Source organism: Impatiens glandulifera, chromosome 3 (genome assembly GCF_907164915.1).
Source record: "Impatiens glandulifera chromosome 3, dImpGla2.1, whole genome shotgun sequence".
Taxonomy (NCBI): Eukaryota; Viridiplantae; Streptophyta; class Magnoliopsida; order Ericales; family Balsaminaceae; genus Impatiens; species Impatiens glandulifera.
The window spans coordinates 61,963,543-62,035,631 of record NC_061864.1 but is presented as its reverse complement, the minus strand read 5'-3'; the positions used below and the strand labels follow the sequence as shown (position 1 = coordinate 62,035,631).

Genomic DNA, 72,089 nt, shown 5'->3' with positions numbered 1-72,089 from the left:
AATAAAAGTATATAATATATATAATATTAAAAAATATAAAAAAATTAGATTATTATATATAATTCAATTTTGGTTCAAGTTTTCGAGTCGAGTTTTTGGGTAATATAGTCGAGTCCAACTCGAGCTCAAATTTATAAGCTCGTTCGAACTCGAATTCGAATCGAGCTAATAAATACTTAATCGAGTCGAGCTCCAACAAGCTTGAGCTCGGCTCGGCTCATTTGCAGCCCTAAACTACGTATGGCAGACATATTCATTAAGGTTTTGAATCATTCACAATTTACAACCTTCTTATCAAGATGAATCCCAATAATTTTCATTTTGACCAGGTAATGTAATGTTGTTTATTACTTTTATTTAACATTTATATAGCTTAAGGACCTATTCAAAACCATCTAGTTTAGGGATTATTTTAACTTTGTCTAAAATATTATTAAATGTGAAAAAGCCTGTACGAAAAATAATGTAATTTATTTATCAATTATTGTCTAAAGATCTTGAATTTATCAAGCTCCTCAAGAATAGAAGAAGTGATACTAAAGAATAAATCTCTAATTTCAAACTATATTTATTATAAATGAGTCCCTTTAAGTATTAATTAACCAAACACGGTTAGCTATGTGACTACGAGTTTTACCTAAAATATTAGTTATCTTAAATTCGATTATTATTAAGAATATTCTGATTTATATGAGAGTCATAGCTCATATTCCAAGCAAATTTTATGCAGTAGATGAACTTAATCAATTTGAAAAAAAAAACGTAATCTATATATATTAAAATCGTACATTTGGGGGACATATATAAAATTTCAATGTTTGAAGGGATTGTTTATAACTCCAATAGTAAGATTAACAAGTACCAACAATTATATTGAATTACAATTTTTATACTGAAGACTATTCTAACAAAATAAAAATAATAGAAGATACTCATTTTTTATGTATTTATTTTTATAGACTATTCCAACATACAAAAATAATACAAGATAATCGTTTTTATTTATTTATATCTTCTTTTTTCAACTTTTTCTAAAATATTTTTTTAAGAAATTCCAAGTCAAAACTTTTATTTGTAATTGTGAAATTTTTCTCCAATTTTTTTTATCTTCATTAACTGGATTTCAATGAAAAAAATGTCTTACTTTTTAAAAAAAAATAAAAATAATCATAAGTCTTTTATTTTCTTGAAATAATTTTAAGACTTACACATACATCACTTTACCAATGCTACAAAATTTCATATTCAGGCCCAAAAGATAATGTCACACCACTGATCTGATTTTACTTGGGCTGTTTATTATTTTGTTTTGTTTTGGGCTTCATTTTAGTTAAAAAATCACTATATCTAATTTATTTGATTATTTTACAAACAATTGTAACAAAGATACTATGTTGGTATTATTAAAAAGTAAGAGATCTCTTTATTAATGCAAATACATAACCCATTGTAATTAAAAATGTATGCAATAACATTTCCCTCTAGACATGTAAGGGCGACTAACACATGTGCATTTTGTGAAGGGGAAATTAGGAGCATAGAAACTAATTAAATGATCTTTAAAAAACTGTTTGCATTCTGATTCACAAAATTTTGCCTCAATTGGAAAAGTCGACGGACATTTTGTTGAACAATCTACTGTCGGTAGTGTCGCATACCCTGCACTTTTTTCTATCATCAATAAAATTCCTGCCATTACCAATTTAACATTTCAGGAGCTAATTAACAAATTATCCATTTTTATCTCATATGTTATTATGGTTTAGAGAAATAATGATTCAAAAAGATGAATAATTGAAATACATCACCTGCTATAATAGAGAGTGAAATGATGAGAAATGAGACGTTTGATTTTTCCATAGTTATTTACTCGGAAGCCTAAATCGGAATATATGAAAATCTATACAAACAAAGGTCATTTTATACAAATTGAATATGTTGTTTGAGATATTTAGAATCATAAAATTAAAGAATGTAATAATATAAGATTTTAATAATCTTGTGGATAATCAATATTATTATAAATAAATGAATAAAGCAAAAAAATATATGGATTGAATAAATTTTATATATCCTTTCTTTCTTCCAAAATTGTAGAATTTTGACATAGAATTTCAACAATATATAAAATAAAAAGTTATTTAAAAAGTTATAATTTGATCATTTCTTTAAGAATATATATTTCATTAAATTAAAGTCTTACCATATATAATCTAGTTATTTAATAATCTTGTGGATAATCAAATAAATGAATAAAGTTTAAAGGAGATTGATATAATAAATTTTATGTATATTTAGTTTCCTCCAAAATTGTAATAATTTGACATTCCATGTTTTGATTCTCAGACTATGTCAAGTCAGTTTTCTTGATAATTTAATTTCGGGTCAATTAAGTCAAATACTGATTGTTATATTTTGATTGAGACAAGTACAAAAAAAATAATTCATTGCCCCCAAATTTTCTACTCCAAAATAAATATAGCATACATATTCATTAAGGTTTTAGATAATTCACAATTTAATAACCTTCTGATGAAGATGAATCTAAAAAAAAGTCATCTTGATAAGGTAATGTACAATTTGTTTATTACTTTGATTTTACATTTATAAAGTTCAAGAACCTATTCAAAAGTTTCTATCTAGTTTGGGGACTATTTTAACATTTTGTAAAAAATATTATGAAAGGTGAAAAAAGCTTTACACAAAATAGAAGAAGGGATAAAAAAAATCTCTAATTTCAAATGAGTCCCCTAAGTATTAATTTAAACCAACACGGTTAGCTTATGGACGTCCTCTAAACAATTAAGGAAGATGATTAAGGATGTGTTTAATAATCATAAAATTAAAATTAGTGTTAGTGTGTGTTTGGTAACCCTGGAATTGGAATTGGAATTGAAATTGGAATTGGAATTGGAATTGGAATTGGAGGGTCCAATTGCAATTCTTAATTCCTATGTATGTTAGACACTTTAATATTAAGAATTGGAATTGGAATTAGAATTCTAATGGAATTCAATGTATTCTAATGGAATTCAATGTATTCCAATGGAATTCAATGTAGTGTAATTTGATAGTTCTCAATTCCAATCATTTTAAGTCGGAATTGTAATTCTAAATTAACAAGTTTTTCATGTTTTTGATATGTTTAACACGTTTTTCACACATTAAATACGTTAAACACGTTTTTAACAAGTTTAACATGTTTTCATGTTTTTGGCACGTTTAACACGTTTTTGGCACGTTTAACACGTTTTTGACAAATGTAACACATTTTTCACGTCTTTGACACGTTTAACACGTTTTTGACACATTTAACACGATTTCACGTTTTTAACACGTTTTTGACAGGTTTTTCACATTTTGCACGTTTTGACACGTTAACAAGTTTTTCACATATTTGGCACGTTTAATACGTTTTTGACACGTTTAACACGTTTTCATGTTTTTGATACATTAAACACATTTTTAACACATTAGACACGTTTATCATGTTTTTGGCATGTTTAACATGTTTTTTGACACGTTTAACACGTTTTTTTTAACGTTTTTGACACGTTTACCACATTTTTGACACGTTTAATACGTTTTCACGTTTTGGCACGTTTAACAAGTTATTCACGTATTTAGCACGTTTAACACATTTTTGACACGTTTTCATATTTTTAAAAAGTTTTTAACACGTTTAAAACGTTTTAAACACATTTAACACGTTTTCACGTTTTTGCACGTTTAACAAGTTTTTCACTTATTTGGCACGTTTGCACATTTTTGATACGTTTAACAAGTTTTTCACTTATTTGGCATGATTAACACATTTTTTATACGTTTAACACGTTTTTACGTTTTTGACACGTTTAACATGTTTTTAACACATTAAACACGTTTATCATGTTTTTGGCACGTTAAACACGTTTTTAACACATTAAACACGTTTATCATGATTTTGGTACGTTAAATACGTTTATCATATTTTTGGCACATTAAACACGTTTATCATATTTTTGGCATGTTAAACACATTTTTGACACATTTAACACGTTTTTCATGTTTTTGGCCTACACGTTTAACACATTTTGGTATGTTTAACACATTTTTGGTACGTTTAATATGTTTGATAAATTTTGGCACATTTACCATATTTTGACATGTTTAATACGTTTTGGCCCGTTTAACATACTTGTGACATGTTTAAAACGTGTTAAATATGCCAGAAATGTGTTTAACATGCCAAAAATGTGAATATGTGTTAAACGTTCCAAAAATGTGTTAAACTTATCAAAATGTGTTAAACGTACCAAAAACGTGTTAAACATGTTAAACATGTAAAAAGTGTTAAACGTGCCAAAAATGTGTAAAACGTGCCAAAAACGTGTTAAACGTATCAAACGTGTGAAAAAATGTCAAAAACGTGTTAAACGTACCAAAAACATGAAAAATGTATTAATCTTATCAAAACATGTGAAAACATGTTAAACGTATTATAAATGTTTAAAACGTATTAAATGTGCCAAAAACGTGAAAAACATGTAAAAATGTGTTAAACGTGAAAAACATGTTAAACGTATGAAAAACGTGTTAAACATGCCAAAACGTGAAAAAACGTGTTATAAATGTGTCAAAATATGTAAAACGTATGAAAAACATGTTAAACATGGCAAAAACATGTTAAACGTGTCAAAAATATGAAAAATATGTTAAACTTGTCAAAAACGTGTCAAAAACGTGTTCAACTTGTCAAAACGTGTGAAAAACATGTTAAACGTATTAAAAATGTCAAAAACATGTTAAACATACCAAAAACGTGAAAAATATGTTAAATGTGTGAAATGTGTTTTAAGTGTGAAAACATGTTAAACATGTCAAAACGTGTTTAAACGTGCGAAAAACATGTTAAACGTGTTAAACATGTCAAAAACATGTTAAATGTGTTAATAATGTCAAAAACGTGAAAACATATTTAAGAAGTTAACATCTTGAACTGATATTTTATTTTACAAACATAGGAATTGAAATTGAATTATAATTCTATCATTTTCCCAAACATAGGAATTGGAATTGAATTACAATTTTATAATTTTTCCAAACATAGGAATTGAATTGTAATTCAATGCCAATTCTCATGGAATCAGAATTCCAATACCAATACCAATTCCAATTTCAATTCCAATTTCAATTCCAATTCTAATTCCAATTCTAATTCCAATTCCAATTCCAATTCCAATTCTAATTCCAATTCCAATTCCAATTCCAATTCCAATTCCAATTCCAATTCCAATTCCAATTCCAATTCCAATTCCAATTCCAATTCCAATTCCAATTCCAATTCCAATTCCAATTCCAATTCCAATTCCAATTCCAATTCCAATTCCAATTCCAATTCCAATTCCAATTCCAATTCCAATTCCAATTCCAATTCCAATTCCAATTCCAATTCCAATTCCAATTCCAATTCCAAAATCAATTCCCTCTCATCAAACACACCCTTAGGGTAATTTCAATTCTTAGGTTTGCTATAACATTTTAAATTATGAATTAAAATTAAAATTTAAATTATAATTATAATGAAATTGACTGTGTTTTTAAGAATTTAAATTTAAATTAGAATTAGAATGAAATTGACTTTATAATTTTCAATTTTACTTTCGGAACTATAATTTTAAATATATATTTTATATTTTATAAATATAAATACCTTATTATTTTATCATTTACGACAAGCTAACCGTGTTGAACCTATAATTATTTTTTAAATTTAGTAAGTTAAAATATAGAATCAATAATTTTATTTTTAAATTTAATAAACTAACATTTTCAAAAAAAAATAATTTAAGATATTAATATGTCGAAATCGATATTTTATTTATTTTAAGAAGTTAATTAACCTACCGAACCAATATTGTATTTTTATAACTTTAGTAAGTAAAGTTGTCAAACTATTATTTTATTTTCATAATGAGAATCGACGACATCTAAACAAAAATTCTTGACACTTGAGTTATCCTAATATGTTGTGACACTAAAGTTATACTAATAAGATATGTCAAACCAATATCTTAACATTTCATTATAATTGTTTATTATGTTTGAAAAATTCGAATATGCTGAGGCACATGGTTGTTTTGCCCAAAAAAAATGATTATGTCGTCCCTATTTTGAGACATTTGTAGTGTAACGATTAAAAAAATTGATTATGTCGTCCCTATTTTGAGATATTTGTAGGGTAACGATTAAATGATTATGAATAAATGATTATCTGGATTCCACCTTTGAAAGTATTTTGAATAAGCTCTCGTCGCCACACATGTGGTTACTTGCGCCAGTATCCAAGTACCAAAACGAATTATCAAAATAGCTCGGTTTGATATCGGTTTCTGGAATTTTTGTCACCAGCAGCAATCTTTCATCTTCTTTCTCAGCAAAGAAGTTTATTGGTTCCTCATTTCTCTTCTCGGATTTACAGTCTTTGGAAATATGACTCAACTTTCCGCAATTGTAGTATTTTATCGAGTAACAATCTTTGGAAACATGCCCATTCTTTCCACAGTTATTACACTAAATATTATTGTTTGTGTTTGTTCGACCACCCCGAGCTTAACCTCGGCCATGTCAGTTCTGTTGGCCGACTTGCTTACTTCCTCGTCCTCCTCTTCCTCCACCACTTAGGCATCTACCTCTGGTACTCTGAGCATAGAGCACATTCTTCTCTTTTATTGTTGCCTTCGCCTGGAGAGCCTGTTCAAGAGACTTCCCCTTCTTGTTTTTCCTTCTCTGCTCATGTGCTTTCAGGGACCCATCAAGCTTTTCAATGGTGAGCGTTGATAGATCTTTGGATTCCTCTATTGCGCACACGATATTTTCAAAACTATCTGTCAATGACCTCAGAATCTTTTCAACAACTCGGTTTGATGAAAGACTCTCACCATTTTGATTTAGTTTGTTCACCACGGTCTCCACCCGAGTAATGAACTCAGATACGCTTTCAGACTTTTTCATCCTCATATTATTTAGATCACCGCTTAGGGTTTGAAGTCGGACTCACTACAAAAAAGAAGACATTTTTTACGAAAACTTACCGACGCTTACTGGATGAAATTTTCGACGATTTTACCCACAAAATTTGAGACGGAATTAAAAAACGTCAAAAAATTAATAAAACAAAGAAAAAACGTAGAAAAAAATTAAGAAAATTTTGCCATATCCCTTTTCATAGCTAATATAGAAAGTAAATATGTCACAAAATATATGAAAAATTTTCTATGGTACTTTCGATGTACTTTCCGACGGATTTTGATTCTGTCAGAATTCTTGATTCCTGTCAATTTTTTTGACAAATATATCTACAAAATTGACAACCTTAGTTTCCGTCGAAAGTTTCATCGCAAACACTATTTATATTTATAATTAGTTAACTCTCTTTTATTATCACCAAACCCACGTTTCAGTTTCTCCCTCCAAATTTATGAAATCAGGTTTTCCTTACATAGGTATTTTGATTTCCTTCTTTGTGTCTTCTCCTTATAATTTACCTCTATCTCTCTGTTTCTTCTCCTTCTTCACATATATTAGCAAACTAAATAAAAAAAACAGAAGAAATAGCAAGCAGTAATGGCGAATTGATATCAAGAGAATGTAGTAGGATTGAATAAGAACATAGTAAGTAACTTCCTTGATTCAAACGAGCGTCAATGGGCGTCCTGGCTGGTACGATGATCGTCAAAGCTAAGAGCATCTCCAATAGTACTGCAAACGCATACCCAAAATGGGTTTTCTCTTCCAACCGAACTGCAAAACCAAACCCAAAATGAGATTTCTCATTTTCCCTCTTCAAAAAACCCAAATATGCGTTGCTACTGTTCACAAACGTATATATTTTTTTTTTTTGCATTTTAGCCCTTTAACTTTTACTTAATTAATTTTATATATTAAACTTACTTATATAATTTATTTATATTTTAATTTATTTATATTTTAATTTGTTTATATGTTTTATTTATTTATATGTTTTATTTATTTATATTTTATTTTTATCTTATATTTTATATTAAGTTTATTTATATAATTATTAATTTAATTTATATAATATTTTTTATATAACATAAATTTATAATATAATTAAAAAAAATTATAATAATATTAAAAAAAATTATTTTAATATATATATATATATATTATTTTAATAAATTTTTATAATTAATTTATATTTAAGTTTAAAATATTTAGATGATATTATAATATTGTGGTGTAATTTATAAGTTTGTAAAAGATAGGAGTGATATTAAAAAGTTATAAAAGTTGATGTAAGAAAGAATATTATAAGAATATTCTTTTGGGTTTGAGAATGAGTTTTTCGGTTGGAGTAGAATTACTGTTTGATGTGACATTTACACCAAAATGAGTTTGAAAATGAGTTTTTCGGTTGGAGATGGTCTAATATCGCTATGTTTATCGTCATCATGTTCATCAATAAATGTCCTAGTAACAATATATCGAAGATGAACGGAACTTGTGTTGCTAGATTCCTCGGTAGGATTTCATTTCAACCTCTCAAAGAGAATCCTCTCTTCGGTCCTTCTTCTTCAGCGTACGTAAAACCTAACCTAGCTAATTGAAATTTGAAGTATAACTGTATTAGTTTATCATACTTTTGAATACAAATTGGAGAAATTAGGAGGATTAGAATGGAGTAAGATAGTGAATGAACATCAACAGTGGAAATTGATTAGTTGTGTATGGTTACATGCTGGACTTATACATCTTTTTGCGAATATGTTAAGCCTTGTTTTCATTGGAATTCGACTTGAACAACAATTTAGATTCCGTTTGTTTTCTTTGATTTGTAATGAATTGAATAGTTTCTTGTGGAGTTTGTTTGATTTTGATGAACAGTTCGGATTGGAGGAATTTATCTATTGTCTGGATTTGATGGAAGCATATTATCTTCATTGTTTATACAGAAGAATATTTCAGTTGGTGCTTCTGGAGCTTTGTTTGGTCTTCTTGGTGCTATGTTATCTGAACTTTTCACTAATTGGACTATTTCAGAAGGTTTTTTAGACTTTTCACTTCTTCGTGTTATGTTATCTAAACTTTGATTGTTTGGTCTTCGCCATTTCTTCTCATTCTTCTTTGTTTTTTATGGAAACATAAGATTTTTTTTATTTATTTTGCCTATAAAGTAGAAATTTCTGAATTTTCTCTTTTCAAAAAAAGAGGGAATTGCCATATTTTAGTTTCCTCTTCAATATGGATCTCATTTACAGGTCCTCTTCATGGGATTCCTTATGGGTTGAAGGACACAATAGCTGTACCAGAATACAAGACGATGTGGGGCTCAAAACCTTCAAAAATCAAGTATTGAAACTAACTCCCAGCTTTGTTTGTTCAATTCTTGGTAGGACTATTTATGTTTATACCTTAATTCACTACACAGACAGAGATGCTTGCTTATTATAAGAAAGAAATATACAATTCCTGCTATGATCTTTCCATGCATCTCGACATCTATTGATATACACTTTGTTATCAATAGATATATCAACTTTGTTATCAATAGAGATATATTGTATTGAAGTTTATTTGTTAAGCAAATTCAGTCATCCATGATGATACATTCTGTTGTCCTAGTATTGAAGTTTGTTAGGATCGGGATAGCCGATAGGGGACCGGGGTCCGGCTAAAGGTAATCACTTACACAGCACACACACCAATTGTCACTAATCTGGTTAGAGATTAGAACCGTTCTTAACACCACATAAGTTGTCACAGACTCTTGAACCGAGTTTAATGACGGAAGTGTCTGTTTCAACTTGAAACAACACAATTCGGTTAAAGAAGGTAGAGTAGAGAAATCGGTTGGACTAAGGTAATTCGATTGGATTAATTAGTGATTCGGTTAGGTTGATAGTATAGACAAAAAATAATGAAAAACACGAGACAAAATTTTATGGATGTTCGGAGCAAACTCTCATGCGTCACCCTTTTTCTCAAACAGTGAGAAGGATATTCACTAATGGAATATTTCACACCACAATATGATCGAGTCTTATTTACTGCTCGATATACACTTTACAATATTCACACAGTATTGTAATACACTTTTTCACAGAGTATTTAACGTTTACAACTGTTTTACTTTTGATCAAGAAAACTATATGAACTCTGATGGTTTTCAGGCTTGATCAGGTGAAAACTAAATTGATAGCTTGCGTGCGTTAGATCTCATCTACTTCTACTACTCTTGGCTTCCTTTTATATAGGAAATATGAAAACGGTCATATTTCTCTCTCATCTGTTGATTGGTCAGCTGAGCCGGCTAGAGTAGGTAGCTTTGCTTTTAGACATGTGGCAGTCATGCATGAAGGCAGCCGCCTGCACCGTGAGAGTTGTTTGTAAACTTGGGTAAGATCTGTAATGATTAGATTTGCCGCATGCTTTATATCAGATTCTTCTTTGCATATTCCCAAGATATTTTTGTTACGTCATCTTCAGATTATTCGTTATTTTGAGTAATCTTCCCGTTGGCCTTATAATCTTCGATTTATTGAGTCAGCCGGATTTTATCGGTTTAACACTTCTGGCCGGATCTGAAAGTTGAACCGATCCGACTTATCTTTGAATATGTTTTGAGCCGGTTCTTTTTGATTGAGAAGATAGATCAGTTTGATTATTCCGATTTAGCCGATTCTGTTGATGAGTTCATCCGATTCGGCTTAAGCGGTTCCTGCACATGTAATTAACAAATTTGATTAAGTTCTTTTTCTAACAAAGTTTATTTGTCAAACACATTTATTTCTTTTGTCAGCATATTTGAGCATAAGTACAACACAAAGGTCTAACATTACTGCAACATTAATTACATTGTGTCATAATCAATATTATCTTTTGATTCCTGAAAATGAAAACATACTCAGCTCAATGGTCCTCAATATATATTTTATTCTGTAAGAGTACTTATTTCTATTGTCACCATATTACAGAATAGTGTGTTATATAAGTTCTTTTATTACTATATCATGTACACTTTTATGACTGCATCTCAACTCTTTGCACTATTTTCTTGTTTTCTCTTTATTGAAATGAAAACTACATCACATGCCTTAGTTTACTTTTTAATTTTTTGATAAGTCACTCTTTTCTAAATTTCTTTCATTGTTTTGACAATTATAATGCAAAATATTTTCAATTGATAAAGTGTGTGAGTACTACTAGGCAAAATTCATATTTTTTTGGTCATATTAGTGATGAATTTATCTTTCTTATTTATTTTTCAGTTTCCTTATATATATATAATGAGATATTTCGTGGTTAAACACTTATGTTTGATGAACTATTGGATCCAGGAAATCAAATTCATGGTTTGTCCGTCTACTTCCAAGTTTCTTTCATTGTTTCAAAATGATAATGCAAATTTGTCAATATTGTGAAGAATTGTTTGTTAAGAATTGTAGTATATCTATCACTTCCATTTATAACTCTTGATGAGATTCCGTGTTGGTTTGCTTAGAGTGTTTTACATAAACATATCAAGTTGAAATTTGTTGACAGGAAAATGTCATCTTAATTTGAAGATATATTTTGGAATCAAATCCATCGGGCTTAAGTAAGTCGATATGTCATTTCCTTATAAGTACAATATTTTTGATTAATTATGGATAATGAAGGTTGCATATGATGTGAGAAAAAGTAACACAAAACAATTGTTCATTAACCAAGATAATTGGTAGATAATACAAATATTTTTTGTCGGTTTTGGATACAAGAAAAAAAGTGATGAGAAGTATTATTTATGAGTTCTCTACTTAGCTAGAATATAAGACATTCATTTTTTTTTTGCAGGATGATATGATAGGCTTGCATAATTTTGTTGTTCACAAGTCCCTCTAATGCATATTGATGGAAGTGATGAGAGTTGGAGCAAATGAGTTGTAGATGACTACTAAAATGGGAGTAGAGCTCTAATGCATATGGATGAGAAGTGATGAGAGTTGAGTATTAAAATGTGAGTTTACCTAACTTTCAGTTTTGTGTATTGATAGAAACTATTGAGTCACACATTTTGTTTGTAAGTGAATGGTTTTTTTATAGTAAATTTGTACTTACTACTTTTAAAATATAGTTAGTTATTTTTTTTAAAAATTTTATTATTAAATATAATTGAAAATTAAGAAAAATATGTAATGTAATATTATAAATAATTAGGAAAATAATTTTTTAAAGAAATATATTATTTTCCGTCGAATATTCTATGGAATTTTTATCACAAATTTTTTGACGGATTTCATACGGAATTAGCACGAATTTTCCGACGGATATTCCTACGGAATTAACTTGAACTTTCTGACGGATATTCCTACAGAATTATCATGAAGTTTCCGACGGATATTCCTACAGAAAGTTTACAATGAAAATAAAAACTGTCACAAAAATTTCTGACGAATACGCTGACGAGCGATATACCGACGTTTATTATAAAAATAGAAAATATGTCACTAACTATAAATTCGTCAGAAATTATGTAGGAAATATACATCACAAATGAATCATCCTCTTGTAGTGACTTGCTTCACCCGTTCGTCTCCTTTGTTTGCTATTTCGAGTGTATCCCATGTCACTTTAGAAGATTTTGCGTCAGATATCTTCTCAAAGCCAGATTCATCGACAGATCGATATAGTAGATATAGAGTCGCCCTATATCTTTAGCTCGAACAACCTTCAATGCATTCAACTGGCCATTTGAATACCCATCTGTGTTCTCCAGTTTCTCATACCCAGTCTCAACCACATCCCAGTTATCTTGGGAGACAAAAAGGGCCTTCATCTGCACCTTCCAGTTGTCATAGTTGACGCCTTTTGTCAACTTGGGTAGCGGGATGTCATTGGTTAGACCTACCATTTCTCTCAAGTGTTTACACTCAACACACATACCTCACAAAGCTCTCAATCACTCTTTTTCTCACTCGGCCAGTGCACAGACTAACAGGTTTTCTCACGCTCACCTCACACACAATAGCTTTAATACCAATTTGTTGGTAACAAGATTGTAAAATATATTTTTCTTATTTTTCTCAAATGAATTTTTACATCTCTTTACAAGAAAGTACAGACTCTTCATATGCTTGACTATTTAAATGACAAAAAAAATTATTCTGCATATTAAATAGCTTCGCTCAAATCTCTTGGTTATCTCATTCACTCCTATTTATTGTTCTAGAAATATCAAACATCAAAAACCCAAAATCATATAAATTTAAGTTTATTCAACAATATATATATAAATCATATTTTGTCATCGGTCTATTTATTTAATTTGATTGGATTCTCTTTTTTGTTTTTTCTATAGCATTAGAAATCTCTATATATAAATATAAATGTATTTTATAGAGTTTCATTCATCAATAGTTTTGCAAAATAAATTCTTTTGTCTTGTTAATTTGAAATAACCTAAGTAATATGGAAGAAGGAAGAAATGACATGTTCACTTTTCTATTTATTTAAACTATTATGTATAATAAATAAAATATAAAATTAATCAAATAAAAAGTTAACACTGTTATAAAATTAAACAACTTAAGGGCTAAATGAACAAATTTCGCGAATGGTACCTAATTATATAAGTATATAGGTATGTTTTCCTTTTAAAAATGTGTCTCACAAACTAGAAACAAAAAGTATACAGAAGTGAGTTTGTGACTACTTTTACAAGTGGTTTTGCCACTAATATTAAGAGACCGCATATATTGAACAACTCATTTTCACACTGATATGTAAAAAAAATTGCTTATTTGTAAGGTTTCTGTAACGCTAATTGAGTATTGCACTGTCGTTATGTCGTTCAGGGACAGATTCAGAAATCTATGTTGGAGTAGGCTTAAACAAAATTTGAGGTGGGTTTAGAAAAATATCTCATTTTTTAAGAATTAAATAAACAAATAATAAAATAAAATTTAAAAAAATTAAGATAATGTCACAATTTTATCAAAAAATAATGTTATTTAAAATAAAGAATAAATATAATTGAGTACAATAAATGTTAATTAAAATAATAAATGGGTAGTGGTTTCATCTATTGAAGAAAAGAAAAATGTCAGTCCATTAGAGCACGGGCTTCGACTATTTTTTTAGAAAACAAAAAAAATATTGTTTTTACTATAACTTTTTTACTTAGATGTTTAAATTCGATAATTTTTGGATACTGTTTTAGTTTTTTATCCTTTTTAAACTAATATAAAGTTTGTTCTATTTGGTTGAAAATAAAATTTCTAATTTTTAAAGATTGTTTCATTTTTTTATTAGATTATGGGACCATTCTCATTTCCATCGATTTAAAAATATTATTCGTAGGACGTTTATATTATTTTCTCAAAAAATAAACATTCTTTTATGAAATATATATTTTATATTAAAGATTAATATTTTTATAATAAAATAAATTTAAAACTCTTATAAAATATACAAATAAATATATCAATAATTTTTATTTATATTTATATTATTAATGTTCAAGGGATGGAATGAAGACGAGTACACAAATATCCTATCGCTTAACCCGGGTTAAATACTAATAAAATCCAGGAAAACCATCACAAACAGGATAATTGAAATATAAATTGAATAACTAATAATACATATATGACAAGAAAGTAATTATGTGCATATGTTTATTCAGTTAAATGACCATATTTCTTTTTTAAATGATTTGGTTGTGAAGACTAAATTCATTCCTACGAGTTATTTATGCTTTACAATTGACTAAAGTCCATTTAAAAAATAAAGCTTAACCAATACAAAGTTAAAGTAATAACTAATAGAATGAAGAATGAATGGATTGATCGAATGATTAGTGAATAAAAACTTTTTTTTTCTGGGAACATGCTGAAAAATTTGATGTGAGTGAAATTTTAATCTTAACTTCTTAAGAAAGAAAAAATCAAAACAAGAAAAACAAGTACAAAATCTTCACAATAATGTGAACTATGAATGTCGCTAGAAAAGAAAATCGAATTTCAGTACTAAAAATGCTAACATTAGTATTGACATGTTCTGATATTTTTTTTTATAATTTTTATGTTATGAACTTAAATTTTTTTTTCTTATAACTTTATTTTGTTGACTCAACAATTTATGTCACAATCAAATTTGTGTTTGTCATTTTTTTTTTCTCCGGTTGGTTGGTGTGATTTTCATGAAGCCGAGGTTTCTTACTTCTATTTTCTTTTTTAAACTACACATACATTAATTCACCAATGCTATGAAATTTCATTAATATTGAATTTAGAGTAGGTTTAACTTTTGTTCCTTCATCATGTATTCCTGCCCAAGGGACAATTAATGCCACAACATGGATCTGATTTTACTTAGGTTGACTATTTTTTTTTTGGGCTTCATTTTATTCAAATTCACTATATCTAATTTATTTGATTATTGTAAGTCAGAAGATTTTACAAAAATTGTAACAAAGATACTATGTTGGTATTATTAAAAAGTAAGAGATTAAACATGATCTTTTTTTTATAATGAAAATACATAATCCATTGTAATTATAAATGTATGCAATAACATTTCCCATCATCCTTATCCATGTAAGGACGACTAATACATGTGCATTTTGTGAAGGGAAAATTAGGAGGAATGGCACTAATTAAATGATCTTTAAAAAACTGTTTGCATTCTGATTCACAAATATTTGCCGGAACTGGAAAACTCGACGGACATTTTGCTGAACAATCTACTAACGGTAATACTTGTCCTGCACTTTTTTCTGTCATCAATAAAATTCCTGCCATTACCAATTTAAAATTTCAGGAACTAATTATAACAAATTATCCTTTTTTTTATCTCATATGTTATGGTTTAGAGAAATAATGATTCAGACAGATAGAAAATTGAAATACATTACCTGTTATAATAGAGAGTGAAATGATGAGAAATGAAACTTTTGATTTTTCCATAGTTATTCCCTCCGAAGCATAAATCGGAAGATATGAAAATCTATACAAACAAAGGTTATTTTATACAAGTTGAATATGTTGTTTGAGATATTTAGAATCATAAAATTAAAGAATGTAATAATATAAGATTTTAATAATCTTGTGGATAATCAATATTATTATAAATACATGAATAAAGCAAAAAAATATATGGATGGAATAAATTTTATATATCCTTTCTTTCTTCCAAAATTGTAGAATCTTGACATAGGATTTCAACAATATATAAAATAAAAAGTTATAATTTGATCATTTCTTTAAAAATATATATTTCATTAAATTAAAGTCTTACCATATATAATCTAGTTATTTAATAATCTTGTGGATAATCAAATAAATGAATAAAGTTTAAAGGAGATTGATATAATAAATTTTATATATATTTAGTTTCCTCCAAAATTGTAATAATTTGACATTCCATGTTTTGATTCTCAGACTATGTGAAGTCAGTTTTCTTGATAATTTAATTTCGGGTCAATTAAGTCAAATATTGATTGTTACATTTTGATCGAGACAAGTACTAAAAAAAAAGTTCATTGCTCCAAAATTTTCTACTTATAGCATACAAATTCATTAAGGTTTTTAGATAATTCACAATTTAATAACCTTCTTATTAAGATGAATCTCAAGAATTTTCATCTTGATGAGGTAATGTACAATTTGTTTATTACTTTGATTTTACATTTATAAAGTTCAAGGACCTATTCAAAACTTGCTATCTACTTTTGGGGCTATTTTAACTTTTGTATAAAATAATGTATCTTGTCTTTATCAATAATTATTGTCTAAAGATCTTGAGTTGATTATGCTCATCACTAATAGAAGAAGGGATAAGAAAGAATAAATCTCTAATTTCAAATGACACGGTTAGCTTATGGACGTCCTCTAAACATTTGAATTGGTGTTTATCCTTACATACTAATTCTAGACAATTATCCTTGGTTATTAATATTTATTAGAGGTAAATTTACATTGCCATTAAAACTATAAAGACGAGATTCTAATTATATTATTGTTTAGTATTAGAATTCTTATAAAATTAAAGTAAGTATAAGTTTCTTTTGCTTGAATGATTTTTTTTTTTTAAATAAATATGAAAAAATTATAATTCCTAAGGTAGAAATTTAATTTTAAAACCTATTCTTATATAAATTGAACTTATATCTTCAGTTAAAATTTCAATTCATCCAAACAAAGTCTAATAGGAAATGCAAGAACCTTCTGTACAATTAGACGGAGGAACGATCTAACTTGTCAAAATATTCAAACCGATGTTCATAACATTACTCGCACGTGGAGAAGAGTCTCAATCACCTAATAAAGCTAGAAGCATATTGTAACACCCAATTTCGTACAATGTCGATATGGACTAACTTTGGTGTTTTGTAAAGAGCCGTCACCCAAGTTTATTAAAAAATAGGAAAATAAAGTTTCATGTGTATTAACACGGGTTTTAAGATTCTGTTAATGCTTCGATGCTTGGTTACACATGAAAAGGGCATCGGTAGGGGTGAACATAATTTGGGTTTACCCAAACCCAACCCTAACCCAAACCCAAAATATTAATTTGGGTTGGTTAATATGGGTTGGGTTGAGTATAGGTTGAGTTGAGTATGGGCTGGGTTAGGGTTACCCATATTACCCAAATTATATAAATTTAATTTAATTCTCTATTATTAATCAAATATAAACTAATCATCTTCCAACTTTAAGTCGAACACGTTTTTGACATGGTTAACACGTTTTTCACACGTTTCACACGTTTAACACGTTTTTAATATTTTTAACACGTTTTTACACTTATAACACGTTTTTCACACGTTTAACACGTTTAACACGTTTTTAATATTACTAACACATTTTTACACTTATAACACATTTTTCACACGTTTAACACGTTTTCACGTTTTGGCACGTTTAACACGTTTTTGACATGTTTAACACGTTTTCACACTAATTACACGTTTTCACGTTTTTGTCACGTTTAACACATTTTTGACATGTTTAATACGTTTAATATATTTTTGAAAAATTTAACACATTTTTTTTACGTTTTTGGCATGTTTAACACGTTTTTAACATATTTAATACGTTTACACATTTTTGATAAGTTTAACACGGTTTTCACATTTTTGTCACGTTTAACACATTTTTTACATTTTAATACATTTTTATTTGTTTAATACGTTTTTCACTCGTTTAACACATTTTCACACATTTTCACACGTTTAACATGTTTTTGGCATGTTTAACACGTTTTTGACATATTTGACACGTTTTTCACATTTTTGGCATGTTTAACACGTTTTGACATGTTGAACACGTTTAACACGTTTTTGGCTCATTTAACATATTTTTAGCACATTTAACACGTGTTGGTACATTTACCTCATTTTTCACGTTTTTGGCACGTTTTTACGTTTTTGGCACGTTTAACACGTTTTTGACATTTTAACACGTTTAACACGTTTGTGCACATTCAACATATTTTTGACATGTTTAACATGTTTTTTTGCATGTTAACACGTTTTGATAAGTTTTAACATGTTTTTGGCATGTTTAACACGTTTTTCACATTTTGGCACGTCAAACGTGTGAAAAACGTATTAAACGTGTCAAAAACGTGTTAAAAGTGTCAAAATATGCCAAAACGTGGAAAACATGTCAAAACATGGAAAACGTGTCAAAACGTAAAAAACATGTTAAATGTGTCAAAACGTGTTAAACGTGCCAAAAACATGAAAAACATGTCAAAATGTGTTAAATGTGTCATAACCATGAAAAACGTGTCAAACGTATCAAAAACGTGTTAAACATGTCAAAACATGAAAATAATATCCAGCATGTCAAAATGTGTTAAAAGTGTCCAAAACGTGTTAAACGTGCCAAAATGTGAAAAACGCGTCGAAAACGTGAAAAACGTGTCAAAACGTGTTAAACATGTCAAAACGTGTCAAAAATTTGGAAAACGTGTCAAAACGTGAAAAACGTGAAAAACGTGTTAAACATGTCAAAAATGTGAAAAACTTGTTAAATGTGTCAAAACGTGTTAAATGTCACTACAACAAAAATGACTTTCGGCGACGCTTAAAAAGACTTCTACCAACCTTTAAAAGCGTCGCCAAAAACATTACCGACACTTATTCTTGCGTCACCAGAAGCAGGGTGGGCGCAAGTTTTTACCACGCTTATTTAAGCGTCGGTACAAGCGTTGCCGAAAGGCAAAAGTTTTAACAACGCTTATTTAAGCGTTGGCAAAATTAAAAAACGTCGCTAAAAGTCTATTTTATTTTTAAACTATTTTTTTTAAATTTGTTTTTTTCTATTTTCATTTTAGATGTTATTTTTTTATCTCTACTATTATCACATTTGCCCTTCATCTCTCAAGTACCTGATGAACATAACCTTAAACCCTTAGGGTGAACCCATATTCCAGCACATTATAACCTTAAAAAGACTTCAGAAACTAATGAACTCTCATATTTTATATACCAAAAACTTATTCTTTTTCTCCGATGTGGGATAAATGTCATATTAACACTTCAGAAACTAATGAACTCTCTCATATTTTACTTTTAATTTAATTAAATTTAAATAATAATTAAATAAAAGACATATATTAATAATACTATAAAAAGTTTAAAAATTATGTTATATAAAAAATATTAATTAAATTTTAATGTTAACAAAATTTTAAGTCAAATGTAATTTTAAAAAAATTAAAAAATTAAAATAAAATATTTACAAAGTTTAAAAATAAAACATAAAAATTATTAAAATTTAGAATATTTAAATTACAAGGTTTTAAAGAAGTTACAAAGTTGGTATATAAAAAAAATAAAGGTTGAGGTATAGATATAAAGGTTGGCAAAAGTTTTTTTCTTTTAATTTTTACCCACGCTTAATATGGGTTGGCATATAAGGGTCGTTGAAAGTATGTTTTGTTGTAGTGTGTGCCAAAAACGTGTCAAAAGTATGGAAAACGTGTCAAAACGTGTTAAACGTGCAAAAAATGTGAAAAATATGTTAAAATGTGTTAAATGTGTCTTAATCGTGAAAAATGTGTCAAACGTATCAAAAACGTGTTAAACATGTCAAAACATGAAAATAGTGTCCAACATGTCAAAATGTGTTAAACGTGCCAAAAACATGTTAAACGTATGAAAAACGTGTTAAACGTGTGAAAAACATATTAAACGTTTCGAAAACGTGAAAAACGTGTCAAAACGTGTCAAAAACGTGAAAACATGTTAAACGTGCCAAAAACGTGTTAAACGTGTCAAAAATGTGAAAAGCATGTTAAACGTGCCAAAAACGTGAAAAACGTCTTAAAATGTGTTAAATGTGTCATGATCGTGAAAAATGTGTCAAACGTGTCAAAAACGTGTTAAACGTGTTAAACATGTCAAAAATATAAAAAACGTGTTCAACTTATCAAAATGTGTTAAACGTGCCAAAAACGTGTTAAACGTGTGAAAAACGTATTAAACATGTCAAAAACGTGAAAAACATGTTAACCATTTCAAAACATGTCAAAAAACGTGAAAAATGTGGAAAACGTGTTAAACATGTCAAAAACGTGTTAAACGAAAAAAAATATGTTAAATAAGTCAAATACATGTTAAATGAAAAAATAAAAATAAAATAATGTGGGTTACCCAACCCATACTCAACCTAACCCATACCCAACTCATATTAGTAAATAATATGGGTTGAATTATGAGTTGAGTAAATTTAATTTGGGTTGAATATGGGTTGAGTAATACGGGTTGAGTAATACGGGTTGGGTTTACCCGTTTGCTCACCCCTAGGCATCGGTGCTACGTCTCATGTAGTCACCTCAAAGTTTGATCTCTACTACATATATTTGACTATTTATTAAAAATAAAAAATTTCGCATTATTTTTATCCAAGTCCTAACATTCATTTAATGGTATATGGTATATCATAATGAAATAGAGAATAAGAAGGTACCAACCTTATAGCAAAGCAATCCTAAAATAAATATTTGAAATTTCAATAATAGAGAGTTAAAAAAAACTTTAAAAAAATCTTTTACATTTTAAGTTATTTATACTTCAAATTTAGGAAATTTTATAGGTCTTCTTTGAACGCGATTATGGGGCATGTTCGAAGCCAAACTAAAATAATGATCACAATTTAGAAAATTTAGAATATATAGACCATTTATCTAAATTTATGTTCAAGATTCAAAATAGATCAATATTTGAATTGATATGAATTTTGTAAGAATTTATCACCAAACATGTTAATAATCATTTTCTAGAATTTTGAACTTACTATGTGAGTATCATAAGTTCTACTTAGAGGCGGAATCAACTGAAGAAATATTCATACAAGTTATAGATATATGTGGGTTGCAGACTTTGTAAAACTTTCTGGCGATTTGGATTAGTATCAATGTAAAAATGACATTATACTAAGAGGTGACAGAAAGTATCAAGAAATTTCTAATTGATGAACCTAATAATTGTCTCTGACTCTATATGACTTGCATAGAGTTAAAATTGACCAAAATGTGTATAAACATAGTTGTAGATATAGAAGTAATCTAGATTGTGTCAAAATTTTAAATCAATTGACGTTTAAAATGATTTTTCAGATGACTTCCAAGAATGTGTGCCAAATAACCAAAATCAGCTAAAAGAGCTATATTCTTGTGTTTTTTCCTTAACACAATCTAAAACGAGTTTTACAATATTTTTAGATTGTCTTTCTCAAGCAATACGATGATTAAATTTGAGAATTTTATTTACAATGAATTGATGAAATGCAATCCAAAAGAATGTTTTCAAATCGTCTAAGGACATATCTAGATCAACAAATTGAAGAACTACATAATTATAACAAGTATGAAATTCAAATATGCAGAAATTGAAACTTGTTTATATTACAACTACAAGTGAAATTAAGAGTCTTCACTAAACTCCCTCTCAAATCCTAAATTTGATTCTTAGGCATCCTAATATATTTATTGCAGAAATCAAACATAATTAGAATGACTTATATGATCGTTCAACCAATGTTGGAAGATCCTTACAATGACAATTCCTAATGAAAAATCTGAAAATTCTCTCTGACCACCTCACATGAGAATTATTTTACTAAACTAGAGTTAAGAAACTAAAAATATAGTCTTTAAGTTTACTCTTCCAAAAAAATATTTTGGGGCCTTTAATGGTAACATGTTTCTCTATTTATAGTTGAATGTGAAATTGAAAGTTCTTTTAGATTTCTAATATGGGACAAAGAGAATAAACTCCTTATTCATTCTTTCTTCACTATTTGTTTTTCACTTTTTTTCTTTAGTGATTACCAAAACAACGTCATTCTATATTATTTGTGTGGTAGCGACCGTCTGTACTTGTAGTGGTCTGATTGCCGCTAACGGCTATTATCACTACATTTTTTGGGATATTTTTTTTTACAAAAACAAATAAACCAACTTCGAAATTCTACTTCAAACACGAAGCTCCAAATAGTACTCCATAAACAATGAACTATTCAGGCCAATCGAGCAACTATTGATTTCATAAAACAAATACAATTAGAAGAAATCATTATTGATCAAACGTTGATAATGAAACGATTAGAAGAAGACAATCGATTTCTTTAACTACCTACTACCAAAGGCTGAAACCACAATCCAGTTTCATGCAAGTTTCTTACACTCAATTTGGTTTACTGTCACTGAAAGCGCTGAGAGTTTAGCCACAAAACTCTGCAAGAGCAATCCAATCAGATAATAGACCAAAAAAATTAGAAAAATCTAATGAATCTTTTTTAATAAGAAAGAAAATAAGTGGTAGAAAAGTACCTTAAATAGATTATTTTCGCGTGAAAAATGTCTCGACAGCTCCCTTGTAAACCAACAAATATTCCAACTTATTTATTTGTGAATTAATACACTCACTATTAGAAGTCAAACTTAACTAGCAATGCAGCAGGACATAGATTACCTGATGCTCAAAGAAAGGATAGGCCCGATGAAATAAAAAAAAAATAAAGATTTAGATAAGAACATGAATATCTTCTGTTGTAAAATAATGTTAAACCATTAAATTAAAACTATATAAAATACAAACAAGAAATTGACATAAAGATCAACTCTGATTTGGAATTCTGCATAAATGTAAGAATTTGTGTTCATATGTTTCAATGAATCAAAATGAGTTGACTTCACAGAACAAATGGATGGGTGCACCTGCTTGGATTAGAATTGAAAGATAGTTGATATTTTTAAATCCTCAGCCCCAATCAAAATAATGCTTGATTAGTGTAATGGAAAAGAAAACTAAGTCAACCTCATGTTTCCTTAGTTTTCTATTTGCTTAGCTTTTTTCAGCTTCATAATATTGACAAATATAGAAGGAGATGCCAGTAAAGTCCAAAATACAACTTACCTATTAAGAATTCAAACCAATAGATACTCTCAATAACATCCTTAAATTGTTTCACCTTCCCTTCTTCAAGCTTAAATTGAAAAATAACAGTCTTGTCTATGTTTTCTGTCCAACCAAGGAAAATAATGTACCTTTAGCATCTAAGAGATATATAAAACCGCAAAATTCATCAAATTAAAGTACATACTTTGGAACTTTATCTCAATCAAACTATCAATAAGCTCATTTCTACCAAGAACCTCCCCAAGACCACCATAATAGCTCATTGAATCAGTTTTTTGAGTTGAAAAAGTAACACATTAAATTAAAAGAAAAATGGAAGAATACCATAATAGTTTTGAAACAACAAGATGAGGAAGATGAGTACTTATCCTTTGGCAAACCATACATTCTGGATAAACCTGAAACATTATCATTCAATGTTGTACGAAAATGAGATCCTAAATGACCAAGATCGGTTGAGAGAAATCAATTTTGCTAATTGACGGCTATCCGTTGATATTGTTTTAGGTCTGATAGACAGCCATACAAGAATGTTAGTCACAACCAAACCTAGTATCAGTAAATCACTATCGCTAATCTAATCTAATTCAGGTTTGATTGTAAAAACCACAATCTAATCTAATTCAGGTTTGATTTTAAAAACCAGCAAGAACAGAGAAAGAGAGAAAGAAGGGTACCGATGAATTGAGTGAAGTTTCGGGTGAAGAAGCTCAGGGTACGAGAAACATTGTACGACATTGCTGGAGGAAGAGGCTTCACTACAGTGTAAAAACAAAATACACACCGAAGAAACTGTATTTGTATTGAGAATCAACAATGAGCCAGCAAAAAAGTTTAGTTCTTGATATCGATAGTATATATTTTATCCTCCACATGATAAAGAAATCCAAAATATACTCGCCATGTTTTAACTGCAAGTTCTGTCCTACTTCAGAAGCTTGATTATTCAACATCTTCTTCACCTGAATAAAAACCCAATCTCTGTCGTGCTTCCTGTAAAGAGAACAAACAGTAAGAGAAATTAAATGTGCACTACAAAACCCTAACTTATCATCCCAACTATTAACACATTTTACTAAATCATCCTAATTTATATAGAAGTATCTAATCCAAAAAGGAGTCCAATCAATCATTTATTTTGGCTAACATAACAATTGATTCATCATACATCCTACTCGCCTTGCAAATTCGGTAGGTAGATTGGAAGTTGATATATAAGCAAGAAGACCTGCAAGAATTCAATATTTACTCATTCTGAACCCATCCTCAACATCTCCCTCTTCTTTGTCTGCTTCTCATCCTTCTTTACTCTTCTTTAATCTCTCTGTGGGACCTTGCATTGAGCCAAGATTCTCCAATTCCTGAATTCGGAGCTTTAAGGACGAAATTTCTCGGATAAGAGATTCGCGCTCGGAGTTCCATCGAGATTCTTCGCGAAGCCATCTCTGCTCTTCACGGAGCCACATCGATTCTTCTGTATCGAAGTTCGAAGTCGAACTGCTAGATTTGTTTCGAATGCAGAATGGATTTTTCAACTCATTCTGAATGGCTACAATATTAGATTAATTCAGCCAAAAAAAAAATATAATATTAAGTTTACTTGTTTTAATATAATTAATTATAAATACGATTTAAAATTAACTATTTAATAGTTAATTTATTATATTTATTATATTTATTATATTAATTATTTAAATATTTTATTTATTTTAAAAATAAATATATAATTGATTTAATTGGTTGATTATATTTAAAAAAAATTAAAAAATTAAAAATTAAAAATAAAAATAAAACATACAAAAAAATAATAATATTAATAATATATATATATATATTAAAATTAAATGTAACTAATTATTTGTTTACAAGGTTTAAAAAATATATAAATAAAATAATATTCATAAAGGTTGTCATATATTATAAAGGTGGGTAAAAATCAAATTTTCTTCTAACTTTTGCCAACGCTTAATATGCGTTGGCAATTATGTGTCACCAGAAGCCTATTTTGTGGTAGTGTGTACATCGTTTAAACACATAATTACTAAAATAGTTATTGAGTTCATCCAAATGAATATGAGATTTTATTATTAAGTTATATATAACTTATTTCCATTATTATTATTTATTTTAAAAGTTTTTTATTAAAATAAAATTAATTGTAATTTCAAATTAATTAAATTTATATTATAAAAAATTAAATTATAAAAGCCTCAACAACCAATTTATCCATTAACAAATTCCACCCCACACACACACAAAAAAAAAAACACACTTTCAAATTTGTTTCTTTCTAGTTATGAATTATATATATATACTAATACAAAACAGGACGTCCAAATTGTTTTCTATTAGTACAATTTGGTGACTAATATAAAATTAAGTCAATATTATAAGGGATTATTTATAAATCTTCATTAGTAATTCTAAGGACTAAGAAGTACCAACAAAAATAGGTTTCCTTTCATGGTATACTAATCACGCTAATAATAAAAGTTGGCATTTTTTGGTTTAGTCAAGAAAAGACATTTTATTTACTCTATATTCAAACAAAGAGAAAATATCAATCATATCATATTTTATTTTCTTACACTTTTTTTAACCGGACGGTCCATTCTTACACTTTGTTAATGTGTTTATTCTTTATGAAAATGTAAATTGTAACTTCACTTTTTTTTTTTAATGTGTTTTATGTTTTATGAAAATGTAAATTGTTCATATACTTACGCGATAGGTATTATAATATTAATTTCAATATTTTATTTATATCACATTAGAATCACGGCTGAAGCTCTCGAACTAGGGTAGTCCACTCTCCAAATAATCCATTTATTGAAAAAATAAGGTATTTAAGTTAAAATTATAGTAGACTCTCTATAAAGTAATAACGTTGGAACAGCTAAAAAATATTATATTATCAAAATATTATTTAATCGATAAAGTAATAATTTATTATTTTACATTTATAATAATAAAATATAATTTTATTGAATGTTGTTGAATTTCAAAATTCAAATTCTATATAGTGAGGTTCATTTATTTTATAAGTTGTTAAAGTATAATTATTTATAAAATCTTTTCTATTCTCAAAGTCATTTAATATGTACAGTAAATTGTATAATATCCTATATTGTAAGATGATTTTTATCTCAAAATATTCATCTTCAAATACATACATAATATTCTATTACTCTTCTATCTTTTTCTTCTCTTCTTTGTTGTTGTATTAATCTCTAGTGACTTCGCATCTCAAATGGGTGAAGCATACAACCATAACATGTGAAATGCGTAAAGCATTGTGCAAGTATAAAAACAATAATCCAATTCCGTCTCAAAAAGAACTACAAAAATGGGTTTCTGAAAATTTTAAAATCCATATTAGTCAAGCGACAATATCGAATAGAATTAAGTGGTCATCGGAATATCTCTCGGCTGATTTGACAAAACCTGATGCCAACGATACAAATCCGAAAAGTTTCCAAATCGAAAAAAAGCTTTGTATGAATGGATTTTTCAACATCAAGAGCATGTAAATATATCGGGAACGTTAATTCAAGAGAAGGCAAAAAAATTTATGAAAAATTTTTATGGTGATAATGGTCCAGAGTTTGATTACTCTTTTGGTTGGGTGGAGAGGTTTAAATCACTACATGGTATCAAGTCCTTTAGTAATTTTGGCGAAAGAGGGTCTGTCAATATGGTAGATGTGGATAGCAACTTACCAACAATAAGAGAGAAACTAGAGTTGTTTGTCATAAAAGATGTTTTCAACATGGATAAAATTGGGTTGTTTTATAGATTACAAGTTGATCATTCATTGACTACAAAATAACTTGAGGGAAGAAAAAATAACAAAGAAAGAATGACAATATCCATTTGTTGCAATGAAGATGGGTCATAGAAAATGCCATTATGGATCATCGGTAAGTTTGGAAAATCACGTTGCTTCAAAAATGTTAATTTACAAAGTTTAAATTTCCAATAAACGAGCGTGGATGATCGGAGTATTGTTTGAAGAATATGTTTGATGGTTCGACAAAAAAATGGATGGACGAAATGTTTTATTAATTATTGACAATTGTCATTCCCATCCAAAAGTAATTCAAGGGTTACAAAATGTTTAATTTACCACCCAATACAACTTCAAAAATTCAGCCATGTGATGCAAGAGTTATATGAGAATTTAAGATGCATTATCGTCGCAGATTTTGTCGTTCTATTTTAGAGGGTTTTGAGGCAGGAGAAACAAATTCAGAGAAGATCAATGTTTTAGATGCAATCAACATTGCTATCTCAGTTTGGATGAACAATGCTAAGAATACCACAATTGCAAATTGTTTTAAACATTACAAACTAGGGCTGCAAATGAGTCAAGCCGCTCGTGAGCTGCTCGCGAGCCGCTCGGTCAAAGCTCGACTTGAGCTTGACTTTAATCGAGTTCGAGTCGAGCTCGAGTCGGCTCGTTTAATATTCGAGTCGAACTCAAGCTCATATAATGCTTTCTCGAAGTCTTGTCGATCTTTTTCGAGCCTTATAATATATAATATTTTATTTACTTATTTAATATTAAAACTTAAAATTAAAACAATATTTTTTTTTATCTATTTTTAAAGACCATATAGAAAGCCCACAATCTATATTTTATATTCTATTATCCTAAATTTAACCCTAATTTCTATTGCATCAATCCTATGTGACTATTCATCTCCTTTTCTTCTTTCTTCCGTTCATTTCTTCTTCTTCCTTCTTCACCATTTCTTCTTTTCATGTTCTTCTTCTTCACTATTTCTTCTTTTCATCTTCTTCTTCTGTCTTCACCATTTCTTTCTTTCATTCATAACACCATTTCTTTCATTCATTCATAATATATTGATTCATTTTTTATGTTATCTCTCATATACACTAGTAAAAGCGCTTTTATCTCTGAAGACTTCCTCTGTCCTCGCAAATCCGCTTTTTTCTTTCTCCGACATATGTTTCATCGAGACGCGCCGATGAGGTTTATCGCTCTCAATGAGCTACTTCACCGAAGGCTTTCAGCCTTTCTTCGAGAGATTCTGCCCTCCATAATAACCTATTTTCTACTAGTGACTATTTATTTCATTCATTCACAAGAGGCTTACAGGTAATTAAAATCTACTATTTTCACTTCTACTATAACTATTGCTACTTCTTTTAAATAACATTAATTTTTTTGTATTATGAGAAACTTATGCTTATATAGATAGCTCATTTACAAATATAGAAAAAACTATTATATATATTCATCCGTCAAGAACAAAATAAGTTTAAAGCTTTAAGGCGTCAAGATAAATATATAAAAACACTATTATATATAATGATTTTTAATTTATATTAGGGTTTGATTGATAATAGAAAAAAGGTTAGACAATATTAGAGATATAATAATTAGTATATTATATATAATATTAAAAGAGATAAAAAAATGTTAATATATTATCTATAATAAAAATATATTACATATAATATTGAAATAGATAAAAAAAAATATTAATATATTATATATAATAAAAGATAAAAAAAATGTTAGTATATATATATATATATATATATTATATATAATATGTTGAGAGAAAAAATGAATTTACAAGATTAATAATATATTATAATATATAAAAAATTTAGTGAATTCTTGCTATAAATAAGTTATAGATTCTTGTTAATTCAAATATATATAATAATATTTAATAGAAAACAAATAGAATTTCTTTTGTCGGTATCTAGTTCTCTTAAATTAAGTTAAATTTTAGTTATTTGTTTTAACATGTATTTTTATATTAATTATTTTTAAACTTAAATATTTTATATTATTGAATGCAGGTATGTGTACGTGTGTGCTATGGTTGAAGAACATGACTTAAAAAGGTTAATATATTGAATGTTCAAAAAAATTGTGTAGTTTTGTAATTTGATTTTGGAATTTTATGTTTCAGAATTTTGATTAGTAATAGCGGTTTGATATTTTCGGACTATCATTTTTAAAATTTTGAATAGTTATGATTGTTTAATATTTTATTTTGAAACATCATGTTTTAAATGTTGAATATGTATGAAAATTGATATTTTCATTTTGAAAATAGTTTTTCGTTTGAGTTTGACCTCAAGCTCGAGTTTGAAAATTTAATTTTAGTTCAAACTTTTCGAGTCGAGTCGAGCTTATAGATAAATAGTCGAGTCGAGTTCGAGCTCAAATTTATAAACTCGTTCGAGTTTGAGTCGAGCTAATAAAAACTAAATCGAGTCGAGCTCGAGCTCAAGCTGGTTTGAGCTCGACTCGACTCATTTGCAGCCCTATTACAAACTGTGTTCGGTAGAAAATTTGGTTTCACAACCTTTAGAACAAGAAGACATTGGGAGTTAGGGTCAACAATAAAGGAGTTACACTATCGTAACACAATGAATGCGGATCAACTCTTGGATTATCCGGGTGAAAACGATACGATCGAGATTTTAACTGATGAACAAATTATTGAGGGTCTTAGAGAAAACAATCAAGATGAAGACAATGAGGATGATAGTCGTGTTTTGGAGCCTTTTTCTCGCAAAGAAGCAATTAGAGCAGCAATGAATCTTAGTGATTATCTCCTTCAATATGATAAAAGCACTCCATAACTTCATAAAATTTTTGTAAAAAGTGAGGGATGAGATTCAAATGGATATAAATTTTCATACAAAGTAAACAACGGTGAACTCATATTTCACTAAGGCACACTCTGAATTATTTAAAAAAAAAATAGTATATTATTATTACTTTATATATCAGTTGTGACCTATATGCGCCCAAAATTTATATTACTTAATAAATTTATCGAAATTATTACTTTAGCTATTAGGCCCGAGTCGGGACTGTAAGAATTTATTACTTTATCGAGGTTATAATTTTACGAATATTATTTTATCGAGAGTCTATTGTATTTGTTTATTTAAACATAAATTCATGTAGTTTCAAGATAAAATTTAGAAGTTTTATTTTATTATGGGTTCAAATCTTATTAAAAAAAAATTATAATTTTTTTAACTAGACCTAGGGCAACAAAAAATCCACATTTATTTTTATTGGGGTTTGGTGGGAAGCCCAAAACTCAGGACCGACTCTGATTAGAATATAATCACGGGGATTACTATTGGGCCACATCAACATATCGACGGTGTGGCCACGAGAAGATCCTTTGTTGTATTTATTTACCTTATATGCTTACATAATATAATGTTTCCGAGTTTGACCCTTATTTAAACTCTATACATTCTTTTCAAATATGACACAATTTTGTGTCATGTACTAGTTACCTTTTAGAACTTTATTTGATTATTGACATCCTCCTTACTCTGATTCGTTCGTATGAAATCCCCGCTTCTCAGATTCCGTCAATCCGACACTTTCTTCCAAAATCATTATTCTTATTGTCCATTGATTAAAATAAAAATAATTTAAAAAGACAAAAAGAAATTATTTGGCAATTTATTTATAACACATTTGAAATCATTAATTTATTTTGAAACAGTTGAATTATCAAATTTTACCCAACAAAACGTTTGAGATAATCTTAACTCAATTGAAAATTTGTGAGATTGTCACTTTTGGAATTACCAAATTCACATTTTTCACTTGAAAATATCAAAGATTACTTTATGTTTTGAATCATTGCCATATGAATTTCAAACTCTTACGGATCATGACATAATTAGCGTTTTTCACTTGAGAATATCAATATTTCTTTATGTTTAGAATAATTGCCATATAAATTTCAAGTTCTTACATATCATGACAAAATTCACACAAATCATTTACCCATTAGCCAATTCGCCCTTGGCACACTTGTTAAGTTATTGGAACCTTTTCAAAACTAATATACAATTGAAAAACAACATTAATGCATTTTAGTCTCACTAAAAGCATTGGGTATCCTAAGCAACCCACCGAACTATAATTTCTTTGATCTCCAAATCAACCGGAGTAGCAGCTTTATTAGAGGTTGAGACAGAGGGATAACATATAAAATGTATTAGCTTATTCTTTATTTTTCTTGTTGTAACGGAATGCGTTGAATGACGTAAGCAATAAAGAACGACACAGATTTTAACGTGGTTTACCAAGATAAAACTTGACTATGTCCACCAAAAAGAGAGAATCTTATTAGGAGATAAGAACAGAGATTAGAACAGTATAGAGTAGGGTTATGACACGAGTTTATATAACACTCGGTCCCCCGAAACCCTAATAGATACAGAACTGGAAACGATGCTCTCAAGGAAAAGACTTCAACTTTCTGAAGTGTCCGACTGTACCTTTAAATAGTCTTCAACTAGGTCAACACAATATTTTGGCAAATAATCTCCAAAATATTATAACAATACTTTCCTAGTTATATTACCATAAAAAAAGATCACATTTTCTTTTGTATTAATCTTATTTCCTTAAATCAAGATTACACACCAAAAATATATACTTTCCTTTTTGTTCAATATTCTCTTTCCTTGCATCATCAATTCAAGACATCTCAACAAATCTCCACCTTGACTTGAATTCCCTCAAATGCCACAAATACATTAATCAATGCCCAAATATTCTATTTCCTCTCTCTGATCCAGAGTTGTCATAAGTCAACTTAATAGATGCATTCGTCAATGCCAGATGGCCCAGATGTACTCGCCGGTGTCGAATGGCCCTGATGCACTCGTCGGTGCTGAATGGCCCAGATGCACTCGCCGGTGCCGAATGGCCTAGAAGCACTCGCTGGTGCTGAATGACCTAGATGTACTCGCTAGTGCTAGATGGTCTAGTAGCACTCGCCGATGCCGAATGTCCCAAAAGCATTCGCCGGTGCCGAATGGCCCAGATGCACTCGTCGGTGCCGGATTTCCCAGATGCACTCGTCGGTGTCGGGTGAACCAAATGCACTTGTCGGTGTCAGATAGCCCAGATGCACTCGTCGGTGTCGGATAGCCCAGATGTACTCGCCGATGACGGATGTGACAAATATGCATTAGTCAATGTCTGATGTGGTCCTAGATGTATTAAGCAATGCTAGAGGTGGCCCAGAGACATTAGTCAATGCCAATGTTGACCTAGATGATATATCGTCTTTCTTTTCTAGATCTAAAGTTGTCTCCAAGATAGTTTAACAAATTTTTAGGTAACTCAAATATTCAAGTCCACTCAGTAAATCCCCACCTTAACTTGAATACTCTCATTGTTGCAAACTATTTTAGCACAAATGCATTAGTTATTGATAGAGGTGGCCCAAATGTATTTGTCAATACCAAAGATGGTTCAAATACATTAGTCAATGTCAGATGTGGCCCAGATGCATCAGTCAATGTCAAATGTGGCACAGATACGTAAGTCAATGCCAGAGATGGTTTAGCTACATTAGTCAATGCCAAAGATGGCCCAGATACATTAGTCAATGCCAGAGATGGCCCGGATGCATTGGTCAATGCAAAAGATGGCCCAAATACATTAGTCAATATCAGATATGATCCAGATGCATTAGTCAATTCCAGAGATGTCCCAACTACATTAGTCAATGCTAGAGATGACCCAAATACATTAGTAAATGTCAGATGTGGCCCAGATTCATTTGTCAATGCTAGAGATGGTCTAGATGCATTAGTCAATGCCAAAGATGACCCAGATGCATTAAGTCAATGCCAGAGATGGCTCAGATGCATTAGTCAATGCTAGAGATGGCCCAAATACATTAGTCAATGTCAAATGTTGCCCAAATGCATTAGTCAATGCTAGAGATGGCCCAGATGTATTAGTCAATGCTAGAGATGACCCAAATACATTAATCAATATCAGATGTGTCATAAATGCATTAATCAATGCCAAAGATGACTCAGATGCATTAGTCAATGTTAGAGATGGTTTAGATGCATTAGTCAATGTCAAAGATGACCTAGATGCATTAGTTAATACCAGAGATGGCCTAGATGCATTAGTCAATGCCAAAGATGGCCCAGATGCATTAGTCAATGCCAAAGATGGCCCAAATACATTAGTCAATGTCAGATGTGGTCCAGATACATTAGTCAATGCCAAAGATGACCCAAATGTATTAGTCAATGCTAGAGATGGTCCAGATACATTAGTCAATCCCAGAGATGACCCACATGCATTAGTCAATGCCACAGATGACCCAGATGCATTAGTCAATGCTAGAGATGACCCAGATGCATAAGTCAATGCTAGAGGTAGCCCGGATGTATTAGTCAATGCTAGTGGTGGCCTAGATGATCTACCGCCTCTCTCTTCTAGATTTAGAGTTGTCTCCAAGACAACTTAACAACTCCTTTATTGACCCAAATATTCAATTCGAATCATTAAATCTCCACATTGACTTGAATACTCTCATTGCTGTAAACCATTATGCAACTTCAGAACCAAATACAGTTTCTTCGTAGGTGAATGGTTCTGACGTATTCACCTCCTCCAGAATCGCAATCTCAATGGTTATTCTACTCTTACGGATAACTTCAACAAAACCATAAGCCTTGTCGTTTTAGTAGAGTTCGTATCTTGATCTGCCACATTATCTTCTCCTCTAGATTGACAATCTCAACGGTTTTTTCTGCTCATGTTGACAACTTTAGCGACCACCATAAGCCTTATTGTTTCAGTGAAGCTCGCATCTTCATCTGCCACATTATCTTCTCCTCCATGTTTCTACTCTTGTTGACAACTTCATCGACCCCCATAAGCCATGTTGTTTTAGTGAAACACGAATCTTCATTTGCCACATTATCTTCTCCTCTAGATTGGCAATCTCAACGGTTGTTCTGCTCCTATCAATAACTTCAGCAACACCATAAGCCTTGTCGTTTTGTAGAGCCCGCATCTTGATCTTCCACATTATCTTCTCCTCTAGAATTATAATCTCAACGGTTATTTCTACTCTTGTCAACAACTCTAGCGCCCCCATAAGCCCTATTGTTTCAGTAGAGTCCGCCTCTTGATTTGCCACATTGCCTTCTCCTCTTGTACGTGTCGTCTTGATTCTTACTACTTCCATCTCAATTGAAAGAACAAACAATCGAATAACTTGAAGCTCTGATACCAGTTTGTTGTAACGGAATGCGTAGAATGACGTAAGCAATAAAGAACGACACAGATTTTAACGTGGTTCACCAAGATAAAACTTGGCTATGTCCACCAGAAAGAGAGAATCTTATTAGGAGATCAGAGTAGAGATTACAACAGTATAGAGTAGGGTTATGAAACGAGTTTATATAACACTTGGTCCTCTAAAACCCTAACAGATACAAAACTAGAAACGATGCTCTCAAGGCAAAGACTTTAACTTTTTGAAATGTCTGACTGTACCTTTAAATAGTCTTCAACTAGGTCAACACAATATTTTGGCAAATAATCTCCAAAATATTATCACAATACTTTCCTAGTTCTATTGCCATAACAAAAGATCACATTTTCTTTTGTGTTAAATCTTATTTCCTTAAATCAATATTACACACCAAAAAGATATACTTTCCTTTTGTTCAATATTCTCTTTCCTTGCGTCATCAATTAAAGACATCTTAACATTTATCACATCATATCACACTTTTTCCACATATTTTCTTCATAAATAAAAAAAGTACTAAAATAACATGAATATCTCGTATGACCACAATGTTCATTGTCATAATAGAGCACTTGCTCAAAATCTTTTCCTCTACTTAATGTTAGGATTGAAAATAAAAACTAAATCGTGTCATTGGGGTATTGATGTCATTGGGAAAATTTATCTCTTGCGTTAAATGGACATGAGTTCATACTCATAGTTATCGACTATTTTTCTAAATGGGTTGAGGCAACGTCTTACAAGATTCTGAAATCTACTCAAGTGGTAAAGTTCATTTGCATCAATATCATAACCAGATACGGGGTACCTCATGCCATTATTTTAGATAATTGAAAACACTTTCAGGGAAATGTTTTTTCATTGCTCAAAGAGTTCAAATTTGAGCACCACAAATCATCGCCCTATCAACACAAAATTAACAGTGTGGTCGAAACAACTAACAAAAATGTGATTAGGATCATCTAGGAGATGACCGACACATATAAGGATTGGCATTAGATGTTACTATTTGCCTTGTGGGGATACTGTACGACTGCTCGGACATCGACAGACGAAACTCCATATTCTCTAGTATATGGTATGGATGTCTTACAACCTTTTAAGATTGAAATCCCTACATTGAAAGTCCTTTCGGAGTCCCAAGTTATTGAAGAAGACTGGATAAAAACTCAATAAGACCAGTTGACATTAATGGAAGACCGCATGTTAAATGCATTATGCAAAACCGAGGTTTACTAAAAACAAATGGTCGATACCTTTAATAGAAAGGTCAAGCCCAAAAACCTAAAATAATGTGACTTGGTTCTCAAACGAACTTGAGAATTGTTAGACCCTAGGGGGAAGTTCCGAACACAATGGGAATGACTCTTCCTAATTAAGAAAATCATCTCTAGATGTGCAGTCCGCCTATCTATAGTTGAATGTGAAGAATTTATTGCTCCATGAAATCTAAGACACATTGAAACGGTATTATGTGTAATATCAATATGTCCAAAGAACAGTTCACAATCCAGTCTTACCAAGATTATGATGGCTCTAATCCAGCCCTACCAAGATTAAAACAAATTTAGTCCCTATCCTCAAATGGACTAATTGACCTCTAGTTTTGTATAACTACGTCATTATAAAGGGAGAACTACGTGAGACCTGATTCTTCCAAAGGAATAAAAAAGGAAAACATGTTAGGGAAAAAGGAAGATGCGTAGGCAGCCTATATATATAGGTCTGGTTTCAATCAATAAAAATATATAAATAAATAAAAGGAATGGATAATTCCTAGTTCTGTCTCACATAAAGTCTAAAGACAGCAGGAACCTTGTTTCTTTTGCGTTATGTCATCCGCGCCCGTCAAAAGGACAATTTTATTTTTAAAATAAAAGTCTGGCTATCAAAAATTTTAGTTATAACATTTATTTTCTTTAATTATTAGTTTGGGGTCCTAAATAATGATATGTTTAGATTACGTAAATAATTGTACAAATTTATTTAAAAGACGTACATGTGATTGCTTTGATATAAGATTAAGTATAATACCTAAAAAATATCAGAAAAGTGTTAGAATTTAAAAATAAATTCTGAATGGAACCTTAGTCGAAATATTTGTTTGAGTTATCCTCGAAATATTTAAATATTATTTTATGACCTTTCGTGATTATTTGAAAAAGAATTGGGGTTCTAAAATTACAAAATAATTTTAGATTTTGAAAATTAGAGCCAAACAGGCCTTAGAACCGGAGTCCTAGGGCTTGGGTGTGTTTTAACCGATCTAGGCACAGACGGGCTCGATCTAGACCAGGGTGGTCTAGATCAAGGCTCGGGATGCTCGATCAAGGGACCTGACGTAACTCGAGGGGTTCGTCAAACCCGTTGATGAAGGCAAGGTATGTCTCCTTAAAGGCTCGCTTTTATGGTTTGAAATAATTACCAAGACAATGGTATTTACGCTTTAATGAGTTCATGGTTCATAACGATTTCGTGAGGGGCAATTTCGATATTTGTGTCTATGTCAAGTGGACTAATGGTTGCGGGGTCTTCCTATTGTTATACATGGATGATATATTGATCGCGTCGAGAAAAAGAGGAGAGGTTCACAAGGTCAAGAGTTTTCTAGGAAGTGATTTCGAAATGTAGGATATGGGACCGGCAAAGAAAATTTTGAGGATGGTGATTGAGCGAGAATGGAAGAAATGCTCTATATTCGTGTCTCAAAGAGACTACCTCCAAAAGGTTGTTTCCAAGTTTGGGATGTCTAACTTTAAGGAGCTTCAAATGTCATTAGCTACTCATTTCAAGCTCTCCTCAAAGATATTAACGAGTACCAAGGAAGAAAATGTGAGAATAGAAAACACCCCATATGCGAGGGTCATTGGGAGCCTAATATGTCATGGTATGTATGTGACCTGATCTTGCTCACGCGATCAGTCTTGTTAGTCGCTTTATGGAGAACCTGGTAAAGAATAATAGGAGAAGACAAAGTGAGTTCTCCATTATGTTGGGGGATACTTAGATGTCAGTCTTTATTTTAAACGGGCGGGTGTAGATGATGATAAGTTGAAAGGATATGTTGATGTTGATTTTTTAAGTGACTTGGACAAGAGAAGGTCCCTAACGTGATATGTGTTTATCTTATTTGGATGCTCGGTAAGTTAGAAGGCATAATTACAATTCGTATTTGCCTTTTCAACAACGGAGGTCGAGTATATCGCTATGACGGAGGACGTCAAGGAGGCACTTTGGTTAAAGGATCTTGTGGGTGAATTTGGGGTGAAGCACAATAAAGTGTTGTTATTTTACGATAACAAAAGTGTCATACATTTGTCCAAGAACTCGATGTTTCACAAGCGCACAAAGCACATTAACACTCGACTTCACTACATTCGAGATGTCATAGTGAGTGGAGCGGTTGTTGTGAAGAAGGTTCACTCATATGAAAATCCCACAGATATGGCCACGAAAGTTGTGACAGGAATTAAGTTTCAGAAATGTTGCAACTTGATTCACGTACAAAGGTTAGAACGTAATCGGAGAAGTAGGAGGATCGATTATAGGGTGTTCTTGGTGATGAGGCTCATTCTTTTGACAATAGACATAGCGGCAATGTGGAGAATTTGTGGAATTGGGCCTAGGGTTTTGAGGCCCAATTTGGTGTGCCTCAATGTTAGGTACAAAAAGGGGAAGGAACATATGTGCAATTATTTGTTGGATTCAAAATTGTATGGAATCACATAATGATAAAGATGTTAATCAAATCGTATTATTATTGAAATGTCAACTAAATTGCCACAAGATCATATAATGGGGAGATGTCAAAGATATCACATGATCTTTACCTATTATGAAATTATAAAAGCCTATATATATACATTGTAAACGAGAAGAAGTCCAGTAGTAAGAGTCGGGTTAAGAGACCAAAAGGTCACGGGTTCGATTCCATCTGAAAGCGCTTTGAGTTTAAGTGGGGGGCATGGCTGTGGGGGTGTCTTGCTAGCTCTCATTTATTAATAAAACATTGTAAACGAGAAGAGTAGAGTGAAACTAAAACCTAGAACAAACAGAGAGAGTTAGAGTTTGTAATCCTTATTATAATTATATTAAATTGATTCTCCGAAAGCAGGACGTAGGACATTGTTGGTCTGAACCTGGGTAAGATTTATGCATCGTTATTTCCTTCTTTTTTACTTTTACACTATTGTTCTGCATTTTACTACCGTTTTTATTATTCCACTTTCATTCGTGGGTTATAGTTTTTCACCCCCATTTTGTTTTTGGCTTCATTTAATTCAGCAATTCCCTATATATAATTTATTTGATTATTGTAAGTCAGAAGGTTTAAAAACAATTGTAACAAAGATACTATGTTGGTATTATTAAAAAGTAAGAGGTTAAACCTGATCTCTTTCTTTATTTTTATTAATGCAAATACATATTCCGTTGTAATTATTAATGTTTATGTGAACAATGAAATCTTTTGTTTCTTTGAGTTAGGGTTAGGACCCAAGATAATGAAAAGAAGATCTTGAAGATTGAGAGTAAAAAAAATCACCGACTCTTTCATTAGAAAACTTCCCATTTATAAATGGGATAAAGTTACAATAGCCCTTGAACTTTTATTAATACATAAAAAACACATCAAACTTTCTAAGCACTTATTTTATAATTGGCCATTTCATTGCCCTCTCTTGGTCTTTCTTTTTCAAGAAAATAAGGACTTACCCAAACAATAACATTTCCCATTTATTTTGGAAGGGCGGTAAAAACATAAGCATTTTGGAAAATAGGGATCTTTAGGAAAGAAAGAAAGTAAACGATCTTTAAACAAGCGTTTGCATTCTGATTCACAAATATTTGCTGGAAGTGGAACACTTGACGGACTTGACGGACAGTTTGATGAACAATCTACTATCGGTGACGGATCTTCCGTCAGTGACGGTAGTGTTGCGTACCCTGAACTTTTTTTCGTCATCGATAAAATTCCTGTCATTACCAATTTAAATTTCAGGAACTAATTAACAAATTATCCATTTTTATCTCATATGTTATGGTTTAAAGAAATAATGATTCAGAAAGATGGAAAATTGAAATACATTACCTGCTATAATAGCAAGTGAAATTATGAGAAATGAGACGTTTGATTTTGCCATAGTTATTTACTCGAAGCCTAAATAGGATGATGTGAAAATCTATATAAAGAAAAGTCATTTTATACAAGTTATTATATAGTTGCATATAAGATTTTAATAATCTTGTGGATAATCAATATTACTATAAATAAATGAATAAAGCTAAAAAAATATATTTTATATATCCTTTCTTTCTTACAAAATTGTAAAAAACTTTACACAGGATTTCCACAATATATAAAGATAAATAGTTATTTAAAAGTTATAATTTTATCATTTCTTTAAAAAAAAATTATTTCATTACTTTAAAGTCTTACCATAATATTGTGTGTTATTATATATAATATAATATATATTATATTCTATAATATATTATATTATATTATATATACTAACATAATATAATATAATATATTATATTATATAATATAATAATATATCAATATAATATATTATTATATTATATATACTAACATTGTGGATACTCCTTATAAATAAATTAATAAATCTTAAAAGAGATTGATGGAATATATTTTATAAATCTTTACTTTCTTCCAGTATTTTAAAAATCTGATTCTATGTTTTCATTTTCATTCTCAAACTATGTCAAGCCCGTTTCCTTCATAAATTTAAATCCAGATCTATTAAGTCCGGTTATATTTTATCTAGACCTTACATCCGACCTTATAACTTAAGGATTTGTGGATGTATCAAATATATCTATCCTTATGCACACCAAATTCATCTTTGATATGTTTTAGAAAAAAAATTCTTAGACATGTTTAAATTTCAGCGACTTATGTTAAAATTTGGGTCGGCCTTAACTTCGTGGAAGATAAAGAAACAAACCACGATATTCAGGTCTTCAATGGAGGCTGAGTATAGCAGTCTTGCATTGAAATTTTGCGAGTTAACAATAAATCATTTAAATTCTTAAGGACATTAAAATCGAAATCAAACTTTCAATATCGCTTTGGTGTGACAATTAAATGGCAATTTACAACACTCAAAATCCAGTCTTCCAAAAGATTGAACTAAATATTTGAATATTTATTGTCACAAATAAATACAAAGAATTATTAATTTCCCAAAAACAGATATACTCCAAACTACATATGGCAGACGTATTCATTAAGGTTTTGGATCACTAACAATTTAACAACCTTCTTATCAAGATGAATCCCAAGAATTTTCATTTTGACCAGGTAATGTAAAGTTTGTTTATTACTTTTATTTAACATTCACGTAGCTTAAGGACCTATTCAAAACTATCTAGTTTAGGGACTATTTTAACTTTGTATAAAATATTATTAAATGTGAAAAAACCTGTACAAAAAATAATGTAATTTCTTTATCAATTATTGTCTAAAATCTTGAATTTATCAAGCTCCTCAAGAATAAAAGAAGTGATACTAAAGAATAAATTTCTAATTTCAAACTATATTTATTATAAATGAGTCCCTTTAAGTATTAATTAACCAAACACAGTTAGCTTATGTGGCTACGAGTTTTACCTAAAATATTAGTTATCTTAAGTTCAATTATTATTAAGAATATTTTGATTTATATGAGAGACATAGCTCATATTCCAAACAAATTTTATGCAGAAAATGAACTTAAATCAATTTGAAAAAAAAAAAGTAATCTATATATATTAAAATCGTACATTTTGGGGACATGTATAAAATTTCAATGTTTGAAGGGATTGTTTATAACTCCAATAATAAGATTAACAAGTACCAACAATTATATTGAATAACAATTTTTATACTAAAGACTATTCTAACCAAAAAAATAAATAAATAGAAGATACTCGTTTTTTATGTATTTATTTTTATAGACTATTCCAACAACATACAAACATAATAGAAGATAATCGCTTTTATTTATTTATTTATATCTTCTTTTTTCAACTTTTTCTAAAATATTTTTTAAGAAATTCCAAGTCAAAACTTTATTTGTATTTGTGAAATTATTTCTCCAATTTTTTTATCTTCATTAACTGGATTTCAATGAAAAAAATGTCTTACTTTTAAAAAAAAACACTAATCATAAGTCTTTTTATTTTCTTGAAATAGTTTTAAGACTTATACATACATCACTTTACCAATGCTACAAAATTTCATATTCAGGCCCAAAAGGATAATGTCACACCACTGATCTGATTTTACTTGGGCTGTGTATTATTTTGTTTTGTTTTGTTTTGGGCTTCATTTTAGTTAAAAATTCACTATATCTAATTTATTTGATTATTTTAAAAACAATTGCATGTAACAAAGATACTATGTTGGTATTATTAAAAAGTAAGAGATTAAACATGATCTCTTTATTAATGCAAATACATAACCCATTGTAATTATAAATGTATGCAATAACATTTCCCACCATCCATGTAAGGACGACTAACACATGTGCATTTTGTGAAGGGAAAATTAGGAGCATAGAAACTAATTAAATGATCTTTAAAAAACTGTTTGCATTCTGATTCACAAAATTTTGCCTCAACTGGAAAAGTCGACGGACATTTTGTTGAACAATCTACTTCCGGTAGTGTCGCATACCCTGCACTTTTTTCTGGCATCAATAAAATTCCTGCCATTACCAATTTAACATTTCAGGAGCTAATTAACAAATTATCCATTTTTATCTCATATGTTATTATGATTTAGAGAAATAATGATTCAAAAAGATGAAAAATTGAAATACATCACCTACTATAATAGAGAGTGAAATGATGAGAAATGAGACGTTTGATTTCTCCATAGTTATTTACTCGGAAGCCTAAATTGGAATATATGAAAATATATACAAAAAAAAAAAAGGTCATTTTATACAAGTTATTATACAGTTGCATATATTGTTTGAGATATTTAGAATCATAAAATTAAATAATGTAATAATATAAGATTTTAATAATCTTGTGGATAATCAATATTACTATAAATAAATGAATAAAGCTAAAAAAATATATGGATGTAATCATTCTATATATCCTTTCTTTCTTCCAAAATTGTAGAATCTTGACATAAGATTTCAACAATATATAAAATAAATAGTTATTTAAAAAGTTATAATTGGATCATTTCTTTAAAAAAAAATATTTCATTAAATTAAAGCTTTACCGTAATCTAGTAATTTAATAATCTTGTGGATAATCATTATAAATAAATGAATAAACTTTAAAGGAGATTGATGGAATAAATTTTTATATCTTTATTTTCCTCCAAAATTGTAATAATTTGACATTCCATGTTTTCATTCTCATACTATGTTAAGTAGATTTTCTTGATAAATTTAATTTCGAGTCAAGTCGAATATTGATTTTTACATTTTTATCGAGACAATTATAAAAAAAATAATTTATTGTCATGTTAGAATATAAGATAATATATATATGTAAGATATTATTAAATTGTGATAATATATATAATTAGTTAATTATATTATATTATATTATTAATTTCCTTATAAGCTTAATGTAATTTATATATAATATACATAACTTATGTAATTCAATATAATCTTCAATATAATATTTCTTCCTTTTATTTTAATATGGTATCAGAGTTTTGTTATCGTTTTTGAGTCAATCAAGTGATAGTCTTCTGCTGCCTCCATCAATGGTTAATTTAGCCATTGATGGAGAAATCTAATAATGCTTTATTAATTATTATTACTATCACTTAATAATATTTTTTTCTTTCAAATAATTATGTTGATGTTCTTACTTTTTTCGTCAATCATATTCTCCGAGTTTGTTTTTAGTTTTTGCTTTATTCCAGCAGTTAATGCCATATTTTTATTAGTGTTAATCCAACCATATGTGCTCTTTTACTGGTTATTTATTCAACACATTGTCATTCTCTCGTTAGAATATGTTTTACAGGTATGGGATTTTACCTTCTTCACTGGTTTTTTCTTTAATGCAACACACTTTCATCTCACCGTTGGATGGATTTCGAGACACGCGAGTAACTTCGGAGTTCATTCGGTTATTGTTTCACCCCAGTATTCATGCTCATGGAATTCTACCTCTTCACTGGTTTATCCGTCAACACACTGTCATCCTTTAACTGGATGAAGCTCACGAGTTCTTAAAGTTTAAAGAATACAACATCAACATTTAATTATCTCGTCTTCAACCTTAAGTTATTCAAATGCTTTCCATCTTGATTTTGAGGAGGGTTAGAATATAAGATAATATATATGTAAGATATCATTAGTTAATTATATTATATAATTAGTTTCCTTATAAGCTTAATGTAATGTCTATATAATAGACATAACTTATATAATTTAATATACCATTAATACGATCTTTCTTTATTCCAACCGCCTAAAAACATTTCTACTCCAAACTACATATGACATATATATTCATTAAGGTTTTAGATAATTCACAATTTAATAACCTTCTTATCAAGATGAATCTCAAGAATTTTCATCTTAACGAGGTAATGTACAATTTTTTTATTACTTTGATTTTACATTTATATAGTTCAAGGACCCTTTCAAAACTTGTTATCTAGTTTGGGGCTATTTTTACTTTTTGTATAAAATATTATGAAAGGTGAAAAAGCCTTTACACAAAATAATGTATCTTGTCTTTATCAATTATTGTCTAAAGATCTTGAGTTGCTCATCACTAATATAAGAAGGGATAAGAAAGAATAAATCTCTAATTTCAAACTCTATTTATTTTAAATTAGTCCCCTAAATATTAAGTTAAACCAACACGGTTAGCTTATGGAGGTCCTCTAAACAAGTAATAAGATGATTAAGGATATGTTTAATAACCATAAAATTAAAATTAAAATTAGAATTAGGGTAATTTCAATTCTCAGGTTTGTTATAACATTTTAAATTAAGAAATTAAATTAAAATTAAAATTATAATGAAATTGTCTGTATTTTTTAGAATTAGAATTAGAATTAGAATTAGAATTAGAATTAGAATTAGAATTAGAATTAGAATTAGAATTAGAATTAGAATGAAATTGACTTTATAATTTTCAATTTTATTATATTTTAGTTCGGAAATATAATTTTAAATATATATATACATTTTTTATAATTTTAAATATATATACATTTTTTATAATTTTAAATATAAATATCTTATTATTATATCATTTACGACATGTTAACCGTATTGAACCTATAATAATTTTTTTTTAATTTAGTAAGTTAAAATATAGAACTTATAATTTTATTTTTAAATTTAGTAAATCAAAATTTTCAACTTTTTTTTTTAATTTAAGATATTAGTATGTCGAAACTGATATTTTATTTATTTTAAGTTAATTAACCTACCAAAGCAATATTGTATTTGTATAACTATAGTAGGTTAACTTGTCGAATTGTTATTTTTTTTCATAATAAGAATCAACCTCTTAAACAAAATTCTTGACCTTTATCCTAATATGTTGTTGACATTTATCCTAATATGTTCTGTCAGACCAATTTCTTAATTGAACCTCTAACAAAAAAAATCTGGACACTAAAATTATAGTAATAAGTTATTAAAAGTATGGTGAAGTGAAAATGAGTGAATTTAAATCTAAAATATTACATTTGTGTTAATTCTATTTGTGTTAATTCTATTAAATTTTAATTTTAAATTTAAATTCTAAATTCTAAATTTATATTTAAATTTTTAAATAAATATTATAATTAAAATTGCCTTAAGTTTTGTAGGAGGTATTAACCTGTTAGGATGGTAAAACTATTTCTCAGTAGTAAATTATATATGTGTTTGGTTGGATATTGGTATAATTATACTTTAGTGACGTTTAGTACTAATTATATAGTTATAAGTTATAAGGATATATAAATTGTATATGAGTATTAAGATGTATGCATTATATATATTATTAGTGTTTGGTTGGAAGGATAAAGAGTATAAATTTTATAAATTGTTGGAAGGATAAAGAGTATAAATTTTATAAATTTTATAATTTTGTGTTTGGTTGATAGTATAAAAAAATAGTAAAAAGAGTAAAATATTTCAATATTTATCTTATTTAATTTTAATTATTAATTATATTTAAACTAATAAAAATATATTTATTTATCATATAAATATTTTTAAAAAATAAATAATAATGATATATGATTATATAATTTATATATATATATATGTGATTTCTTATATTTAAATTCATATAATTAAATAAATATTTATTAATAAATATATAATAATAAAATCACAGATAATTATTGAAAATGAATCATTTGATTAAGCTTCCATTTTTGTCTGGAGAAGAGATATTATAAAAAAAATAAATTATTTTAAATAAATAATAATAATTTCATAATTTAATTTAAAATATTAAAAGTAATATTTTTTTAAATTATTAAACTAATAAGTATTTAATATAAGAGATAATAATAATATTATTATTTTTTATATTAGTAATTATAAAAATAAACATTAACATTCATTTTATAAATAAATAAATTAAATTAAATTTTTAAATAATAAATTTATAAAATAATTAAATTTTCTACAAATAGTAAATAATAAATACTCAAATTAAAAATATTTAAAACTTAATAATTAAATTAATTGATAGATTAAATTATAAACTAAGGTTAATATTAAAAAGATATGATTAACAATGATAGAAGTGATACTGATAACACTGATTCGAGTTGTATAACCCAAAACCATCGTACTTAATTGCATTATTAACCATTCGAATTAGAGAGCGGTTACTAATATTTTTGATTGATATATTTCAGTTAAAAATTCTGAAATAGAAAAACCCTGTACAAAAATAACACTTGCATGGTTATGACACCTATATAATTTTGTTTTTTTTTTTTAATATGAAACGATATTAATAATACAGAAACCCCATGAAAAGAAGATTAATGATTCAAAACCCTAGAAAGAGAGAAAAATTTTACAAATTTTTTAGGAAGCGCGATCGGCACAAGCGGCACGACATCAGTGACACGATCGTCAAAAGCGGCATGGCAAGCGACACGATCGTCAAAAGCGGCATGGCACGATCGGCATGATTGGCACATATGGCACAACACGGTTAGCACAGACGACATGATATTGTCTTGCGTCGAAAGTCATCAAATCCTCGCCGAAATCACCATTAATCAAAAGAAGCATGATCGGTACAAGCGTCGTGACACGATCGGCACAGACGACACAGCCTGATCCGCGAATTTTTTTTTGGGAAACGACTTATTTGCCATTTCATTAAAAACCCCAAAAGGGAAAGAAAAAAACAGCATGAGTTCATTTGTATCAATCTAGACAAACCTTATATTTGATACTTTAGAAAGAAAATGAATCATTCAATAAACACACATGAATAAACAAAATTACAAACACAAATTTTAAACAACTAAAGCGCCTTATACAAGTTCAATTTTGTGACCTTAATTTTGTTATCCAATGTTATGGGTATACGCCTCCATGTGTGGATTAGAGATTGGTTGTTCATAGAGATATCATTCCAAACATGCTCCTCGTCTCACCAAACTCTAGAAAATACCATCGCATTCCTTTCGGTCCATACGTGATATATAATCAAAGAAACCACACTTGAAAACATTAGTAGAAAATTGATTACCTCTTGTTTTAATGATAACTTCCTCCTTAATGTCTTGCCATTCCAATGGAAAACTTGTCAATCCTATGCCCCTCGAGAATCTCTTCCATAAAGCTTTAGTAAACGGGCATCAACCGAACAAATGATCCATTGTTTCATTATTTCCATCACATAACACACAACTAATATCCGGAATATCCATGAATCTCTTGATACAATCTCCAGTTGATAGCCTTCTCCAAAACAACAACCACAACACAAATTGCTGCTTCATAATGACTTTGGAGGACCATACGACATGAAACCAGCCCACATTCTCCCCCCTCTCGCGAATAGAATCCCAAACTAGGTTTGAATTGAACTTCCCATTTTTTCAACCTTCTAAATATGTGAATCAATAGTATCATTAAGTTGTAACGTTTGGACGTGATCAAGTATTCTTAAACCCTCCTAAACTCGCCTCAATAGTGTGTTCCATTCCCCTTCTCGTATATCTCTCACAAAGTCAGCAAGGCAGTTTCTTCTTATACGCACTCCCCCAAATTATGTTCTTAGTATAATGGGCAAACTTTCAAACCACAGTTCAAGCCAAAACAAGGTTCATCAACCATCTCCTAGCCGGATCTCGAATAAAGGTATAGCGTTGTCCTTAAGCTTTAGTATCTTCTTTAGTGAATAAGCCATATCCGGTTTAATTTTACAAGGTGGCACGATATTGATTTGTTCTGTAAGTGATCCATTAAGTTTCTCTAGTCTAGGGTTTTTTTGAATATATCTAAGTACCGCTGGAATTTACTCTCGATTGCGGTCTATCTATGATCATCTCTTAGGTTTTCTGAAATTACTTTGTTCTTTTACTCTATTTCTGCCATCATGGGGAAGAGGAAGAACAAAAGTAATAAATCCAAAGAAATTAGAAAGTTTGTGTTGGAAGGAAATAAGGAAGCAACGGTCAAAAAAAATTGAATGAATTGCTGAAGAAGTCAATAGGATAACAATACAAGTAAACAGTTTGTTCCAATTGTTGCTGGGATAATCTCTGTTGAAAATAACATGAAAACATGGGGATAACGAAGAAGTTTGGAACAATTGGAACAAAGTTATCTTCCAAACTTAGATTACAAAGTTCCTTATGCATGCCGAAAGGGGAGAAAAATTGTCATTAATAAGGAGAAAGTATAACATATTATATCTTCAAGACTGAAATCTGTTGAAAAACGAAGAATATGAAAAAAAAAAATTGTTCAATGGTTAGTTGCTACAATGAAGGAGTTGATGAAGGCTCCAAAATCTAAGTCATATATTATCAGGAGCAACTCGACATGAAAAACTAATGAAGTCTGGAAGAACAACAATACGAAAAGGCAAAAGATTATGCCTATAAAGGGAAAATCTACTTGTTCAATACACAGACAAAGAAGGATGTGGAACCTCAACCAAATCATGTTGAAGAGATAGTCGAGGAATCACAATCAAATCAAGTTGAAGTAATTGTTGAATAAATAGAGAAAAATATTTAAGTTAATCAAGAGGAATAAGAGAATTACAAGGTTGATACAAAGGAATCCAAAGTTGTCGAGGATTCCAAAGTTTAAGCTGGAGGAAATAAAGACTATGAACAACAAGGTGTAGAGCCCGAAAATCCTGAAAAATAATTATTTATATCAAATCTGAACAGGTTCATATAAATAAAAATTTAAAATGAGAATAGACAGTATTCATCAACCTCTTTAGTTCATCCCCCTTTCATTACAAAAGGAAGAGGAAGAACAATGGGTAGAGGAAGACAACCTGTTGAAACATCATGTTGGTATGGAAATAAAAAATCCTGATTGGGATAATTAGGATTTGATACAGATTGTAATCTTTTTTTGTAATATATGTTTTTGTATGTTTGATTGTCATCCTTCAATCGTAGAAAGGGTTTGTCTAGTTTTAATCTTGTCCCTCCAACTTTTGAGATTTTAATAAATTATTATAACCATTTTCCAAAAAAAAAGAAATTAATTAAAAAAATTAATAATATAATATTTATTGTAACAGGTATAGGGTGTTACTAATTTATTTCCAGAGTTTTTCTCTCTCTTCCGAAATCATCAAAAAATAAGGAAGAGAGCAAAAAGCTCTAGAGATTTTAGGTTTTCGGCGAAAATTTCAGCAGCAAATTCTAATATCACAAAAACATGAACGGCACAAAAGGGACGATCGGCAAAAAAAAACGATCAGAACAATTTTTATGGTATCAAGTTCGCAGTTTGCTTATTGTGGTCTCGTTGTTACTTGCTCAATGTCGCTTGTCAAACGTGCGCACGATCGGCACGAACGACACGGTATCGGCTCTAATTCCTAGATCGGTCATTGATCCACATATATTGATTGGAATGTTAGGGTTTTTGGTTTACCCTATTCTGTAATAGCTAAGGTTTCTGGTGTACCATATTATGTAATTGATATTTTTTATTGTTTTGTTGTTGTGTTCTATTTTTCATTAAAATAGGAAGAAAGAAAATCAATAAGTATAAGGAAGTCAAAGAATTTGTAATGGAATATTTAAAAAGAAAATTGATAGGATTGCTGAAGAAATTATCCAGGAAAAACAAGAATGCAACAAAGGCGTAAAGAACCAATTGTTGATAAAAATTATGAAGAAAATGCAGCAGGAAAACAGGGGAAGAAATAATGAATTTGGAAGATTGGTTATAATGAAATAACCAACTTGTTTGGTCTTAAAAACCAGATTACGAAATTCTTGATCCATGCTAAAAAGGGAGAAATTACAATCAATAAAGAGAAAGCTCAGCAAATAACTCAATATTTATTATCTCCAAGACTGGAATTTATTGAAGAAAGAGGAATATAAGGAGATAGTTAAATGGTTAGTTGATGCAATAAATGAGTTGATGAAATCTCCTAAAACCAAGACCTACACTATTAGGAGTAACTCAACATGGAAAGTCAACGAGGTATGGAAGAATAAAGTAGAAAAGAAATCTGAAGATCATGCCTATAAAGGAAAAGTCTACTTGGGATATCCAAAAAAGGGTAGAAGTACTCAACTCTCATTTTGAATTCAAATTGCCTTTTAATGTAGAGAAGAAATATATTAAAAACTGAAAGTTTGTGGTGGTTGGAAACTTTATTGGAAAAAATATAGTATCATTCCCAAATACTAAAGATGCTCTATTTAAATAGTGGGGAGAAAATGAGCTTGAAAAAGTTTCAACAAACATACATGACCTCTACTTACTACAGTTCAAAAAGGGCTCAAATCTGAAAAAAATTATGAAAAAAGGGCATACATACATAGTATCAAATTACATGAATCTGGAAAAGTGGTCAAATGAGATAATCTATAGAGCAGACTAAAGGAAACGGTCTATATTTGGTTCAAGCTTTAGAACATTCTAGACCACATGTACAATGCTAAAGTAATTAGTCATTTTGTAAGTACAATTGTGAAACCATTATATATGGACCCAATAACAACAATAGGAGAGCATTTGACTTTCGCTAGAATTAACATTTAAGTACATCATAAGAGTGTTATGTCAATGAAAATGACAGTTTTGATAGGAAATGATAGCACAATATCATAGAGATCTATTATGAATGAAAATCAAAGAGATGTACTTTTTATAACATTTTCCTGCACAATAAATGTAATAAAGCTAAAAAAAGAATAAAAAAAACCAGAAAAACAAATAAGAAAAAAAGAAAAAAAAAGAAATAGAGGAGGCTAAACTCAAAGATCAAACAGTTGTAGAAGAAAGTAAGAAGGATTATGGGAAAAAAGTAGTGAAGAGAATAAAGTAAAGGGAATCTATGTGAAATGGAAAAGAAAATTTGCTATAATATGAAGAATCAGGATGAAAATGGAAGATAAACGTCAAGTTGTTGTTAAGGAAACTCAAGAGGAAGATATCTAGAATTTCAAAGCTGAAATAGAGAATTCTAAAGTCGATAAAGAAAATTCCAAAATAAATGTGGAGTCTGAAGCTGAAGCCGGAGATAAGGAAGACAGAACACATAAATTCAATTTGAAGATAATAAAGACGCTCTTCACCTCCTTTTTCATCGATCACACTATTAAGGCAGAATAAATGATATGTTGTAGGTGATCTACACTTTTATTACATATTGATTTAATATGCACATTCAAGTGATCAACCGATTTCAATAGAGATTAGATACTTTGATAGTTCGACAATTCGACAATTCGACCTAATATTTGTGATTCGGTCGGCAAGAACATGCGCAATAAAAAATCTTCAAAGATCGACATCAACCTATTATGTTGGAAGCCTGGTATGTTTTGAACTTTTGATAAGTTGAACTTCTTCTTACTTTTTATATTATGTGATGGAATTTTGTATTCATTTGGTGAACTATTGTTTCAGTTATTGTTTGGTAAGTAAATATACTTTGTAGCTTTAACTTATCTTCATTGAGTTTTCGCATTTCTGTTAGTTGTTGGTGTGTTTTCCACAATAAGATGATTATTATATGATTATTATATATTTTGATAGACAGAGTATATGAAAAAAAATCTTCTTTATATTCAAAGTGATTATTTGCATAACAATGAGCAATAGTTTATACATAAAAGTGATTATTTGATCAGTAAAGTGATTATGTTTAACTTTAAAGTTGCCCGAAAGACAGGAACAATGAAGTTACATCATCTTTTATAAATAGAAGCAGCATTATTGGACATTGAAGACACTTTTAGATTTAAATCTTTATTTTTGCTGAGAAGTTGATGATATCGTGCAAGTGTTTTGCACTTTCAATATTTGATAGTTCAACTGATTTCAATAAAGATTAGAGACATTGATAGTTCGAAAACTTGACCTAAATTCTTATCTGCAATTAGTTCGGCAAGCACATGCGCAATAGAAAATTTTAAAAGATCGACGTTGACCTACTATGTTGGAAGCCTAGTATGTTTTATTAAGTTGAACTTTTTTTACTTTTAATATCCTATGATGGAATTTTGTATTCATTTGTTAAACTAATGTTTCAATTATTGTTTGGTCAGTACAGAAGAGACTAGAGTGTATAATGGTTTTATACATAAAAGAATAATAATAAGATCTTCTCTATAGCTCAGCTAGGTATGTTTAATCATCTTATCTAATCTATAATTTATTAACTGTTATAAACAAGATTATGTTGATTAGTTTTATAATCAATATTAGTTCATATTTTAAAATTTAATATATTCAATACAATAGCAATTTTATCTTTTAATAATCAATAGCAGATTGATAATTTGTTAATCAATATTTTATAGTCATTCATATTTTAACTATATTGTATATTTATAATGTAGATTAATATTAAATGGATAACCAAAAACTTTCAGTTTCAATCTCAACATAATACTCAAGTTCCTAATAAAGTTAGGAATACTCAAGCTACTAATGGATCTAGTAATAGAGCTAGTGATACTCAAGTTACTATTGGTAAAAGAAAAATAGAAGAATTTGATACTATCAATATTCCTAAATCAAATAAGAAAGCATATCAAGTTTGGGATCACTTTACAAAGCTAGTAGATTCAAATCCACCTAGGTCACTTTGCAACTATTGTGGAAATAATTATGCATGTGCCTCCAAAACTAATGGAACAAGTAATATGTGGAACCATTTAAGGACGCAATGTAAAAATCCTCCCATTAGAACTCCATTGACAAAACAAACTGTTTTGTGTTTTATACCAAAAAAGGTGTTGGAGATGATAGTTTGAAAGTTACTCACTATAGTTATTATGAAGCTTCTAGAAAGTATTTGGAAAAATAATTTTAAGGACAAATTAGCTTTTAGTGCAGTCGAGGGTGAAGGGTTTAGAGAATTCGCTCAATCCTTATAATCAAGATTTGTTATTCTTCACGTGTTACAATCTCTAAAGATTGTATGAAGTTATATCTTAAAGAAAATGATAAAATAAAAAAGATGTTAAAACAAGATCGTCTATGTCTTACCAACGATACATATATGGAAATCATTTCAAAATATCAATTATATGTGTTTGACTGCACATTGGATTAATGAAAATTAGAATTTGAATAGGCAGATCTTAAATTTTTGTCAAGTTCCTAATCGTGAAGGCTTGATAGAGACTTGCTTGGTAGATTGGGGAATATAATTTTTTTATATGTAACGTTTGATAATGCTAGTTTGAATGACGTTTCAATGAGTCATTTGAATCGAGTGACAATGGATTGGGAATCCACAATATTAGAAAACAAATATTTTCATGTTCGTTGTATTGCACCTATTATAAATTTAATTTTGAAAGACGGGTTGAATGAGCGAAACCAATCCATTGTGAAGATCCGTAATGCGGTACATTTTTGTAAGATCATCACCTTATAGGTTAAAGTTGTTTAAGAAGGTAGCGGAAAAATTTAAATTTTCCACCCAAATAATGATGCATCTAGATATCGCACAAGGTGGAATTCTACCTACTTGATGCTTGAAGCAGCTAAAAATTTTGAAAAAAAAATTGATCGCTTAAGGAAGATCAAAAGTTTTGGACATATTTTTATTGAAGAAGAAGATGCAGTTGATGAAAATGGCAAGGAAAGAGGAAAAAGTATTTGAGTCCTCCGTCGACGATTGATTGGGAAAATGCTAGACATTTCTTATCATTTTTGAAACTCTTCTATGATTCTCTACTAATAATGTTTTTGCGACTTTGTACGTCACATCTAGATAATTTTTTAATTAGCTTATGGGATTCAATTGAAGTTGAGCAATATGTGTAAGAGTGGAGATCCTTTACTTAGTCGGATGTCCAAGATGATGTATCTAAAATTCAACAAGTATTGTGGAAATATAAAAAAACAAAAACAAAAAAAACAATATGTTATTATTGGTTGTGGTTATATTGGATTTCCAATTTAAGTTGAGATATGTCAACTTTTGTTTTCAGAATATGTATAATGTATATGATGCAAATGAAAAAAACAACTCAATGAGAGATTGTTTTAAATTGTACGAATTTTTTGGGCAAAAGATGGAGTTGATGAATGCTAAAAGTTCTAAAAGTGCAAATAATGTGGATGAAAATATTGTAGCGGATTCCTCACTTGCTTATCAATTCATGTAACATGTAATGGAAGATGATTCATTTGAAATTAAATTTGAGATTGAAATATATTTATCCGAAAGTATCGTAGTTTTGAATTCGGATTGCAAATTTGATTTGTTGAACTGGTAGAAATAGAACGGATACAAGTATCATATACTTTCTTCAATTGCTAGAGACGTCTTAGCTGTACAAGTTTCTTCAGTTGCATCAAAATCGGCTTTTAGCACAGGGGAAGTTCTTGATCCCTCTCGTAGCTCAATGACTCCCACAACAGTTTAAGCACTTATTTGCACCCAAAACTGGTTACTCTCTAAGCTAATTGTATCTGAAATAGACAAAATATTTGGACAATATTGAAGTTATTGAAGAATGTATCATAATTTTATTTGTTTTTATTGTTTTTTTAAATCTTAGTATTTGTGTAATTATTTGTTCTAACTTTTTGTTGTAGAATTGTGGATTAAGTTGGTGTTGAATGATGAATTATAAATTGTGGTTAAGTTGTTTTGAAGACTTCGATGGGTAAGTTTTATATTTTTAACTATGTTTAATTGTTTATTAATATTTCATTTTATATAATCAAAGTTCACATATTATTTTTGAATTTTGTTATTTTCAAAGCTATTTGTAGGTTGAAAGTTGGAAGTTAAAAATGATATATGCTATGTTGGTGTTTGTTTTAATTTCAGTATTTTTATTTTTGAGTTTAATTGTCGTTTGTTAACTGAATTTTTGTTCAATTATTGAAAACTGGAATGGTTTCTTTTTGATTGGTTGAAGTGGGTAATGAATTTTTGTTCAATTGTTGGTGTTTGTCATATTTTCTTTTTGAATGAAACACATAAAATTCTAAACTCTACAAAGTATACTTTGACCGAAAAAGTACTACCATATCCGCATGTAATTTGTTGATACCAGTTATATATCTGAGGAGTTAGAAAAAAAAATCAGAATGTAGAAGGTCACAAATGTATGTCAAAATTTGTTGTTAGTTAAATGTGTAATTGAAGAAACAAACCAAGCAAATTTCATCTCTAGTTGTATATTTTCCTGCATGTTGACATTACAATGATATGCAAAATTGAACTTTCTATAACTACCCGCTTACCCTTCTGTGCAAAAAGCCTCCCCAGGACAGAAACAATAAGATATTCGAAATTCTACTTCAAACACGAAGCTCCAAATAGTACTCCATAAGCAATGAACCATTCAGGCCAATCGAACAACTATGGATTTCATAAAACAAATACAATTAGAATAAATCATTATTGATCAAACGTTGATAATGAAACGATTAGAAGAAGACAATTGATTTCTTTAACTACCTACTACCAAAGGCTGAAACCACAATCCAGTTTCATGCAAGTTTCTTACACTCAATTTGGTTTACTATCACCGAAAGTGCAGAGAGTTTAGCCACAAAACTCTGCAAGAGCAATCCAATCAGATAATAGACCAAAATAGTTAGAAAAATCTAATGAATCTTTTTTAATAAGAAAGAAAATAAGTGGTAGAAAAGTACCTTAAGTAGATTCATTTTCGCGTGGAAAATGTCTCGACAGCTCCCTTGTAAACCAACAAATATTCCAACTTATTTATTTGTGAATTAATACACTCACTATTAGAAGTCAAACTTAACTAGCAATGCAGCAGGACATAGATTACCTGATGCTCAAAGAAAAAGAAAGGATAGGCCCGATGAAATAAAAAAAAATAAAAATTTAGATAAGAACATGAATATCTTCTGTTGTAAAATAATGTTAAACCATTAAATTAAAACTATATAAAATACAAACAAGAAATTGACATAAAGATCAACTCTGATTTGGAATTCTGCATAAATGTAAGAGTTTGTGTTCATATGTTTCAATGAATCAAAGTGAGTTGACTTCACAGAAAAAATGGATGGGTGCACCTGCTTGGATTAGAATTGAAAGATAGTTGATATTTTTAAATCCTCAGCCCCAATCAAAATAATGCTTGATTAGTGTAATGGAGAAGAAAACTAAGTCAACCTCATGTTTCCTTAGTTTTCTATTTGCTTAGCTCTTTTCAGCTTCATAATATTGACAAATGGAGAAGGAGATGCCTATAAAGTCCAAAATACAACTTACCTATTAAGAATTCAAACCAATAGATACTCTCAATAACATCCTTAAATTGTTTCACCTTCCCTTCTTCAAGCATAAATTGAAAAATAACAGTCTTGTCTATGTTTTCTGTCCAACCAAGGAAAATAATAGTACCTTTAGCATCTAAGAGATATATAAAACCGCAAAATTCATAAAATTAAACGTACATACTTTAGAACTTTATCTCAATCAAACTATCAATAAGCTCATTTCTACCAAGAACCTCCCCAAGACCACCATAATAGCTCATTGAATCAGTTTTTTGAGTTGAAAAAGTAACACATTAAATTAAAAGAAAAATGGAAGAATACCATAATAGCTTTGAAACAACAAGATGAGGAAGATGAGTACTTATCCTTTGGCAAACCATACATTCTGGATAAATCTGAAACATTATCATTCAAAGTTGTACAAAAATGAGATCCTAAATGACCAAGATCGGTTGAGAGAAATCAATTTTGCTAATTGACGGCTCACCGTTGATACTGTTTTAGGTTTGATAGACAGCCATACAAGAATGTTAGTCACAACCAAACCTAGTGTCAGTAAATCACTATCGCTAATCTAATCTATTTCAAGTTTGATTGTAAAAACCACAATCTAATCTAATTCAGGTTTGATTGTAAAAACCACAATCTAATCTAATTCAGGTTTGATTGTAAAAACCAGCAAGAACAGAGAAAGAGAGAAAGAAGGGTACCGATGAATTGAGTGAAGATTCGGGTGAAGAAGCTCATGGTACGAGAAACATTATACGACATTGCTTGAGGAAGAGGCTTCACTACAGTGTAAAAACAAAATACACACCGAAGAAACTGTATTTGTATTGAGAATCAACAATGAGCCAGCAAAAAAGTTTAGTTCTTGATATCGATAGTATATATTTTATCCTCCACATGGTAAAGAAATCCAAAATATACTCGCCAAGTTTTAACTGCAAGTTCTGTCCTACTTCATAAGCTTGATTATTCAACATCTTCTTCACATGAATAAAAACCCAATCTCTGTCGTGCTTCCTGTAAAGAGAACAAACAGTAAGAGAAATTAAATGTGCACTACAAAACCCTAACTTATCATCCCAACTATTAACACATTTTACTAAATCATCCTAATTTATATAGAAGTATCTAATCCAAAAAGAGTCCAATCAATCATTTATTTTGGCTAACATAACAATTGATTCATCATACATCCTACTCGCCTTGCAAATTCGGTAGGTAGATTGGAAGTTGATTGAGCCAAGATTCTTCAATTCCTGAATTCGGAGCTTTAAGGACGAAATTTCTCGGATAAGAGATTCGCGCTCGGAGTTCCATCGAGATTCTTCGCGAAGCCATCTCTGCTCTTCACGGAGCCACATCGATTCTTCTGTATCGAAGTTCGAAGTCGAACTGCTTGATTTGTTTCGAATGCAGAATGGATTTTTCAACTCATTCTGAATGGCTACAATATTAGATTAATTCAGCCAAAAAAATATGTATAATAAAGTTTATTTGTTTTAATATAATTAATTATAAATACGATTTAAAATTAACTATTTAATAGTTAATTTATTATATTTATTATATTAATTATTTAAATATTTTATTTATTTTAAAAATAAATATATAATTGATTTAATTGGTTGATTATATTTAAAAAAATTAAAAAATTAAAACTTAAAAATAAAAATAAAACATATAAAAAAATAATAATATTAATAATATATATATATATATATATTAAAATTAAATGTAACTAATTATTTGTTTACAAGGTTTAAAAAATATATAAATAAAATAATATTCATAAAGGTTGTCATATATTATAAAGGTGGGTAAAAATCAATTTTTCTTCTAACTTTTGCCAACGCTTAATATGCGTTGGCAATTATGTGTCACCAGAAGCCTATTTTGTGGTAGTGTGTACATCGTTTAAACACATAATTACTAAAATAGTTATTGAGTTCATCCAAATGAATATGAGATTTTATTATTAAGTTATATATAACTTATTTCCATTATTATTATTTATTTTAAAAGTTTTTTATTAAAATAAAATTAATTGTAATTTCAAATTAATTAAATTTATATTATAAAAAATTAAATTATAAAAGCCTCAACAACCAATTTATCCATTAACAAATTCCCCCCCACCCCACCCCACACACACACACACAAAAAAAAAACACACTTTCAAATTTGTTTCTTTCAGTTATGAATTATATATATACTAATACAAAACAGGATGTCCAAATTGTTTTCTATTACTACAATTTGGTGACTAATATAAAATTAAGTCAATATTATAGGGGATTATTTATAAATCTTCATTAGTAATTCTAAGGACTAAGAAGTACCAACAAAAATAGGTTTCCTTTCATGGTATACTAATCACCCTAATAATAAAAGTTGGCATTTTTTGGTTTAGTCAAGAAAAGACATTTTATTTACTCTATATTCAAACAAAGAGAAAATATCAATCATATCATATTTTATTTTCTTACACTTTTTTTAACCGGACGGTCCATTCTTACACTTTGTTAATGTGTTTATTCTTTATGAAAATGTAAATTGTAACTTCACTTTTTTTTTAATGTGTTTTATGTTTTATGAAAATGTAAATTGTTCATATACTTACGCGATAGGTATTATAATATTAATTTCAATATTTTATTTATATCACATTAGAATCACGGGCTGAAGCTCTCGAACTAGGGTAGTCCACTCTCCAAATAATCCATTTATTGAAAAAATAAGGTATTTAAGTTAAAATTATAGTAGACTCTCTATAAAGTAATAACGTTGGAACAGCTAAAAAATATTATATTATCAAAATATTATTTAATCGATAAAGTAATAATTTATTATTTTACATTTATAATAATAAAATATAATTTTATTGAATGTTGTTGAATTTCAAAATTCAAATTCTATATAGTGAGGTTCATTTATTTTATAAGTTGTTAAAGTATAATTATTTATAAAATCTTTTCTATTCTCAAAGTCATTTAATATGTACAGTAAATTGTATAATATCCTATATTGTAAGATGATTTTTATCTCAAAATATTCATCTTCAAATACATACATAATATTCTATTACTCTTCTATCTTTTTCTTCTCTTCTTTGTTGTTGTATTAATCTCTAGTTACTTCGCATCTCAAATGGGTGAAGCATACAACCATAACATGTGAAATGCGTAAAGCATTGTGCAAGTATAAAAACAATAATCCAATTCCGTCTCAAAAAGAACTACAAAAATGGGTTTCTGAAAATTTTAAAATCCATATTAGTCAAGCGACAATATCGAATAGAATTAAGTGGTCATCGGAATATCTCTCGGCTGATTTGACAAAACCTGATGCCAAACGATACAAATCCGAAAAGTTTCCAAATCGAAAAAAAGCTTTGTATGAATGGATTTTTCAACATCAAGAGCATGTAAATATATCGGGAACGTTAATTCAAGAGAAGGCAAAAAAATTTATGAAAAATTTTTATGGTGATAATGGTCCAGAGTTTGATTACTCTTTTGGTTGGGTGGAGAGGTTTAAATCACTACATGGTATCAAGTCCTTTAGTAATTTTGGCGAAAGAGGGTCTGTCAATATGGTAGATGTGGATAGCAACTTACCAACAATAAGAGAGAAACTAGAGTTGTTTGTCATAAAAGATGTTTTCAACATGGATAAATTTGGGTTGTTTTATAGATTACAAGTTGATCATTCATTGACTACAAAATAACTTGAGGGAAGAAAAAATAACAAAGAAAGAATGACAATATCCATTTGTTGCAATGAAGATGGGTCATAGAAAATGCCATTATGGATCATCGGTAAGTTTGGAAAATCACGTTGCTTCAAAAATGTTAATTTACAAAGTTTAAATTTCCAATAAACGAGCGTGGATGATCGGAGTATTGTTTGAAGAATATGTTTGATGGTTCGACAAAAAAATGGATGGACGAAATGTTTTATTAATTATTGACAATTGTCATTCCCATCCAAAAGTAATTCAAGGGTTACAAAATGTTTAATTTACCACCCAATACAACTTCAAAAATTCAGCCATGTGATGCAAGAGTTATATGAGAATTTAAGATGCATTATCGTCGCAGATTTTGTCGTTCTATTTTAGAGGGTTTTGAGGCAGGAGAAACAAATTCAGAGAAGATTAATGTTTTAGATGCAATCAACATTGCTATCTCAGTTTGGATGAACAGTGCTAAGAATACCACAATTGCAAATTGTTTTAAACATTACAAACTAGGGCTGCAAATGAGTCAAGCCGCTCGTGAGCTGCTCGCGAGCCGCTCGGTCAAAGCTCGACTTGAGCTTGACTTTAATCGAGTTCGAGTCGAGCTCGAGTCGGCTCGTTTAATATTCGAGTCGAACTCAAGCTCATATAATGCTTGCTCGAAGTCTTGTCGAGCTTTTTCGAGCCTTATAATATATAATATTTTATTTACTTATTTAATATTAAAACTTAAAATTAAAACAATATTTTTTTTATCTATTTTTAAAGACCATATAGAAAGCCCACAATCTATATTTTATATTCTATTATCCTAAATTTAACCCTAATTTCTATTGCATCAATCCTATGTGACTATTCATCTCCTTTTCTTCTTTCTTCCGTTCATTTCTTCTTCTTCCTTCTTCACCATTTCTTCTTTTCATGTTCTTCTTCTTCACTATTTCTTCTTTTCATCTTCTTCTTCTGTCTTCACCATTCTTCACCATTTCTTTCCTTCATTCATAACACCATTTCTTTCACTCATTCATAATATATTGATTCATTTTTTATGTTATCTCTCATATACACTAGTAAAAGCGCTTTTATCTCTGAAGACTTCCTCTGTCCTCGCAAATCCGCTTTTTTCTTTCTCCGACATATGTTTCATCGAGACGCGCCGATGAGGTTTATCGCTCTCAATGAGCTACTTCACCGAAGGCTTTCAGCCTTTCTTCGAGAGATTCTGCCCTCCATAATAACCTATTTTCTACTAGTGACTATTTATTTCATTCATTCACAAGAGGCTTACAAGTAATTAAAATCTACTATTTTCACTTCTACTATAACTATTGCTACTTCTTTTAAATAACATTAATTTTTTTGTATTATGAGAAACTTATGCTTATATAGATAGCTCATTTACAAATATAGAAAAAAACTATTATATATATTCATCCGTCAAGAACAAAATAAGTTTAAAGCTTTAAGGCGTCAAGATAAATATATAAAAACACTATTATATATAATGATTTTTAATTTATATTAGGGTTTGATTGATAATAGAAAAAAGGTTAGACAATATTAGAGATATAATAATTAGTATATTATATATAATATTAAAAGAGATAAAAAAATGTTAATATATTATCTATAATAAAAATATATTACATATAATATTGAAATAGATAAAAAAAAATATTAATATATTATATATAATAAAAGATAAAAAAAAATGTTAGTATATATATATATATATATATTATATATAATATGTTGAGAGAAAAAATGAATTTACAAGATTAATAATATATTATAATATATAAAAAATTTAGTGAATTCTTGCTATAAATAAGTTATAGATTCTTGTTAATTCAAATATATATAATAATATTTAATAGAAAACAAATAGAATTTCTTTTGTCGGTATCTAGTTCTCTTAAATTAAGTTAAATTTTAGTTATTTGTTTTAACATGTATTTTTATATTAATTATTTTTAAACTTAAATATTTTATATTATTGAATGCAGGTATGTGTACGTGTGTGCTATGGTTGAAGAACATGACTTAAAAAGGTTAATATATTGAATGTTCAAAAAAATTATGTAGTTTTGTAATTTGATTTTGGAATTTTATGTTTTAGAATTTTGATTAGTAATAGCGGTTTGATATTTTCGGACTATATTTTTAAAATTTTGAATAGTTATGATTGTTTAATATTTTATTTTGAAACATCATGTTTTAAATGTTGAATATGTATGAAAATTGATATTTTCATTTTGAAAATAGTTTTTCGTTTGAGTTTGACCTCAAGCTCGAGTTTGAAAATTTAATTTTAGTTCAAACTTTTCGAGTCGAGTCGAGCTTATAGATAAATAGTCGAGTCGAGTTCGAGCTCAAATTTATAAACTCGTTCGAGTTTGAGTCGAGCTAATAAAAACTAAATCGAGTCGAGCTCGAGCTCAAGCTGGTTTGAGCTCGACTCGACTCATTTGCAGCCCTATTACAAACTGTGTTCGGTAGAAAATTTGCTTTCACAACCTTTAGAACAAGAAGACATTGGGAGTTAGGGTCAACAATAAAGGAGTTACACTATCGTAACACAATGAATGCGGATCAACTCTTGGATTATCCGGGTGAAAACGATACGATCGAGATTTTAACTGATGAACAAATTATTGAGGGTCTTAGAGAAAACAATCAAGATGAAGACAATGAGGATGATAGTCGTGTTTTGGAGCCTTTTTCTCGCAAAGAAGCAATTAGAGCAGCAATGAATCTTAGTGATTATCTCCTTCAATATGATAAAAGCACTCCATAACTTCATAAAATTTTTGTAAAAAGTGAGGGATGAGATTCAAATGGATATAAATTTTCATACAAAGTAAACAACGGTGAACTCATATTTCACTAAGGCACACTCTGAATTATTTTAAAAAAAAATAGTATATTATTATTACTTTATATATCAGTTGTGACCTATATGCGCCCAAAATTTATATTACTTAATAAATTTATCGAAATTATTACTTTAGCTATTAGGCCCGAGTCGAGACTGTAAGAATTTATTACTTTATCGAGGTTATAATTTTACGAATATTATTTTATCGAGAGTCTATTGTATTTGTTTGTTTAAACATAAATTCATGTAGTTTCAAGATAAAATTTAGAAGTTTTATTTTATTATGGGTTCAAATCTTATTAAAAAAAAAATTTATAATTTTTTTAACTAGACCTAGGGCAACAAAAAAATCCACATTTATTTTTATTGGGGTTTGGTGGGAAGCCCAAAACTCAGGACCGACTCTGATTAGAATATAATCACGGGGATTACTATTGGGCCACATCAACATATCGACGGTGTGGCCACGAGAAGATCCTTTGTTGTATTTATTTACCTTATATGCTTACATAATATAATGTTTCCGAGTTTGACCCTTATTTAAACTCTATACATTCTTTTCAAATATGACACAATTTTGTGTCATGTACTAGTTACCTTTTAGAACTTTATTTGATTATTGACATCCTCCTTACTCTGATTCGTTCGTATGAAATCCCCGCTTCTCAGATTCCGTCAATCCGACACTTTCTTCCAAAATCATTATTCTTATTGTCCATTGATTATAAATAAAAATAATTTAAAAAGACAAAAAGAAATTATTTGGCAATTTATTTATAACACATTTGAAATCATTAATTTATTTTGAAACAGTTGAATTATTAAATTTTACCCAACAAAACGTTTGAGATAATCTTAACTCAATTGAAAATTTGTGAGATTGTCACTTTTGGAATTACCAAATTCACATTTTTCACTTGAAAATATCAAAGATTACTTTATGTTTTGAATCATTGCCATATGAATTTCAAACTCTTACGGATCATGACATAATTAGCGTTTTTCACTTGAGAATATCAATATTTCTTTATGTTTAGAATAATTGCCATATAAATTTCAAGTTCTTACATATCATGACAGAATTCACACAAATCATTTACCCATTAGCCAATTCGCCCTTGGCACACTTGTTAAGTTATTGGAACCTTTTCAAAACTAATATACAATTGAAAAACAACATTAATGCATTTTAGTCTCACTAAAAGCATTGGGTATCCTAAGCAACCCACCGAACTATAATTTCTTTGATCTCCAAACCAACCGGAGTAGCAGCTTTATTAGAGGTTGAGACAGAGGGATAACATATAAAATGTATTAGCTTATTCTTTATTTTTCTTGTTGTAACGGAATGCGTTGAATGACGTAAGCAATAAAGAACGACACAGATTTTAACGTGGTTTACCAAGATAAAACTTGACTATGTCCACCAAAAAGAGAGAATCTTATTAGGAGATGAGAACAGAGATTAGAACAGTATAGAGTAGGGTTATGACACGAGTTTATATAACACTCGGTCCCCCGAAACCCTAATAGATACAGAACTGGAAACGATGCTCTCAAGGCAAAGACTTCAACTTTCTGAAGTGTCCGACTGTACCTTTAAATAGTATTCAACTAGGTCAACACAATATTTTGACAAATAATCTCCAAAATATTATAACAATACTTTCCTAGTTATATTACCATAAAAAAAGATCACATTTTCTTTTGTATTAATCTTATTTCCTTAAATCAAGATTACACACCAAAAATATATACTTTCCTTTTTGTTCAATATTCTCTTTCCTTGCATCATCAATTCAAGACATCTCAACAAATCTCCACCTTGACTTGAATTCCCTCAAATGCCACAAATACATTAATCAATGCCTAAATATTCTATTTCCTCTCTCTGATCCAGAGTTTTCATAAGTCAACTTAATAGATGCATTCGTCAATGCCAGATGGCCCAGATGTACTCGCCGGTGTCGAATGGCCCTGATGCACTCGTCGGTGCTGAATGGCCCAGATGCACTCGCCGGTGCCGAATGGCCTAGAAGCACTCGCTGGTGCTGAATGACCTAGATGTACTCGCTAGTGCTAGATGGTCTAGTAGCACTCGCCGATGCCGAATGTCCCAAAAGCATTCGCCGGTGCCGAATGGCCCAGATGCACTCGTCGGTGCCGAATTTCCCAGATGCACTCGTCGGTGTCGGGTGAACCAAATGCACTTGTCGGTGTCAGATAGCCCAGATGCACTCGTCGGTGTCGGATAGCCTAGATGTACTCGCCGATGACGGATGTGACAAATATGCATTAGTCAATGTCTGATGTGGTCCTAGATGTATTAAGCAATGCTAGAGGTGGCCCAGAGACATTAGTCAATGCCAATGTTGACCTAGATGATATATCGTCTTTCTTTTCTAGATCTAAAGTTGTCTCCAAGACAGTTTAACAAATTTTTAGGTAACTCAAATATTCAAGTCCACTCAGTAAATCCCCACCTTAACTTGAATACTCTCATTGTTGCAAACTATTTTAGCACAAATGCATTAGTTATTGATAGAGGTGGCCCAAATGTATTTGTCAATACCAAAGATGGTTCAAATATATTAGTCAATGTCAGTTGTGGCCCAGATGCATCAGTCAATGTCAAATGTGGCACAGATACGTAAGTCAATGCCAGAGATGGTTTAGCTACATTAGTCAATGCCAAAGATGGCCCAGATACATTAGTCAATGCCAGAGATGGCCCGGATGCATTGGTCAATGCAAAAGATGGCCCAAATACATTAGTCAATATCAGATATGATCCAGATGCATTAGTCAATTCCAGAGATGTCCCAACTACATTAGTCAATGCTAGAGATGACCCAAATACATTAGTAAATGTCAGATGTGGCCCAGATTCATTTGTCAATGCTAGAGATGGTCTATATGCATTAGTCAATGCCAAAGATGACCCAGATGCATTAGTCAATGCCAGAGATGGCTCAGATGCATTAGTCAAGGCTAGAGATGGCCCAAATACATTAGTCAATGTCAAATGTTGCCCAAATGCATTAGTCAATGCTAGAGATGGCCCAGATGCATTAGTCAATGCTAGAGATGACCCAAATACATTAATCAATATCAGATGTGTCATAAATGCATTAATCAATTCCAAAGATGACTCAGATGCATTAGTCAATGCTAGAGATGGTTTAGATGCATTAGTCAATGTCAAAGATGACCTAGATGCATTAGTTAATACCAGAGATGGCCTAGATGCATTAGTCAATGCCAAAGATGGCCCAGATGCATTAGTCAATGCCAAAGATGGCCCAAATACATTAGTCAATGTCAGATGTGGTCCAGATACATTAGTCAATGCCAAAGATGACCCAAATGTATTAGTCAATGCTAGAGATGGTCCAGATACATTAGTCAATCCCAGAGATGACCCACATGCATTAGTCAATGCCACAGATGACCCAGATGCATTAGTCAATGCTAGAGATGACCCAGATGCATAAGTCAATGCTAGAGGTAGCCCGGATGTATTAGTCAATGCTAGTGGTGGCCTAGATGATCTACCGCCTCTCTCTTCTAGATTTAGAGTTGTCTCCAAGACAACTTAACAACTCCTTTATTGACCCAAATATTCAATTCGAATCATTAAATCTCCACATTGACTTGAATACTCTCATTGCTGTAAACCATTATGCAACTTCAGAACCAAATACAGTTTCTTCGTAGGTGAATGGTTCTGACGTATTCACCTCCTCCAGAATTGCAATCTCAATGGTTATTCTACTCTTACGGATAACTTCAACAAAACCATAAGCCTTGTCGTTTTAGTAGAGTCCGTATCTTGATCTGCCACATTATCTTCTCCTCTAGATTGACAATCTCAACGGTTTTTTCTGCTCATGTTGACAACTTTAGCGACCACCATAAGCCTTATTGTTTCAGTGAAGCTCGCATCTTCATCTGCCACATTATCTTCTCCTCCATGTTTCTACTCTTGTTGACAACTTCATCGACCCCCATAAGCCATGTTGTTTTAGTGAAACACGTATCTTCATTTGCCACATTATCTTCTCCTCCAGATTGGCAATCTCAACGGTTGTTCTGCTCCTATCAATAACTTCAGCAACACCATAAGCCTTGTCGTTTTGTAGAGCCCGCATCTTGATCTTCCACATTATCTTCTCCTCTAGAATTATAATCTCAACGGTTATTTCTACTCTTGTCAACAACTCTAGCGCCCCCATAAGCCCTATTGTTTCAGTAGAGTCTGCCTCTTGATTTGCCACATTGCCTTCTCCTCTTGTACGTGTCGTCTTGATTCTTACTACTTCCATCTCAATTGAAAGAACAAACAATCGAATAACTTGAAGCTCTGATACCAGTTTGTTGTAACGGAATGCGTAGAATGACGTAAGCAATAAAGAACGACACAGATTTTAACGTGGTTCACCAAGATAAAACTTGGCTATGTCCACCAGAAAGAGAGAATCTTATTAGGAGATCAGAGTAGAGATTACAACAGTATAGAGTAGGGTTATGAAACGAGTTTATATAACACTTGGTCCTCTGAAACCCTAACAGATACAAAACTAGAAACGATGCTCTCAAGGCAGACTTTAACTTTTTGAAATGTATGACTGTACCTTTAAATAGTTTTCAACTAGGTCAACACAATATTTTGGCAAATAATCTCCAAAATATTATCACAATACTTTCCTAGTTCTATTGCCATAACAAAAGATCACATTTTCTTTTGTGTTAAATCTTATTTCCTTAAATCAATATTACACACCAAAAAGATATACTTTCCTTTTGTTCAATATTCTCTTTCCTTGCGTCATCAATTAAAGACATCTTAACATTTATCACATCATATCACACTTTTTCCACATATTTTCTTCATAAATAAAAAAAGTACTAAAATAACATGAATATCTCGTATGACCACAATGTTCATTGTCATAATAGAGCACTTGCTCAAAATCTTTTCCTCTACTTAATGTTAGGATTGAAAATAAAAACTAAATGGTGTCATTGGGGTATTGATGTCATTGAGAAAATTTATCTCTTGCGTTAAATGGACATGAGTTCATACTCATAGTTATCGACTATTTTTCTAAATGGGTTGAGGCAACGTCTTACAAGATTCTGAAATCTACTCAAGTGGTAAAGTTCATTTGCATCAATATCATAACCAGATACGGGGTACCTCATGCCATTATTTTAGATAATTGAAAATACTTTCAGGGAAATATTTTTTCATTGCTCAAAGAGTTCAAATTTGAGCACTACAAATCATCGCCCTATCAACACAAAACTAACAGTGTGGTCGAAACAACTAACAAAAATGTGATTAGGATCATCTAGGAGATGACCGACACATATAAGGATTGGCATTAGATGTTACTATTTGCCTTGTGGGGATACTGTACGACTGCTCGGACATCGACAGACGAAACTCCATATTCTCTAGTATATGGTATGGATGTCTTACAACCTTTTGAGATTGAAATCCCTACATTGAAAGTCCTTTTGGAGTCCCAAGTTATTGAAGAAGACTGGATAAAAACTCAATAAGACCAGTTGACATTAATGGAAGACCGCATGTTAAATGCATTATGCAAAACCGAGGTTTACTAAAAACAAATGGTCGATACCTTTAATAGAAAGGTCAAGCCCAAAAACCTAAAATAATGTGACTTGGTTCTCAAACGAACTTGAGAATTGTTAGACCCTAGGGGGAAGTTCCGACCACAATGGGAATGACTCTTCCTAATTAAGAAAATCATCTCTAGATGTGCAGTCCGCCTATCTATAGTTGAATGTGAAGAATTTATTGCTCCATGAAATCTAAGACGCATTGAAACGGTATTATGTGTAATATCAATATGTCCAAAGAACAGTTCATAATCCAGTCTTACCAAGATTATGATGGCTCTAATCCAGCCCTACCAAGATTAAAACAAATTTAGTCCCTATCCTCAAATGGACTAATTGACCTCTAGTTTTTTATAACTACGTCATTATAAAGGGAGAACTACGTGAGACCTGATTCTTCCAAAGGAATAAAAAAGGAGAACATGTTAGGGAAAAAGGAAGATGCGTAGGCAGCCTATATATATAGGTCTGGTTTCAATCAATAAAAATATATAAATAAATAAAAGGAATGGATAATTCCTAGTTCTGTCTCACATAAAGTCTAAAGACAGCAGGAACCTTGTTTCTTTTGCGTTATGTCATCCGCGCCCGTCAAAAGGACAATTTTATTTTTAAAATAAAAGTCTGGCTATCAAAAATTTTAGTTATAACATTTATTTTCTTTAATTATTAGTTTGGGGTCCTAAATAATGATATGTTTAGATCACGTAAATAATTGTACAAATTTATTTAAAAGACGTACATCTGATTGCTTTGATATAAGATTAAGTATAATACCTAAAAAATATCAGAAAAGTGTTAGAATTTAAAAATAAATTCTGAATGGAACCTTAGTCGAAATATTTGTTTGAGTTATCCTCAAAATATTTAAATATTATTTTATGACCTTTCGTGATTATTTGAAAAAGAATTGGGGTTCTAAAATTACAAAAATAATTTTAGATTTTGAAAATTAGAGCCAAACAGGCCTTAGAACCGGAGTCCTAGGGCTTGGGTGTGTTTTAACCGATCTAGGCACAGACGGGCTCGATCTAGACCAGGGTGGTCTAGACCAAGGCTCAGGATGCTCGATCAAGGGACCTGACGTAACTCGAGGGGTTCGTCAAACCCGTTGATGAAGGCAAGGTATGTCTCCTTAAAGGCTCGCTTTTATGGTTTGAAATAATTACCAAGACAATGGTATTTACGCTTTAATGAGTTCATGGTTCATAACGATTTCGTGAGGGGCAATTTCGATATTTGTGTCTATGTCAAGTGGATTAATGGTTGCGGGGTCTTCCTATTGTTATACATGGATGATATATTGATCGCGTCGAGAAAAAGAGGAGAGGTTCACAAGGTCAAGAGTTTTCTAGGTAGTGATTTCGAAATGTAGGATATGGGACCGGCAAAGAAAATTTTGAGGATGGTGATTGAGCGAGAATGGAAGAAATGCTCTATATTCGTGTCTCAAAGAGACTACCTCCAAAAGGTTGTTTCCAAGTTTGGGATGTCTAACTTTAAGGAGCTTCAAATGTCATTAGCTACTCATTTCAAGCTCTCCTCAAAGATATTAACGAGTACCAAGGAAGAAAATGTGAGAATAGAAAACACCCCATATGCGAGGGTCATTGGGAGCCTAATATGTCATGGTATGTATGTGACCTGATCTTGCTCACGCGATCAGTCTTGTTAGTCGCTTTATGGAGAACCTGGTAAAGAATAATAGGAGAAGACAAAGTGAGTTCTCCATTATGTTGGGGGATACTTAGATGTCAGTCTTTATTTTAAACGGGCGGGTGTAGATGATGATAAGTTGAAAGGATATGTTGATGTTGATTTTTAAGTGACTTGGACAAGAGAAGGTCCCTAACGTGATATGTGTTTATCTTATTTGGATGCTCGGTAAGTTAGAAGGCATAATTACAATTCGTATTTGCCTTTTCAACAACGGAGGTCGAGTATATCGCTATGACGGAGGACGTCAAGGAGGCACTTTGGTTAAAGGATCTTGTGGGTGAATTTGGGGTGAAGCACAATAAAGTGTTGTTATTTTACGATAACAAAAGTGTCATACATTTGTCCAAGAACTCGATGTTTCACAAGCGCACAAAGCACATTAACACTCGACTTCACTACATTCGAGATGTCATAGTGAGTGGAGCGGTTGTTGTGAAGAAGGTTCACTCATATGAAAATCCCACAGATATGGCCACGAAAGTTGTGACAGGAATTAAGTTTCAGAAATGTTGCAACTTGATTCACGTACAAAGGTTAGAACGTAATCGGAGAAGTAGGAGGATCGATTATAGGGTGTTCTTGGTGATAAGGCTCATTCTTTTGACAATAGACATAGCGGCAATGTGGAGAATTTGTGGAATTGGGCCTAGGGTTTTGAGGCCCAATTTGGTGTGCCTCAATGTTAGGTACAAAAAGGGGAAGGAACATATGTGCAATTATTTGTTGGATTCAAAATTGTATGGAATCACATAATGATAAAGATGTTAATCAAATCGTATTATTATTGAAATGTCAACTAAATTGCCACAAGATCATATAATGGGGAGATGTCAAAGATATCACATTATCTTTACCTATTATGAAATTATAAAAGCCTATATATATACATTGTAAACGAGAAGAAGTCCAGTAGTAAGAGTCGGCTTAAGAGACCAAAAGGTCACGGGTTCAATTCCATCTGAAAGCGCTTTGAGTTTAAGTGGGGGGCATGGCTGTGGGGGTGTCTTGCTAGCTCTCATTTATTAATAAAACATTGTAAACGAGAAGAGTAGAGTGAAACTAAAACCTAGAACAAACAGAGAGAGTTAGAGTTTGTAATCCTTATTATAATTATATTAAATTGATTCTCCGAAAGCAGGACGTAGGACATTGTTGGTCTGAACCTGGGTAAGATTTATGCATCGTTATTTCCTTCTTTTTTACTTTTACACTATTGTTCTGCATTTTACTACCGTTTCTATTATTCCACTTTCATTCGTGGGTTGATAGTTTTTCACCCCCATTTTGTTTTTGGCTTCATTTAATTCAGCGATTCCCTATATATAATTTATTTGATTATTGTAAGTCAGAAGGTTTAAAAACAATTGTAACAAAGATACTATGTTGGTATTATTAAAAAGTAAGAGGTTAAACCTGATCTCTTTATTTTTATTAATGCAAATACATATTCCGTTGTAATTATTAATGTTCATGTGAACAATGAAATCTTTTGTTTCTTTGAGTTAGGGTTAGGACCCAAGATAATGAAAAGAAGATCTTGAAGATTGAGAGTAAAAAAATCACCGACTCTTTCATTAGAAAACTTCCCATTTATAAATGGGATAAAGTTACAATAGCCCTTGAACTTTTATTAATACATAAAAAACACATCAAACTTTCTAAGCACTTA

At 30.1% G+C, this 72,089-nt stretch overlaps 1 protein-coding gene and 1 long non-coding RNA gene across 3 annotated transcripts; one reads left to right on the top strand and one right to left on the bottom strand.

The window, feature by feature from the left end:
* The first annotated feature begins 7,657 nt into the window (after nucleotides 1-7,657).
* LOC124930578 (RHOMBOID-like protein 2) lies at nucleotides 7,658-9,358 on the top strand. The gene is made up of 5 exons (XM_047470909.1): nucleotides 7,658-7,719; nucleotides 8,428-8,581; nucleotides 8,655-8,818; nucleotides 8,887-9,045; nucleotides 9,261-9,358. Exons 1-5 carry the CDS (start codon nucleotides 7,686-7,688, stop codon nucleotides 9,356-9,358), a joined length of 609 nt encoding a protein of 202 aa, XP_047326865.1. The 5' UTR covers nucleotides 7,658-7,685.
* Nucleotides 9,359-22,356: 12,998 nt separating this feature from the next.
* Nucleotides 22,357-57,440, bottom strand: LOC124931700. 2 transcript variants are annotated; one of them, XR_007098705.1, is made up of 3 exons: nucleotides 55,827-57,440; nucleotides 22,628-22,728; nucleotides 22,357-22,528 (listed from the first exon to the last, which is right to left on the bottom strand). It is a non-coding gene; the product is annotated as an uncharacterized LOC124931700 (long non-coding RNA). The 2 variants fall into 2 exon arrangements; XR_007098706.1 differs by lacking the exons at nucleotides 22,357-22,528; nucleotides 22,628-22,728 and adding exons at nucleotides 55,336-55,530; nucleotides 55,630-55,730.
* Nucleotides 57,441-72,089: the final 14,649 nt, after the last annotated feature.

What these genes read in the sequence shown, in the direction of transcription:
- LOC124930578 (XM_047470909.1), top strand. Translation starts at nt 7,686, where the DNA reads ATGGGCGTCCTGGCTGGTACGATGATCGTCAAAG. An exon ending in TTCGGTCCTTCTTCTTCAGC is followed by an intron (nt 8,582 to 8,654) that starts GTACGTAAAACC and finishes TTTTGAATACAA; the next exon opens with ATTGGAGAAATTAGGAGGAT. An exon ending in TAATTGGACTATTTCAGAAG is followed by an intron (nt 9,046 to 9,260) that starts GTTTTTTAGACT and finishes TCTCATTTACAG; the next exon opens with GTCCTCTTCATGGGATTCCT.